At 40.8% G+C, this 60,948-nt stretch overlaps 1 protein-coding gene across 1 annotated transcript; it reads left to right on the top strand.

Annotated features, from left to right (window-relative positions):
• The first annotated feature begins 2,010 nt into the window (after positions 1-2,010).
• LOC108105176 (chaoptin) lies at positions 2,011-42,639 on the top strand. The gene is given in 7 exon segments (XM_017211628.2): positions 2,011-2,414; positions 24,532-24,806; positions 32,794-32,938; positions 36,696-36,806; positions 36,980-38,159; positions 38,161-40,257; positions 40,814-42,639. Coding segments are annotated over 6 exon segments (3,990 nt in total). The 5' UTR covers positions 2,011-2,414; position 24,532; the 3' UTR covers positions 40,997-42,639.
• The last annotated feature ends 18,309 nt before the right edge of the window (positions 42,640-60,948 follow it).

Here is a 60,948-nt window from a genome sequence, read left to right as displayed (position 1 = left end):
TTTTTGGGATTAGCCGATTCGACTTAAATAAAATTACCATAAACATTTTCCAAAAGTCCTAATCAAGTCGTTTTCGAATGTTAAAATAATACCTTATTATCATACTGCTACCATTAAGTCTATCGCATCGATTCGTTTCTCTCAATCATTTGAGTTTATTTTTTTTAGTTTTTTTCTACTTCTTTAAATTGATGAAGTGTTTTGGAAAATTATTTGCGAATATTTAATGGCTTAGATGTAAACCTTATTTGTTTGATAAGGTCACGTTAATTAAGACATTAACAAAAGACAATTACCCTTCACCATTTTCTAAACTATTCAAGCGATCAAATTACTTTGATATGGTTTTTAAAATGCTATATACCTTAACAAATTCTCTTTATAAATCTATTTATTCCGATCTGTAAACCTACAGTTTCTAATAGCTGCTTTAAATATGAAGTTGGAAGTAATTGTTGTTCTGGGTAAGTTAAAGCTTTAGATTTGTCAAATATCTGTTTAACATATATCCCACACACCGATCAGTTTGTATGTTAGCCGATTTTGGATGGGGTAAGAATTGCTATAAGCCCTGTGGAAAATGTATCTTGCCCACCTGCAACTTCGATGGTAAATGTTATTACGAAGGAGAAAGCGCGTGTGGCCTGGAAAACGAGAAGTGCCGCCGAGCGATGAAAAAACTTCCCCGTAAGCTTGTTTCATTAGAAGTAATCAACAGAATTGAAAGAAATATTTTTAAATATTTTTTAGCATTCAAAACGACCGAATCGGGATATTGCCAAGATGATGCCATTAAGTGTACATATTAAATCAAACTATTCACTATTTTAAGTCTGTGAAATATAACTTAGTGCAAAAACAAATAATTCTTTAAAAGAAATAAAGAAAATAATATTAAGGCGCTATTATTATAATTAAGAATGTTAAAAATATCAAATGTATTCTTAGCCAAAAAAAGTGCTCTATTGCCACTACCTAAAGCCCAATTGCTCCCCAGTTTGACCAATGCAAACCACAAGAAGACAAAGATGAGGTAGACTAGGAACTCCCTGCCAAACCCGAAGAAGAAAAAGCTCAACCGAGGCGAACCAAGCCACCCAACTATGAAAAATTTAAACTTTGCATCCAAGCCATTTATTCATCCTGCCTGGCATCTGCCATCATATCTTAGCATGCGGTTCAGCCTTCGTCCCGGCTACCCTCCTTCCTCCTTCTGCATCTTAAAGCTATATCTTAACCATCTCGGTGCTCCTTTGGTTTTACTCTGTGGGTCAGCGGGCAGTGGGGTGCACCTTAAAAATTAATTGAAACATCACTACCGGCTAATATTGTATATTAAAAACAGCAAAAAGGAGAGCTCTGTGAGATGGGGAATGAGGTCCAAAATGGGCATATAAAACTTTTGGGGTTAGTTGAGTGCTCTAAACTGCCAGGAACTTGCAAATTGCCTGAGTGCGTGTCCATTTATCAGTCTTAGTTTTTGGGTTAGTAGCAAAGAATGTTCAACAATAAATTCGAGCAACAAATTTGGTTGCCACTGGAGTTTATTAGCTGGCAGCCGGTATTTTGCGGTCAAAGGGCAACCTGAACTTGAATAAGGCCATCCCAGAGAGCCCTCCTACTCCCATACCCATTCTACATCCATCTTCGTCTTTGACTCCATCAAATCACTGTCCACTCTAGAATTTCTTTGAATACTTCGCCTGTTGGAAGGGCATTGCCAGATGGCAAATTAATTCCGGCTCAGGCACCACGCATGCTCAGATTCTCTGGTAGTCGGAGCAGCTCGGGTCTTTTAGCGCTCTCAAGCGATTTGTACCACGACATAGAATCGTTCCATTTGGTTTTGGTGACTTCGGGTTTTGGGTCTGTTGCGCCTAGGACAACAATTTCCGTATTGCATGTTGCTCGCGGGCTCCATGCGCCTTCGTGTGATCTAAAACGAAGTGAGTGTCGAGGTCGCCAACGTGCCATAAAATGCGCATAATGTGGCACGGATGTGCCAGTGCACGTTGGTTATTTGGCGCGTAAGCATCGGAGAGTATCGCCTTGGCAGTGTGGCAATATCGAGTTGTGATGTTGCTGGTGTTGCGGAAACATCTCGTACCCAACCGGCGAGACAAAATCGCGAAATGGTGACCACAAATAGATAGGCTTTAAGAGCCCAAGGAATATATCGTATATAGATAACAAAGAGATCGATTCGGTTGTGCTTATGGAATAAAAGTAATCCAGCGGTGATTGCAAAGTGAAGTGATCAGTAATCAAAACTCAAGTGGCAAGAAAGGCGAAAGGCGAGCAAACGCTGTAGGCGGAGAAGCAAAAGTAACTTAGGCACATGCAACAACTGGATACGGATACGCTTTTCAAGCCCTGAACAGCCGCCGACCAACGAGCACCCACCCACAAGTCAAGTACGTAACAGATTGATGAGGCAGTTGCCGTTTCCATCTTCGTCTCCATCTCGAAGCACCACCCACTCAGTTCACCCAACAAGCAGCCACTTGACTAAAAGTTCAATTTCCTGCAAGATGCTTTAATTGAAGCGCACAGTAAACAAGAAACAGAAAGCAGAAAACAGAGAACCGAGCGAGCAAGGGTCACTCGTCGCCTCGGGTGCCTCCGGTTCGCTCTGGTCAGTCATTAGTCATTTGCTCATTTCCGCAAACGCAGCCCGGATGTGCAGCACTTGTCAGCCAATAAACAACCTCGGTGGGGGGCTGGGTGGGCCAGTGGGTGGTGGCCTAATACCCCCCTCACTCGTACTTATTTGTGGCAAACATATCAGCTTCAATCATCGATTCACCGATGGTGAGGTTAGTGCATCCTGCTGTTTTCACTGGCTGAGGCATCCAGTTCATGTCACTTCTATATTTGCATTGCCCCTCAAGAAGTTTGGTGAAAATTCGATTTTGCTCTTGGCAAAATGGATATTGTTTTTGTTTTTATTATACAGTCAGGAGTTCAGTTCAGCCCAGTTGCAGGAAGAATAGTTGGTATCTTAAAAGCTTTTAATAATTCAACAGCAATTCGACAAATAATCTCCATTTCCCCTGAAACTGTGTCAATTTATATCTACGTTCTGTGCCTGTTCAAATAATAATCGTTTGCAGAGCTCTAACTTGCATTTGTGGGCTATTTATTCGGAAAATACAAAATATTTTCAATGCTTACGAGCAATCAGTTATCAAGCGTTTTCAAATATTTTCATTTTGATTCAACTTTGAATTTAAACTTAGCAATTGGTAAAATCATGATAAAAAAAATGTATCATAAATGATTATTCCAAATTATTCTAAATATGATTAAAATTTATATAAATATTAAAAATATTGGTTACAAAAACCATATAAATTTTTTAAAAGGTGCAAACTTTTTCCATAAACTAAACTTTCAAATCTGACTCTTTGGGTTTTAAGATGATGGAGAGAAAAACTAGAACGAACCAGAGAAATCTGGGGAACGAGTGCTGCAGCAGCAGCAGCAGGAGTGGGTGAGTGGGTGGGTGGCATGAGGAGTACCGACTGCATATGTGTCAGCCATTGAGTTTCTTGGACAACAATAACCAAGACGGACAGGAGCAGGGCGCATCGCTCAGAAAGAGCAAAAACAGTGCATAGGTGCTAAAAAAAAAACAACGAGGAACAACAATGACACGGGGGCTGGGCAGGATGGGCAGAATGGGATGAGGAGTACCCAAGCTAACCCAGTTTTTTTTCGACGCTCGTTCTTCACGGCTTAGTTTTGTTTTGGGCCTTCTCTTTTTTTTTGGGCCTACTGCTTGGTATATTTCTTTTTATGGCTTTTACGGACTGCCCGCAAAACGACGACGACGACGACGACTACGAGCCATACTGACAGCAGAAGAAAAGAAAATATTTCGACAAAAACTGCCAGACTTGGCCCAAAAAACCCACCCACTGTTGGCCACCCAGAGCCATCCCCCCTTCTGATGAAACCTGTTTTGTAATTGTTGTGTTTTTATTCGGTGTATGCGTGTTGTTGCGGATTTCTTTGGCTTTCCGAGCGTTTCTAGGCTCTGGCTTCTTGCCCGGGCCATTGTCACGTAAATCTGTGACAGAAATTAGCCTCGTTGACAAAAATATGCCTGCTTACACATTATTTGTACAAACAAATAGAGACGGGCAACAGTTAATGGCGTGGAGAGTGTTGTCCTCGAGGTGCCTCCGGGTTCCATGGGTTCCTTGGTGGTTTCTCTTGGTCTTGTAAGAGGGGAGATAGGTCTGGAGAAATTTGCATGGGAACTGCGCCAGTTGACGCTGTTGTTTCTTAGGCTCTTTTAGGCTGGGATTCCTTTGGTAGTTTTGCGGCTGTCGTCCCGGCTTTTCTTCTTCGTCCTAGCCGTCCTGTTTTTATTGATCTGTTTATGCTTTAGGACCTCTGTCCCTTATTACATCCCTCACCAACCCCTGTCCAACCCTCATCATGGATAGACAAACAGAAAAAAGTTTTATTTGTGGACTAATAAAAATGCAAAAAAAAGAACAAGTGGTGCGGGGACCGCAAATGTGTTTTTTTGGGCCAAAGTTGTTCCTAGGTTAATGACCAGACAGGCGTGAAAGCAATCATAAAACAGGGCCCACCTCTACATCTGACCACCCACCCTCACTTCGCACTCTAAGTTAATTTAGCTTGACCAGGGTCAGGCCGTGATGGAAAGTTTGCTCTGGCTTTTAATCAACTCATTATGAAGCCACGGTCCATAGAAAAACAATATACATATCATGCTGTCGATTAAATTATTTGGCAGCCTTACGGCCTTTCAGCCTGATTGACTGATGAACTTTCGGGCTGATTTTTCGCAATAAAATGTAATGAGCTTAATAAATCAATTTTTCTTTGCAAATTACCGCTTAAAGCTATGAAAATGGTGTTATTTTATTTAATTTTTAATGACATTTTGATTTTGGTTAATTATGCATCTAGACTTTATACAAAATGCCACACCACGACGTGATTTAATTTCCAATAATTTTCTATGTAAATTGGAACGTCATAACCAATAAGTTCAAGTTGAAAGTCAATTCACTGACAATTTCCTGACGTCTACAATTTCCAATCCCACCCAGACCCCTAATTACTAGGACCTAACCTTAGTCACACAAAATACGGAGTCAATCTATCATGCTATGGGTGTTCTCCTGATTAACACGAAACTTTGGCCAGGCCGTGCAACAAAATGATTGATGTCCACTACAAAATTTTCAATGTATCGCCTGCCCAGTGCCACACCCTCTAATTTTTCGTGCTGGAATATTTCGGGTACAAAACCGCCACCTTTTCCTACGAACTCTGAACCTTGGCTACATAAACTGTTTATCGAACCATTTGGTTTTATGTCAGAGCAGCTGATTGATTTTTAATTAAACGTCCACGATTTCACTGATTGACGCTAATCATACGCTTGATGGGCTTAAGCCCGGCCACGCCCCCACTTAAAGGACGGTTAAAATAAAAATGAGCATTTCCACTTTAATTCGAGTACAATGAACGAGTATATGAGCGCACATACGACGGAAATTAGATATTTATTGAGCGAGGCGTTGTCAGCCAAACCAATTTAAAAGGTGTTGCCACAAAGCGTTGGGCATTGAAAAGGGGAGCGTGTGGAAATCGAATATTATCCAGATAGTGCCGAAGATCCATTTACGTGACTCGGAAATGCAAATAAAAAAGATGTGGAAAAAACCGCTTCCAGCTTTTTTTCCCCTGTTCTTTTTTATATATTTTTTTTTATTGAATTGCAAAGGATGGCAAAAGGGAGGAGAAAGGGAAGTGCGGGGCTTAGACCGACATAAATAAACCTCAACTAAGTCGTGTGTTTTGACATAGATTTAAATTGACATGGTTGTGTAAACAGACCGGGGTGGAGGATACCAATGGCAGACACAAAAGCAGAAACAGACGGAGAGGCTCACACACATTCCTCATTGAAAGCCGCACACACAAATTCTCGGCGTTCAAGGCATTCTTCCCTGGAAGGCCCAACAGCCGAAACCAAACCCCTTTTTCCCCCTCTTCCATTCATTCATTTCCATGTTCAATATGAGCCAGGCAAGCCGGGCGAGAAAAAATAAAATAAAAATGCAAAATAGTTCGTTATTTAACATATTTGACGGCTGCCCGGCTGCTTGGGCTGTCGTCTCGTAAATGTAAATTGGCCGGCAGATATGGAGCTGATGACAAACAGGCCCAAAGCCAGGAGCCAGAGTCATAGCCAGAATCTCTAAACCAAAATCCAGGACGCACATGGAAAATCCCCATCAGCCCATCTCGCCATCGCCAACGAACCCTTTGACAATTTTTGTAGCTTCGTTTTTCTCCGGGCTCCGCAAAAATATTTGCCACGCAAATAGCTGGAAAAGTATTGCCCGATTATGTTTCTCTAACTGGGCACAGACGCAGCAGTCAGCAAATTGAAAGGCAAACACACAGGCTAACACACACACACACACATAGCCAGTCGGGAAAAAGATGAACAGGCCAAAACGATTTGAGAAGGATCCGAAAAAAAAGGAAAAAAATTGAATATGGAGGGGAAAACTAGTGGATAGTAGGAAGGAGTTCGGAGAAAAGAACGCAGTCTCGTTGCTTTCTATGAATGTCAATTGGTTGTTGGCCGGATGGTTCTTGGCAAGCGGAATGGAATGGCATGGAGTGGGAGCAGAAGTAGGAGTAGGAAAGGGGCCAATTTAAAAGGGCTTACTTTTTAATGAAGCGAGCTAAGGACGATACACGAAACCCCTAAGGGGATCCATACGGGGAGGGGGACTCAAATCGACACAATCGCTATAGCGACTATGATAAATGGATGAGCATATGTCGGATGGAGTAACTGGGTGTCTGGGTGTCTGGTTGTCCATTGAGAAACTACCAGCTTATTGACAGAGAACGGCAACGAGAATTAAAATGCTAGATGAGATGCAATTAGATAGAGCGTGAGTGGAGGATGATAGTACACTATTGTTAGTCATGGGATAGAGTTGTGTGTGCCATAGGGTAATTGATACTAATGGCAGCTTATTAGACGTGAATGAGTTAAACATGAAAAAAACGTGTTATCATGCAAGTTATCTATTTTTGAAGACGGGTGTATGAATATTAAAGTTTCGACCGTATTCAGATATTCAAAGTTCTATTGTTATTCCAACTAAATAGAGATCACAGTAATAATCTAGTAAAACGAAAAGTGAAAAGAACAAATCAAAATACCATATAAAACCTTTAGATGAAAGAGCTTTTTAATTCATTATCGTTTGTTTTGATGCTATCAATTCTCTCGGCATTCGTTTGGCGCTCTTTTATTGGTTTTGCCGCAGTTGCCAGTAACCAGTTGCCAGTTGCCAGTAGCCACAATCTGACATATTGGAATGTCAAACTAATGAGGTTTCCAAACCAAAACGTACTTACCCCCAATTGCCGCAGACCAGGCTCGTACAGAAAATGTTGGCTTGAAGCGTGGCAAAAAGGTGGGAAGGGCTTGAGGGGCGAATCCAAATCAAATCACATAACATGTCAGCCATGTTGGCCACTGCCCCCTCCTCCGATGGCCACACCCATCCATTCACCGGGTCCAAAACCATTCAAACCATCCAATCCAGCCAAACCAGCCCACCAACGAACTGAAACCAACTAAAACAATTCCCTTAGCTATGCTAATGACGCGCAGTTTCCTCTATTGTAAACTACCTTTTGCACTATTTCAACCTCTGACGGCGACCACCCCTTTCCCTCACTAAGCTGTCACCTGTCCCCACGAATCACCCTCAAACCCCCCCTAACCCTTCTTCTTCTCCTTATTCTACTTCGCAATGCCTCTGCATTCTCCTCTGTTATGCATGCACCGAGGTTAAATATATGTTCTGTTGTGGAGCCTATGCTAATGTAGCTGGTTAAGTGGGAGGGTCTCGAAAAGTTTGGAATATTTAAAATCTGCTTATGGTTTGCTGGTCAAAAGCAGTCAATATTTGTACATGAATGGAAACAAGTTGGGGGAAACGTAATAGCAATGTATACTAATCTATAATTATTTCGGAAATTGATATTTCTTTAATGTTATATCTTAATATGATGAGCGGATAATTATCGAAAAGATATGATTTCAAGCCAGATATATTCAAGCAAACAGCCTTACTTATTTCTGTCTCAATAAAGTGTGGCTCATGAAAAGTTCTTAAAATAAAAGACAAGTTTGAGGGAAAAAATTTATAAAAACTTCCCAAAGAATATTATAGCTTATGTATTTTCTGAATTGATTTTGGCTTACAAATAGTGGCAGGAAAGTTGATTCCAAAATAGAAAACTGGCACGGCTTATGGATAATATTCAACAATTTGAGAGAGACAAACATTTATAGGTCATGTTATCCTCGATGCGTCAATCTTGTTGCACAGAAGTTTTCACGCCCACAGGTACATACAAACCTACTTGAAGAAATATTTATGTGCAAAGATATATGCATATAGTTTTCTCTTCCCAGTGGTTTTATTTCAGGGTTTTGTTAGGTGTTATCGACATCGGCATCGTTCGTTGGTTTGCTGGGCAGGATTGGGCTGTTGTCGGTGCCCTCGTCTTTGGCTTGGCTGTCCTCGTCCAATATGTGTCAAATGCAAATTTAAATCTTATTGAAAAAGGGGATTATGTGACAGCAGCAGACGCTGCTTGGAAATGGGGGTATAGTTGGGATTTTCCCCTCTTTCCATCTTGGCTTTTCATTCATTTTGCGGGTTTTTTCTGCTGTGTATGTTGGTGCAACTAAAAATGTCACTCCTTCTGCTGTAATCGAAGCAGGAGTGATTGACTGACTCAGAGTGAAGGACTATGGCCCTGCGGGGTTGTGTGTATGTTAACTTTCGAGTGTGGAAGAAGCAGTTGCAAAATCAGCAGCAGCAGGAGGAGGAGGCATGTGGCATGAACCGATTCTCATTTGCATCTTTTGCTATATGCCATTTTTAAATGCTTTTCCCTTTCGAGCATTTCATTCCGACTCTCTGTTGGTTTTGTGGTTCTTCTGTCATTGCACTCATATCATCATTCTGGCATCATCTCTGCCTAAGAGTGGAGAATATAATAGAAATCCAACTTCCAGCAGTAGTCTAATCCCCACATCGCTGCATACATTTATAACCCATACAATGACATGACCATACAAAATTTCTCCTTTCTTTTTTTTTTTTTTTTTGGCACAAAATGCTTTGCGCTTCGATGCTACCTCGTCCTGTCATCTCCTTTTGTGTGGAGCACGAGAGGAGAGGGTTTGGGTAAGAAGGAACATATTCAATATTTTCCAGCCATTGAAATCAAGAATCGTGGCTGCAGGGGCAACCGGGGTGATGAAGTAAGGGACGCTTATATATATTTCAAAGCTTTGTTATCAATATGTCGCCTGCTTATTGAAAATAATACAATATTCGTGTGTGGGATAAGTGAGGATGCCTGAATGTACGTAATATATCTTCCTCTGTTGTCTTCCTCATTGTGCCAAGTATCTTGTAGCTATATCGGAATGTGGATGTGTGGCTGTGGGTCTCTGTGTAAGCTTGTCACCTGTCGGCTCCTCGGCACTTTTGGGACATTGATTGCAAAATCATCATCATATCATCCTCATTCGAATTGTAATCCTCAGTGTTTCATTCGAAAATATGAAATGAAAACTATTTGATTAAACTAACAATCGAATATTGTTGCATCATAACTTCAAGCTGTTTGCTTAAATTTAAAGTATTTTTGCCTAGATATGTGTATCGTGGAAAAAGGAAAGATGTTTCTTTTCGTTTGTTTACACGTTTGTTTGCTAGTTAGTTTTGTTTACCTTCGCCTTTTGTTACGGATAACCAATTCCAATAATGGCCTATATCGACTCCTCCTGGTGTCATTAAATATGCCTACTATATGGCCGGGGTATGGCCAAAGGACGGTAAGACTGGGAGACATCTTCTTTCAACTGGCAAATGCCCAGCACGTAGCCACATAAATTCCCGTATTCAAGCTTGAAGCTCTTTTCTTTATACATATACATTAAACATTCCATTCCATTCGATTCCAAGCCGGGCCATTCAATTCAATACCATTCCGATACGATTCGATTCGGTTCGAGAATTTATGTAGCTGGGAGTCAAAGTCCTTGGATGTGGCCTAATTGAAACATAGCTTGCAAATGCATTAAATCCCCAAATAGTAGCAAAATAATGAAGCTGATTAATTCAATCAGTTGTAATGTGGCACGCCTCTTCAATCTGTTTGGGCAATACGGCCCTACCACCCATGTTAGGTTTCCTTTCACCATGTTAAGTAGTTTAACACGCTAATGTGATTGAGTCCTAATGCCGATGGTTTTGCCCCTGGAACATCCGGTGATAGATCAATGTATTTATCAAAACAAATGGACCAAGTGTGACACGTAAATGGATCAGGCAAACGTCTTAGTACAGTGAAAATGACAAGCTATTAAAATGAAAATTAATTTATTTTGGGAGTTTCTAATAGTTATGTAAAGATTTTATTTACTTTTCCATTTTTTCCTCTCATCCTATATTATCCTCAGATTTGCTTTACTCTAATTTAGCCTTTGACATTAGTCTCATTAGTAGGTTTTTATAATGAACAGAACGGATTACATGCATTAAAAATGTATTAAGCTCGAAAATGAATTGATAATTAAAGCCAAACAAAGCAATGCAACAATTTGTTGGTTATAAATGCTTATTTAAGTAGATGCCACTGAAGATTAATTTTAAAATTAACTTCCATTATAAATGTTTATTTAAAAAGATATATATTTGAGATTTTTAATAAATCGATCGTTGAAAATAACTTCTTGGAGTAATTTTAAGTCGGTTGTATGCCCTTATTGCTGCTCTTCATTTATGCTCGACCTTGACTCCTTGGGAAATCCACTTCATATCTATCAAGGAATCGCGTCGTTGATTCTCTGTCGTTGTCAAAAGTCAAAAGTTCAGTCTGCAATTTGAACATGACATTTGTCAGGAGACAAACACATGAGATGGCGAGAACGTAGGCAAGATGTGGGTGCTGGCGGAGGCAAAGGGGCAGGCCGACATATCCACTGAACCTTAAATCAAGTTGTAAAGAGGCTGGGCCAAAGTGTTTGGGGATTCTCTTCGCTAGCAACACTCGAAAAAAATAAACAACAAGAGCTGGTCCACAGGGATTTTACATTTTTAAGTTAGGATTGTTCAATGAAACCGCAAGTCTAAAAACACCACATCAATCATTTAAAAATATGAAAGGGAAATATTTTTGGCCATGTTTTTGTCTGGACCTAATCAACTAGGTTGACCTAGATGAACTAAAAACAAGATTGGAAATTTTCAAACATTTTTTTCTGTGCAGCAGCAGCTGTTGATGAAACGACAGCAACAATATCAACAGCAACAACTAGAGCGACACAACAGCGTAAAAAAAGGAAAGGAAAAAGAAAGGAAAAACATACCGAAATGAAGATGGGCAGCTGCGAGGCATTTTCCCGCACTCACACATACACACGCACTCGCATTTACAGTCACACACTCAGTCGGACTGACAGACTTACACACATGCGGCTATAAAAGTGACAAATGTTAAACGAAATGTAAAGAAAAACTGACAACAGGAAGACGCCACGTAATGAAGCATAAAAAGTACATTTTTCAAGACGACTGCAAATCCAGCAGCAACAACAAGAATAGATCAAAAAATATATTATACCGGAAAAAAGGAGAAACCATAAGTGGATTCGCGAATGACGAATGGAAAATGAAAAATGAAAAGCGCTTCTCATCCTTAATGTCTTTCAAATAAAAAGAGGATGTGTATTAGCTGCTCGAAAGTATATGTTTATTCCTAATAATTTATGATAAATCTGAACTTTTTAGAATTTGTTTTCACTGTGCTTAAGGTATCGATAAATTTCACATAAAAAAGTTAATATATCTTAATAACAAACATTTAATTTTTTTATAGTACGAGCTTTATAAAACAAAGTTAAAATCAAACGATTCAAATGTTCATTTCCTCTAACAACTAATATCTCGGATTTTTCTTTTTCAAAATATTTACCAAAAGTTAGGTCCACACGGGTTTTATTTGCTAACAAATCAATAAACTGTATGAAATGTTTTTGCTCGTTGGTCAGAAGGCCAACATCGTTTCTTAGTCCTCCATAAATTGGCTAAATAAACGAACTAAATTTGATCATTGGCCTTGGCACCCGGAGTGTAATCACATATGCATTTGCATTTGGTTTTTCTCAGTTCTCAGATATTTATCGATGGAAAAAATTGTGTGTGCTATATATCAGCATTGGCTTTGATTACATTTCCGTATGCATTGCACAAATTACATGTGGCTGGGCTAGCGAAGCGAATTAAACCTGATCAGAACTCAACTGTGTTGGAATCATAGCATACCTTGCGGCGCCAGGCGACTGACAACGAGACCTTTTCCTGTCCTGGCAAAAAGCAACGAAAACATTGTCAACGAACCCTCGTCCTTGCCTTCAGCGCATAATCGAAATTCATTTTCACGCTTGTAATCAATGCGACAACGCCCCAGCAATGCCACGCCCAACTTATGCAAATCGTTGACTTCGTGCAGCCTTCACCAAATCTCCTTCTTCGCTTTCCCCCTCTCCCTACCACGTAATTGCTAAAAAAATTTGTGTTGCAGAGAAAAAACTTGGAGTGGGGCAAAAAAAATGAGAACGACAAACCGAATTTAATTTGTTTTTCGCTCGTTTTGTGCAAGCAACTTTCTCGTTTTCTTGTTGAATTCGTTTTCAATACGCAGACATAGACATTCATATATATACATAGATACATATATATTTATATATATGCTTTTCTTCTTCTTTTGTTGTCTAGCTTGTAATATTTATTATCGAATTGGTAATACTTGGGGCCCAAAGGGGAAATCGGGCTAGAAGGGCCAAAGACATGACGGCACAGAGCGAGCAATTCGAAGGACTCAAAGTTGAATTCAGGGACCTCCGCCGGCATAAATTTCAGTCGTAACTTCCGTTTTTCTTCGATACCCTTTGTTCGTTTAGGGATCTCGAAATTTTACGCTTGAAAACTATGATTTCTGAATGTTTGACTAAATATAGTTTGAGGTGACATTCGGATCTAAAGAAATTGAATATATTTGTGTCATTAACAGTATTTCAAAAATTATTTAACAAAATTTAAGATATCTTTAACAAAGTGAAAGAAAAATTTACTTTTTTAAAGAAATTTTATAATTATGAGTTATGAACAACCAACATGCACAACTATTTCCCCTGATTATCAACTTGTATTTGTAAGTGGTTATGCAAATTATGATTATGTATACAACCACCCCCCTGAAACATTGTGCACCCACCTATAAATTATTTTAAAAATAACTTAGTTATCGGGGATTTATTAACCCTTTCTGAAAGGATTTCAAAATAGTTATACAATAAAATTCGATTATCTTGCATACATAAATATCTTTTTCCTCTGTTGCACTTCATAAATGAAATCTCTTTTGGGCTAAATTTTTTTGAATAAGGAATTTTAATGGATTTTATGAACATTGAGTTAATTGCTGGGTCATTTGAATGGCAGAGTATACAATATCGTAGGGTATTTGCCGCTCTTGGCCCCGAAGCTATCGGTTGCCACTCGTTTCCGTCCGTTTTTCAGTTGTTGGCTTGTTTGCCTGGTGAACCTGCTCCTTCGCCTTACTTCTCGTACTCGTCCTCGTCCTCGTTCTTGAAATGTTTGCTGCGATTGCCCGGATTGCATTGCCCTGCCCAGGACTGGTCCGTTCCGATCCGAGCCGAACCTACGTTGCCTTGGGTTCTTGGTCGGGACATTGGTATGCACACGCGTGGACCTCGCATAGTTGTCCTCGACAGGAAGTCTAACCTAACCCAGGCATATGCCCTGCACGTATTGCCCTTATAAATTGTTGCCAAATACATATAAAATATATATATATAAGAAGGGCTCATATGTATATGTGGAGAGGACTCTCCACCCCAATTTCTGCCAACAACTTGCCCCTTTCCCGCTGGGGGAATGCGTGCGTATGACAGTTGCAATTGTAGTTTGGATGGGGGATTTCGGTATGCACGGAGGACAATTGCACAAGTCGTTGCAAACTTTTTGCCAAGCCATGTTAACTGCCAGTCAATACACGAAATGCGAATGATATGGCTTATTTGTGTCCTACGGATGTTGCCAGCCATCCCTCCTACACCGCCCATTATCCCCTCCATTGAAAAGCCAAAAACCTTATGACTTATTCAGTTGATGTTCGGTTTGAGTTCGCTCTCACTCTGTTGTCTTCGGCTGAACTGAGTTGCGAGTTGCGAGTCTCATTAATTATACGCCACGTGTCGCAGTCCAGGCAATTAAATTTTCGCATTTAATCAGAGAAGCTAAAGCTCCTCACAACGTGACACACATTCACTGGCATGCGTGGATATAAATACTGGACACCTCCTAAATAAACCACATGCTCAATGTGTGCACTTCTGGCCAAAACAAATGACGTCCAAGACATTTGGACAATTTGTTTTTGGTTTAAAGTGTTATTTATGGAATTTTCGAATAATTCCTGCTATTTACGGATATACAATATGTGTTCTCTGCTCCGGCTAATTAAGTTTAATAAGCGGTCCACTTTAGTTTTAATTTGTTATATTTAATATGCAGACATACAGCATCCCTAATTGCTTTGAGTCAATAATTTATTATGAATTTCTTATTTCTGCACATCAATAATATGGTAAAGTGTCGGGAAATCAGTTTGAAATATCAATATCCTATTCATTTTGAATTTGTGTTATTTTATAATGTTTACAATTAAACTAGACTTTTAATCTTAATTACCTATTGACTAAACCAATGTTGCTGGCCATGATTATCAGATTATGAAGATTACAGCCCAACAGGATAACATTGAAAGTTTCTCCAATTTCCGCTTACACCGAATTCCCTTGAGCCCCTCACTGATGAGCTTACATTCATCGCATCCTGCAACTTTAATGCATTCATTAGGTTTATAACGACGACCCCATACCGCATATCATCTAGGGCGTTCCCCTGCGATTCAAACCCTGGGGAGCCATTGGCACACATTTCGTCGGGATGTTGGTGGCTGGCCGTCAAATTGGCCAAGAATGAATGAACGATGGCATTGCGAGCTCGCCGGCAAAACGCTGGATTCCCATGGCAAAACCCTCCAGAGCTTTAGTTGAGCTGTAACGCCCCTCGTACTCCTTCTCTACATGGTTCTGGCACACTTTAACTTTCGCTGTAATTGAATAGAAAATTTAATGAATTCGATTTTAGATATTTTATTATTATTAGCAATTAAAAGCAAATAATAATCTATCAGAACCTTCCCAAGAGTAACCGCAAAACCAGGGAACTTTTTTAACTGGGGATGGGATGTTTAAAGACACCTCAAAAACTTTATATGGCATTCCTGTGTTTTATACGTTGACCTTTTGGCCATGTCCTAAGTGGTGGTCAAGTGGCAGGCATAATAAGGCGACGATGGGCCAAGTCATTTAAATATTCCAAATCCCAAGTATTTTGCCTGTGCGTGTGCTAACAATTTCCAATTTAATTATACACCTGACCGAATTTGAATATTCCGCCCCCATGCCACAACCACACACATCCGAACATACGCACACACAAACAGTGAGTGTAGTTTATGCGTGGCCGTTCACATGGCCGGGACCCGTAAATTTAACGCATTAAGATATTTAAATAATGTTCTGCCTTTCTTCTACCATTCGCTGGTTTATATACAAAATAATTTTTGGTAATGGCAGCAACGTGATTAGCTTGAATCATGCCACAAATTCATAAATTTCAACTGGAAAGCCCTGTGTTTCCTCTGTGCCTTTTCCTTTTTCCATGTTTTTAAGTCCTTGCTGCCTCAATTTCCTAATGAAGCTATTCAGTGGGTAAAGTGTCACCAACCTGATTTCTAATTCTGTATATATACTTTTTATGTAAAGAGAAAAGTCTAATGAAAGCTAATTTTGCGGTAAGAGCTGCTGATGCTTAGAGGAGCAATAAAAACCGCAGATCATCTGGTTATCCCAGCTAATTTATTAATCGTAATTAATAAGGTTTGGTCAAATTTAAGGCTGTTTGTTCTTTAAAACTTGATTTAAAACTTTAATTGGCTTAAAAATAGATTTATACCTTGTACGCTTTCTTTGGAAATATGAAACTTAAACCAATGAAAACTGAATTAAAGTCTTTTAAATAAATTAAAATAAATTGGCCCCTTTATATCAATTGCATTTCAGCAATGCTACATAATTCACCTAAAATTGAACTAAAAGCTAAGCCAAACAATTTGCTCTTTTTGCTCTAAGAAAAGGAAATGTTTGAGAGGAGAAAAAATGGCATGACCTCGTTTACTTGCACATGAACATATATATTTTACTTCAGGCAACATTTTACCTTTCAAATTGTGAATCGAAAATTTAAGGCCAGGCTTCCCCACTAAGCCTTTGAGTTGTGGAGATGCGTTTGAGCATTTTTCTGGTTTTGGATTTTCCTGCCAGTTTCCGTTTGCATTTTGATTGCCAAAGACTTAGGCCGAGCATGCTAAAAATCTGCGTGAAGCATTCATGCCTCCGGGTAATTTGCACTCAGATTCACAGATTTCAAATGCCACAAGCACACACACACAGGACTATATATACATCCACACACAAACAAATCATACGTCAAAATCAAAATTAATCCGTTTTGTGTTATGTACAGCAATTGAAATTATGTGCTTAAAGGCTTAAATTCAGCCTAACAAACAGGCAAACAGGGAACGACAACAAAAAAAAGGCCAAAAACCAAAGCAGCAAAAAAAGGGCATAAACCAAACACAACAACAAGCCGAAAACAGAAATGTAACAATCCAGCAACAATCCCCAAACGCAGCACAAATTGCGTATGTTGTACCCCTCCCTCCCCTCCCCTCCTGCAACAACACACACATTTCTTCTTTTTATCCGAATGCTGCCATTATTTGTGTTTTTATTGCCTCTCATACATGAAACAAAAAAAATAAAAACGTTAGCGGGGAGTTCGCAGTTTGGGGCAGGTGGCAATTCGAGAGCAGAAGAATGGCGGTACGCCCGCCATTTGCAACAACTGTGTTTTCAGTGGCGCACTTGAAAGAGTGGCATAAAACGCCGCTGACACACCACGACACACATGCACCAGTAAGTCAAATATTCCCAACTGATCGATCTTTTTATACCCCTTAAGGTTACATTTTTACTAAAAAAAAAAAAGAAAAGCCAGGGCTGCTTAATTAATGCTGCACCAGTAATTAGTTTCAATTACTTAAATTACAAAAATAATATAAATTATAATCAGTGAATGTGATTTTGCTTTGGAATATCAAAGAAACCTCGTTTAAATATTAAAGTTTTCATAAAATATTCTTCAATCATAAAATGGAATTGGTAGAATCCTTCCTGATTGCCATTTCAATCTGACGAGATAATCAGGCTTTACTGTAATCAATCACTTTGTTTTTATTTTATTTCTTTCACAGTAGTCTTATTTTTTGTTTCTTTATAAAGTCGGATCCCAAAAATCAGCTTAACATACCCTGGATATTGGTTATAAAGGCAAACAATAACAGATTTATTGCATATTTCGCACTGGTAATTGAGATTAAACAGTTGAAAAAATAAGAACGAAAACAGCCGCTTGGCATTTCATAAACCCAGAGGTCGGCGGCATACACAGGAAAGTGCCATAAAGGCAGCGCATAAATTTAAAAGCTCGTATATATCGTTTTGGCTTTTCCCTTAGTCAATCCTTTTTCCCGCCCCCATTGATCCTGGGGCCAATCATTTAGGCTGCCACCCTTCTTCCTTCTTTCCCCCGACTCTCTCTTTCTCCCTCTCTCTGTCGAATGTAATTCATTTTAATAATTGTCAAGTGCCTCACTTTATTTATGACAAACTTTTAATAATTTAATTGCTGGCCCAGCAATGTCCTCATTGCTGCTGTTGCTGTTGCTACTATTATTGTTGCAATTGCTGGATTTGCTGCTGCCGCTTTTGCTGTTGCTGTTGCTGCTGCGTTCGCATTTAATTGATAAATGCGTTGGGCTGAAAAGGGGGCGTGGCTCAGGGTGCGAGGAGAAGGCAATCGAGCGAGTTGCCAGCTGTAATTATAGATGATTTGAATAATTCAATGCTCATGCCCGCACGTCCGTCGCGTTTTGTTTACGCAATTAATTGTGCGGCTGTGTGCCCCGAGAATAATAACAACAACAACAACAACCGTGGTGAAACACTGGTCCAAAATGGGTAATAAAGCCATCGTGGAAAGGATCCTTGAAAGCCATTCTCATTAATCCCAAGAATGCTTAACAAGTATTATTTGTTATATGGCAAGGCTGTATTCAGGAAACGGCAAATTGTGAACTTCATAGTACTAACGCATTTCTATTAGTGGAACGAAGCAACATAATTTAATCATAATCTCGTTTTATGCAAGTCACGTGAATTAAAAAGTTTCAGTAATTACGTAGCTGATAGTTGGAAAACAAACCATATTATTCTTCAATTTTCAACTTTATGTTTATTTATAAACACTTATTTTTATAACATGGTTGTTGAATGCTTTTTATCATCTGATTATTCCAACGAATAGGAAAAAAATAATTTTGAAAGGAATTTAAAGAGCTTTTCACTGAAAGTTGTAGTTTTGTTTTGTTTAAAAGTTGACCAAAAATTCATTCTGTCACAATGCCTCTAAAGTTTGTTTCACAGCCAATTTACTTAGGGATTAAAAATCAGTTAGAGATGTTTGGTTGGTCCATTAAATTTTATAAATATTCAAAACAAAAGAGTAAACTTGATTTATGTCACCGTAAGCCACTGTGCATACACCATGGGCTTGCTGCTTGGTCATCACTCGTTTGTCGGCCTGTACTTTCTGTTTCTGTTTCTGTTTCCATTGTGCACTGTCATTTGCTTGATAAGCATGGAATACACATATCCCAAGCGTTGCCACACATTCGAGCTCTGGCCACGCCCACCACACAACATGACACGCCTGAGGCCTCGAACCCCGACCTGGCCCCACTGGCACCACCTCTCATACGTCCTTGGATAGTTTGGCGCTTGTCGTTCATAAGCAATTCATGTGTTTTCCGTAAACACTTCAATTTAATTTTAGTGCCGCGGGCGCGAAATTGCTGCTAAATTATTTAGGCAAAGAATTATTAGAGCAACCCTTCCGAGAGACACAGTCACTCTCTATATAGATGAGAGTCCTGGGCATCGTGCTTCAAGTTCAGGTGCGTCGGTGATTGCCACCGGGACTGGAATTAACGAAGGTGTCAGCATACGATGCAAAATTGTCTAGTTTTTTCACCCCCTACTGGTTCCCGTTCTCATTGCCGTTCCCTGGCCAACTCCGTCTGGCACATAATTGCGGCAAGTCGAAGATAAATTACCCAAACTCAAAACTTTGACCTAAGCGCCGTTTCCGTGAGTAAGATTAATGATGCGGCAATTGCCAAACAGCTCCGACCAACATGAAATGGCCAGGAGTAGGAACTATCACAGCAACAGCCACTCGACAACTTTATGGGATTTGAATCAAGGGTTGTGCTCTGGATGGAAAGTGGAATGGGTTTTGGGGTCTTGGGTTCGTAGCAACATAATAATTTGGTGAAGTTTGGGTGGGTGTGGGTCCGTGCGCCACATGTGGCACCCCTGCACGCCGCACTTAGGTGCGAATGGGTGCATATTTATGGATACAGATACTGGGATACTCAGCAGAAAAGATACATTTATTGCTATGCCATAAACTTTGAGTAATAAATTTTATTTTTATTGTTCTGACTGACTCTGGTTGACTGACTGACTGAATGGCTGACTGGCTGGCTGGCTGGGTGCGTTTTTTCGGTTAGCTCGAGTACCGGGAAATCACCTTGTTAAAGGAGAAGGGGGCGTTAAGGGTCGCTCTGCCAAATTGGCATATTTATGACCAGGAGCAGTTTTACGGAAGGCGCTGCCAAAATAGCAAAAGCGATAAACGACACTTGAATGAACTGGCTAAACTGTGGATGTGGATGTGGATGTATTGTGAGTTTGTGTCTGTTCTAGGGTGTGATTTATATGGCCAAGCAATCGGTGCCGAGCCAAACCAGTTTTGGTACTAAGTTTCTTTTTAAAATGCCTTGCAAGATGAATGTATCTTAAAGTTTGCGCCGTTCTGCTAATGGTTTCATAAGACCCATTGCATATGTGCAGGTTCAATGCCGAAGATGGATCGTTTTGCATCTGTCAAGGTGTGAGATATGGCCAAGAAATGGCCTTAGACGTTTGCCAGCAAATCCATGCTAGTTGAATGGATGGATGGAGGGCTACATACGAAGAAATTGGTAAAAGCATATTTGGGTGAAAGGATATGGATATCAGAACTAACGAATATATCACGGAGGGAGCTTCACTTAGGTTATCCAAATATAGACAAACGAGATTATATATGGTTAGTTTGTAAGCTTTATAAGGTCGAAGTTCAGATACTCAAACTTGTGGAAAATAATAATACCCTTTGCCAGGGTATAATAACTCAGCCATTTCCTTAAAGTACTTGTGCCAGAAAGGGCCCGGGCAAAGTTCGTCGTATCCTTAATTGACTTGACGCCGATTAACTGTAATGTATCTTGAGGATATTATATATAGTATAGGGCACATGCTTGCATATACTAGGGACACACCTCCGCTGGCACGTAATCGCGCACCCAAGAACCTTTTTCATGTTTGGCTGCGTTAAGTACACGCTCACAGTTTGTTAAGTTCATTTAAAGTTCTGATCCCCGTCTGAGCGACGGCTTTAAAATCATAATTTTTTTAAAGTTTTTTTGCGGGAAATGTGGAAAAGCTTTGGCCTCCTACAACAGCAAAACCAGGAGTCGCATAAATGGAAGCAGCTTATGGGGCTGAGTTTAAAACCGACATGCTCGCATATGCATGCTCTGTGTGTGGGGAGGCAACTTACATATGTTATTATCGCACAAACTCGCAAATTTTCGACAGAGATAGAGCGAAGCGAAACGAGCGGAGAAACTGCGAGCCAACGACTCCCAAACGTATGCTACGTTTTTCAGCATTTTTCATGCTGCGCTGCGCAGTAGGCGTTGGCGTTGGCGTCGCAGTTGGCGTCAACTAGCAGGACATCATCCCCAACGGACGCTCATCATATTTATCCTGGTCCTTGTCCAGGACTTTCTTGCTGCTGTTGCTCCTGCTGCTGTTTGTTTTGCAGCTCGTTGACATTTCATGTCACTGTGTCACCGGCATAAAAAATTAAAAGTATAAAAATGATGCAGACCTCTGCTATCCACCACTGCCACGCCCACTTTGTTCTCCCACCCGCACACTCCTTTGGGCAAATCGCTGGCATTATATGCGTAATAAAAACTTGCGGTCTACCCGCCTGGTAGCCTGCCTCTTGTTGACCTTTTCCCGGCGTTCGTCCTTCTCCTCAAAGGAAGATGATGGCAGCAAAGGATTTCCCAGCAAAATGGGGAGTGCTTGTGGGGGGTTGTCACTTTATTGTATAGTTTGCTCTTTGGCCTGCTCTTAAAGTGCCGAAAAGGGTATCAGATATTTTACGGGAATTCGCACATGAATGAATAATCAGCTGAAAACAAACTGGTGTGAGAAATTAAAGTTATTATGAAAAATGTAGACAAAGTTGGTTAGTAACTTTTGAGATGAGATAATGAGATATATATAAAATAAATATTTATATATATATAATATAATAATATAAATCATTCCAGTTTTGTTAAGTGAATATCATTGTTTAATTATTAATTTTATTTTGTTTTTCATCTTAAAAGAGTATCCATTATTCAGTGAACTTTTCGCACTTTCTGTCCAACAATTTCGCTTGCTTGTTTTTAAAAAGTTTTGTCCTGCAAGATTGAGGGTCAGATGGAAGCAATGCCCGCATCTGCCGGGTCCAGCTTGGGCGGAATGAGGCGTGTGTGCGTGACAGACGTTGCTCTTGGCTTCCTCTAGCCAAAGTCACCCACCGCCCAACATCCCACTTGGCCGACTCCATCTTTGACCCTCAGTTGGTCTTGGCCCAAAGCGATGCCTGTTTGCTGCTTGTCTGTCAGCCAACAAGTTAGTCATTTTCTGTATCAAAAAAAATAAAACGCAAATAAAAAACTTTTACGACATATTTATCTTTTTCGTTTTTATTCTGCCTCCCGTCGTCCAACATCCTGACTTCTTCGACTTTGTCCCTGTTTGATATGTCGTATATATATTCGTGTATCTGTGTATGTGACTACGAAAGGTGCATAAAGGTTGATACTACTTATATATACGCACTCAACTGTGTGATGTATCATTTGTTTTACATGGTCCAAGCGAGGGAGAAAGACTTCGATTTGTCACCATCAGCGTAATGAAAAACAATCAGCAAAAGTGCCGGGCGGCAAACTGAAGCTTTTCTGATTGGTTTTCCCTCTCCATATGGCTCTGGATGGAATTTAATGTTAAGTGCATATGGCAAATGACAGTCAGAAGATTAAGTAAACAGTTGGCGATTTGCCAGACAAGATTAGATTTATTAAATTAGAATATATTTATTAAATTGAAACAGAAACGGAAGATGGATGGCAAGGAGCTTCCAAATTGCATATTTATCTGATTGGTTTCATTACGAAAATGTACGCTAAGGAAAGATTTTACCTACCTTATACTGCTTAGAATTTCCAAAGCTATATGAAATTCGACTTATTTTGTATAGAGCGTGTAGTTAGTTTTCGAAATGTTGAAGCAAAATTAAATATTTTTTAGATTTTTATAGTACAAAAAGTATTTGGGAGCCTTAGTTTAGTAAGGGAATTAACATACAAAATTTCCCGTTTCAGGCTAAAATTAAACTATTATGATTTTTCTAGTAAATTTCTGAGTTTTATGGTATACTCGCCTTTCAAGCCAATCTCAGACTTAAGCCGAATAATTTCTGTTATCCAGGGATCCCACATCACATACTTTTGGCCATATTTCATTATGTATAAAATATATATGACTTATCCCGAAGCTTTGAGCTGGCTGGAAATAACTTACAGACTTAGGCGAACGGAATAGGGATTGAGTGCCAGTCAGCCGGTTCTCTGCTCTATTTTTTTCGTTTTTTTTGTTGGCCCTAGTTTTATGGCTGGTCGTAATGTGCGCAGGTACCCAAACTCATACACACACCGGCACACTCAAGGTAAACCGTCGGGAGTCTTAAAGCTCAACAATCGTGCTAATGGCCCGTACTCGTCCTTGTCGCGGGCGTCTGGTATGGTAAGGCTCCATGGCGGAGCCGAAAGTTTTTATTTGTTATTATATACTTTGGCGTGTCAAATAAACATCACACATCTAGCGTACATGAAACATGTTTTATATGCGACTTCTCTGCGGCTGTTGAGGCCTCTACGTGTTGTGGTTGCGCACTTTCTTCTAGCTTTCATCCATGCAGAGAACAAAATGGGATGTATCTAATTTAAAAAATTATTAAAATTAATAAATATATACTCAAAATACCTGGCTAGTAAGTCTCATTTGAAGAAAGCATCTCTATGCATCTCATATACCTTTTTATAGGTTTTTAAATGTAATTCCTTTTTTGATTTTAAAAACTTTTCCCAGTGCTGTTTTTCTTTTTAAGGCTAGGCATTTCCATGGCTATGAAAGATTGCATGGCGATGGATGACAGGGAGGGCTGGGAGGACTGTGTCACACGACTGCGGCTCATTTGCATGAGTTGTCGCAGGCTTTTAGTCGAAAACTTCCTCCGTTGTCGTTTGGCGTTGTTTGGCGCGATGGAGGGGTGTTCGCTTAAGCCAAAATATCAACATTGGTTCAAAAGTATTACGAAAACAATTAAATCAAGTTAATTGTTTTTTACCCGTCGGTCTTGCAACCAAGATTTTGAAGAACTTAACGATTCGCACGTTTCTGGAAATTGTTATGAGGGGTATAAATGGTTTTCAAATTCAATTAAAACTTGCTTGTTCCAGGAAGTCAAACAAGACGCACTAAATTTCGTATTTAAAATATATGTTCTTAAATTGGAGGATAAGGAATGATGTAGTTTGTATTTTCATATCACGAATATTAAGATATGCGGACTTAAGGTATTCGAATGCAATTAAATGTACTGATGACTGGATGGTTCTTAACTAAACTTTTACATCTAAAACATTTTATTTTTTTGGTGACACTGTGCAAACGCAACGCGTGTGGACTAACGTTAATTTTATGCCATTTCATTTGCTTTCGCTTTCGAAACGTGTGATTTATGCAAAGCAGCAGCGAATAAACAAATGCCCCCGGCCAAGGTGTCTCCACACGGTGGATTTATGTGAGCCAACGTGCTGAAATGAAAAGGCAAAGTGGGGGCCACTAGCTTATAAGATTGTATCTATAGATCGCACCTGTCTGAGCCACATACCACATTCTTTTTTCCATTGCAGGATGCACCTGTACCTGGTGCTGATCTCATGTCTGGTGAGCTCCTCGCACTGCTGGCAATTTGATGGCGGAGGTCATCGAAGGGCCAGGAATACGGGCCGGAATCCACCACCCGCATCCGGAGGCAGGGGATCCGCCGCCATGTTGGGTTCCCAGCAGCAGGACGTCCTCTACGCCTGTCCACTCAACTCCATGTGCCAGTGCGCCGGCCTGCCCAACGAGACAAGCACCCTGATTGAGATTAATTGCAACGAGGTGGCCCTGTACAAGTTTCCAGGTAAGCGACCCCATCTTTATAACCTCCGATTCCACCTATATTCTTCCAACACCAGTCCACCCCACCCCCTTGTGTATCGCCTGTCAATGTGTCCTTCCAGCTTGTCACGGTTTATTTATGTGGCAAATATTTTCATTGCCAGTTGGTCATAAATTGCCTTGGCCACATCACTCGGCAAGGACTCGTCGGCCTTCTTCCTTTTCCCATTACCCATTTTCCCATTTTCCTTTTCCCTGACCAGACAACTTGCCTTTGGGGTCTTTGTATTCCTGTCGCCTGCAGCTGGAAAAATGTAATTTTTTAATGAAGCCTCAAACAGCTTTGTCGCGGCCCACAAATAAAATGAAATCTTACATTTAAGTTTGCCAATTAGTTGTAAAAATAAAGTTTCCTTTCATTTTATTTTGTTTTCCCCTCTTCACCTCCCCCTTCTTTTCTTTCACCCCTCCGTTCTGTTGCTTTAGGAAAAAGTTTTATAACGATTGCTGTGGCAAATTTAACGCAAATTTTTGGTAGTTCTTGTACCTGGCATTTGCTAAGTGCATGGGTAGATTGTTTTGTGGCGTGTGCAATGTACATTCATCTGAGAAAATTAGAAGGGAACATGTTAGAAAGGGTGTAAGGGTAATACTATATAAATATTATAATGTATATAGGAAGTCTTGTTCATCAAATTGTTTCCATATCCAACTAATGATAGCTCTTAAAATTTAAGTTAATGAGCAAAACTATTGTTGGTTGGAGGTAGTTAATATACTTCCCTACCAAGTTTTCTGAGTAACAACAAAGGTTTTAAGCTCGTTACCAAATTTCATTAAAAAGTTTATAGCTCTCAAGGATTAACCCGACAGTGGGTATTTTATAGTCGAAAGACCCAAACAAGACTTTTGCTCCCTTTTTAAGTAATGAATGAATGGCAAGTTTCCATAGCTCCATTGTCATTTTCCATTTCCATTCCGGGCTCAAAATGTTTCTCATTGCGGTGACTTCTTTTCGCCTCGCTTTGTATACGTTTGAGTCTTGTGTTGAAAATATTACCATTCTACACCCCGCTTTTCCTTCTTCATCTTCTTCGTTAACAACTGTGACACGCCCACAGAGTCGCCTCTTTTGGCCAAAGTTGCCGCATAAAGTTGCAAAAAATGGGAATAAAAGAAACAAAATAATAAACAAAGTTGTTGACTGGCAAAACACACAAAAATTGGCCAGACATTGGCAGCACCGGGAATAGGAGACAGGAAGAGTGGTGGTATACTATTGAAAAGTTTGTCTCCTACTCGGTGGTTTTCCCCGGAGGATGTCGGCTGGAGGATGGTGGCACTAGCCACTCCGCATTGGCAATTTATCCTTCGTTTCTTATGCAAAACTTTCCAATTGCATCTGCATTGGCTTTTGCTTTAATGAAAAACTTTAAAATATTACGACTAATCGAATTAAAACGAATGCCACGTCGTCGGACAAGCTTTTGCCAAATCCGAATTTTGTATTTCTTTTACCTCTTGTTTCACAAGGAAAATAAAGAGTGTTTTTACAGCTTTAAGCATTCACCTCAAACAGATGTCTCAATTTTAAGACCATCTTTGGGGAATTTTAGTCCATATATATAGAGAGAGAGAGAATTATATATATATATATGACGACGTTGATGGGGATGTTAGCGACAACGATTGCATTCGAGCAGCAGAAGAAATGTTGCAGCTGGAAAACTTTTGGCAATTAGCAATTCTAATGCAAACGGACACACAAAGACCGAGAGATGCGAGAGAAAAAAGGAAGAGAAAACACTTTGGTTGACAGCCTGGCTAATTGCGTGCCACGCCCCCTACTCCTTTCTCCTACTCAGCTCCTCATCGAATCGACTTCCTGGTTGGCATGTCACCATGTGGTCCAGAAGACCGAGAAAACTAAAAAAAAAAAATGTGAATAACCCAAAACTATGCACCCAAAAATTTTAAAAGTGGATGACGACAGGAGAAGGCGGATCGGGCTGAGCTGGAGAACAGGATTTGACAACTGTAACTGGGGACCCAAGGACTAGTTGGAAATTCATTTAATATCTCAAAATTTCCACTCCACAATATGCAGCAGTGGCACTTTTGTTCCTTCAGTGCTCCGAATATGTCCGTAATTTAATGTTGAATTTCTATTGTCTATTGGGGGCTGGCAGGCAGGCAGACAACAACAAAAAATTGTCGAGCTACAATTTAGATTTATTTTTAATGTTTCATTTTCGGGTTTTCTCCTGCTGGTCACTTTCACGCTTGGCCAGAGGCTTCTCTAAATTTTTTTTTTGGCAGATTGCAGCATCCTTGGTTCGATTCAGCCGCAATTTTCATGCCCAAAACTATTTGCGAGCGACCGAAAAACGAAAATGAAAGACGACAGTTTGCCCAAATGCCGCACGTTTCCTGGACCAGTTCTGTTCTCTTTATTTTTTTTTATTTCTTGTTTTTGGTATTTTTGTTATTTTTGTTATTGCCCAATGCAGGACACAAACTATATGGATATAAATGGTAGCTTCCCAGCCCATCACACCCACTCGGTTCCTGTCTTTAGTTGCCTTCCTGAATGCCGGGGCAAAACAATAACTTTTCAGCTGACGTAATCTTCATCAACACACGGACGCACATGCTCTAAGGCATCAGCTTTGGATGTCGGTGGGTAGCAGATTGGTTCACAGTTTCAGGCAGCTTTAGTTGGGTTATAGAGACCAAATTGCTGAAATGGTTGAGTTGAAATTTAGGTCTATACAATCCCCGGACAGGTTTTGTCGTATCACTTAAAATGACTTTGCTTTTTGCCAGTTTACAATAGCTCTAAAAATAAGTGCATGTGGTTTTCAAATTGCTTCCTATTTTCGGGCATTACGAAGATATTTTTATGAAATTAGGAAGAAAGGAAAGCACTTTGGCTTTTTAAATTTTGTTCACAGAATTCTTGGAACAACCTAAAATATTTCTAAATTTTATTAATATTTAGAAAATCTAATTTTCTGATAAAGATTTTAGCCAACCTTGTATGAAAAACGTATATATATTAGTTAACTAAGAGTTAAACAGTCTATTTATGGTTTTTGAAACTGTAAGAAGCCCAGGAATTTTTGGTGGAGTTAATTTTGCATCTCTACACTTCAGCAGCCCCATCCTTGTTTTCTACTTTGTTATTTCTGCTTCATTTTGTTTTTTCATATACCCGGTGGGGCAAGTTGAATAAACACTTGGCAAGTGACGCAAAACGAGACGAGAGCGTTGGACGTGGACGAGAATACAAACAGCTGTGAGGATGGGAAATTGTGGGCGGGAGTGGAAGTGGTAGTAGGAGTGAGTGTGGAAGCGGGAGCGTTATTCGCTGGTCTGCCTGGAAGCAAAAGTAAATAAATAAATATGCTTGGCATTTTGTCAGAGAATTGACTTGCGGCCATAAAGCACAAGCCAACAACGTACGCTGGACGCTTCCAGAAGGAGTCTCCCGACCAGGATCCTTATAGCCACCATCCCCCATCCATCTATCGTTCTCCAGGTCTCCAGCTCCCATCCCCCCAGTAAGTTCCCCGAGTTCATTTCAGTTGTTGGACCCTCAGGCACGGGACTAGAAGTTTATTAACGCCATATGTGTTGTTGCCGTTGTTGTGTTGGTTTGTCCACTCATAACAAAACACTGGCAATGGCTTAGATATGCACACGCCCCCGCACACACATGTGTGTGTATACCATATATATGAACTTACATATATATATATATATTGTGGATATATAGTTGGCCCTGCATGAGGAATGCGCTGGACTTGGGCCACGTGTTTGCTGCTTGGTCAAGGGAGGAGCACGCATGTCAACAGGGCGTATGATTAATATTGTATTAATATGCGATATGTAATTAAGATGTAAGCTGCTCTGTGCTTATATTACGGTTTGTAGGTGGTCATACCACGCACATGTATGTTCAGACTGCAAACTACACCCACGTTTATATGCATGCATTGACATTGGAATAACCAACAATCTAAACGTATCAGCGATATGATCTTGATCAGGGTTTGCTTTATTTTCTGCACCTAAAGCCAACAATTTAATTTGGTCAACAAATATGCTGATTGTAGAATTACTGAAAATTATCCCATCTTCCCAAAAATATTATGTCATATAATTGTTTTAAGTTTAATATTATATAATAATATTATAATATAATAATAAACAAGAGGAAACGCTATAGTCGAGTGCCGCGACTATAAGATACCCGTTACTGTTTTACAAAATTTTAAAATATTATTTTCCTAGTGGTAATTCACAAGGCGCCACCTATTGTCAGAGGAAGTATGTTGAGTATGCTTATAGTGACGTCACTGCCCATGTGAGGCCTTATAACCTTAATTTCTTCATAAATAGCGAAATAATGTTCCGATTTGAAAAATCTTTGGTAAATCGATAGATATTAACAGAAATAAGTTATACAAGGTCAAACAAAGGCATTCATACTAATATTATAGACGCCACAGTTTTCCGCGGTTTGTGGGCGTTAGAGTGGGCGTGGCCAAATGCATCTTCGTGGCAAGTTGCAGAGGCATCTCTAAATATGTGTTTCTAAGCAAAATTGTCTAGCTCTTATAGTTTTCGAGAGTTTTGCATTTTTGGTTTTTCGGGTTTTGTGGGCGTTAGAGTGGGCGTGGCTGATCGGAAAAAAATAATTCGCATTGGGAGCATCATAGAAACCTACATGCTTAATCCGAACTTTTTATCTCTTATAGTTACCGAGATATCAGCTTTCTAGAAAATCCGTAAACCGTCTTTTGAGCCTTGTGGGCGTATGGGTGGGTGCGGCCGGATAGTAGTACTACTATAAGATGCGCTGTCATCTAAGGATTATACTTTCTGATTTTCAACTTTCTAACTGCAATAGTTCCTGAGATTTCAGCAATTTTAGTTTTTTGCGATTTGTGGGCGTTAGAGTGGGCGTGGCAGGATGCTGTAATAAACTTGCGCTGTCCCGGGACCTCAGGAATCTTTATGCTTAATCTCAACTTTGTATCTGCTATAGTTCCTGAGATCTCAGCGTTCATACGGACGGACGGACGGACGGACGGACGGACGGACGGACGGACGGACGGACGGACGGACGGACGGACGGACGGACGGACGGACGGACGGACGGACGGACAGACGGACATGGCCCAATCGACTTCGCTATTGATCCTGATCAAGAATATATATACTTTATAGGGTCGCAAAAGCTTCCTTCTATCTGTTACATACTTTTCAACGAATCTAGTATACCCTTTTACTCTACGAGTAACGGGTATAAAAACACTTAAGAGTTTTTTCCCGAATCAATTTCGTTGCCAAATCGATTGATAAATTTTTTTAATTACTTCTATATGACATACATAGTTTAATTTGCTTTTCTTGAGCACCATTTTTAAGACAACTCTTAATTGTTTAATATACAATTCAAATTACAAATTTCAAGCAAAATTTCAAGTTTAATCAAGAGAAATGTGACAAGTGAAGAGAACTCCGCCTAACGAGCTTCCATAAATTGGTAACGATCATTCTTTTGCTTCCGGCGAGCTGCTCCTGGTTGCCGTTTTAATGTCTTCAATTTTTGTGTGACTCAGAGCATGCTCGGGGGAGACATCAAAGCCGCAATTAAATTACGATTCGTTGAGCATGTGTTAATTAAACAGGAGCAGCAGGGGAGCAGGACCATAGTCCTTGGAGTGTGTTCGGGTCGGGGGAACGCCGCTCTCAAAGGAATTGGTCACCCAAGGCGACTCTCGCATGGAATTCGAGCTCCTGACAAACACACACACACACTTGGGAGGAAGGTGAGGTAAAAGTGCGGAAAGTGCGGGGTGACCATGTGTTTTAGCCTGATTATGGTAACGGCTGCTGCTGCTGCTACTGCCGACCAAAGGGAATTTCCATGTCATGCTTGTCAACTTAAATTATGGCCTGACCTTACCTTAAGCATTCAGCGGGGCGAGGTGGGGCTGGAAATGCCAACGCCACCACCTATAATCCACCCACTGAACACCTCCCAGCTCTCACCTCCCACAACCTCAACCCGTCCGCCAACATGGGTAAATATTTTGGGTCGAGTGGCGTGTCTTTATCCCGCACACTCTCTCTTTCCCTCTGCTAGATTTTCCACACAAAACTGGAAGAGAAACTGACGTGCAACATGAAAATGCACTTTTCGCTTTTAATTGAAAAATTTTCCTCCTCTTTTCGGTTCGGTGTTTTGTGTATTGTCATTTTTGGGCTTTTTTAGACCGGGGCCACAGCGGAGGCACATCTATTTTTATTCAACCGATTTTCCACCGCATTTGCCATGCATATGTCTGTCTCGGTGTGTGTGAGTCTGCATTAAAGTCAAAGAGAAATTCGCGACTAATACCAGATTGTCACAGATTGACTCGACCATCAACCGTTTTGGCGAAAAATCCAAAAAAAAAAAAAAAATAGTAGAACAAGCTTGACTGCCGAGCGAAATAATTAAACATCAATTTGATGAGTTCAAGCTGAGGGGAAAAAATGCGAATATCAAAGCATCATAGAAAAAGAGAAAAAATACCGCATAAAACGAAAACTGACCAACAATTGATTGTTTCTTATAAATATTCAATGCGCCAGAGAGTGCAAAAATCAATCGCTCTATGTTTGCCTATGCTTTTCCTTTTATTTTTTCGTCCGCCATGGAATATTTAATAAGTGAAAACGCACTGATTCCCGATGAAACTTTGTTGAGGTTTGACTGGCAGGGAATTAAGCTCGCAAAAAAATGTATGCAAAATGCATGAAATCGTTCTGGGGGAAAAACTTTTGAAAATTGTAAATCGCTCAATTGTTTTTTCTCAATGAACGAACGAAAACACATCATTTCTTTGTTTTTCTATTTTTCAAGATAATTAAATCAACCTTGACATATTGCAGTTTCATTTAGATTAAAGTAAGCCTGAAATGGTCGATATTTTTTCCCCTCGATTTTTATTTAAAACAAACTCTTAAAAATGCATATTATTTAATCGGATTGTGGACTTACTCGTATGTGGAGTTAAACATATTTTGGTTAACTCCCTAATCGATTTGGCCATTGGTCCCATAAAAAATTTCATAAAAATCGAGCAAATCGAGTACGTTGCGATTCATTGTTATACTCGGCCAAGATGTCACTGTCCTGTCTTTGGCACAGCCATAAAATGTAATTTGTTGCCTTTTTTGGTCGCTGGTGAGTCGCTTCCTTTCCTGCAGGCGATGCCCGGATCCTGGGCCTCTGGCCCAACCGGAAAACGCGCACAAAAATGGGAAGCGCGTGGCTCCCGAGTCATCGGGGAAGTCTGGTTTTGGGCCGTGGACTATGGACTTGGTCCTCTGGTCCGTCGGTTCGGTGGGTCCATTGTATGACGGCACGCTGATGACCCATTTGCCTTAACGCGCCGGCGATCAAAACTGCCAAAACAAAAGCCATCATCGTTAGACGCGGAGAAAAAGAGAGAAAGAGACATCTATGTATCGGGCGGCATAGGGAATTGACGATGGTCCGGGCATATTCCCTCGTTTATGGTAAACGCTTTGAATGCCGTTTAAAATCAATTTGAATGATGAACTGATGGCCACCATGGCGTCGGATGGTCTCACTTTGTGGAGCGACTCGGATGCACGAGTACATTCAATATCAAGCCAATATCCCAGCAACATACGCAGAAGTGCTTGAAAAGCAAACGAAGGATCTCAGTAGAAAATGTATTTTAAAGAATCTCTATCTATATGCAATCTTTGTCGTTCACTCAGACCATAATTATATTTAATAATTTATTTTATTTCATTTTGTTTTTTAGAGATCTTTTTGGAATATACCTTTCTTTCTTGATTGTCTGTTAAATTTTATATATTTATTGAGTTTTATTGTTTTCCTAGGAAATACAAAAACATTTTCCTTGTAAAATGTCCATTTTAAATGCCGTAACATTTTTCATGTCTTTATTATTCCGCAGAGTTCATGCACAGCAGTGTGCGCTACATCGAAATGTCCAACACTCACCTGCAAAGTGTCGACGATGAGACATTCCAGGGACTGCGTCTCAAGACACTGAAGCTAATCGACAACGAACTGCAGGATATATCCGAGAGGAGTTTCAGGTGAGTTAGTGCTCAGTGGGGGAAGTGGTGAGTCACGATGGGATATGGTGACCCAAACACATACCTGCCAAGAGGAATGATGACAGGACAGTTGGCCGGGAGGGCGGCCGGCCTATTTACATGACCCCTTTTTTCACCTGGGCGCGTGAGAGTGTATGCATGCGTGTGTGTCTGCCGGTGGAGAGTGCTTTGTATATTTTTACAACATAAACCTGCAAGTTGTAAAAAAGGCGTAAAATTAAGTTTAACAAAGCGAGGAGGGGTGGTAACGTCGCGTTTTCAGCGGGGCACTCAGGCTGAAAATGCAAGCGGAAAATGCAAACTCACACACGCAGCGGAAAAAGCAAAAAATGCAGAGAAAATGAAAAACTTTCAAGCGCTATTTGTTTGAGTGTAAATAATCACAAAAAGAGAAAAAGAACGCTGGAGGAGGGGAAAACCGGCATGTTAAGGGCTAAAACCGAACAAACAAATGCTCTAAGCGGGAAGGGTAGATTATCTTGGAAAATAATACCTATGACTATCTGAGGGCTATGACCTTGATATTTCTAAATCAAATGTATCATAAAGACACTAAAAAATATATTTAACAAGATAGTTCCAAAATTGATTACCAATTTATAAGGCCCATGGAAAGTGTAACAAGGAAAATAGCGAAAAAGTTAACACACATACGTGATGGAAAATGTGCTTGTTGTGCTGACTGTGGTACAGTGAATACAAGCTCTTATTTCGTCAGCATTTTGTGATTCAGTTCACATTACACATCACACATTTGACTGAGGCTGCAACTTCCCGTTAACCTCCCCTTTTGGCCACGTTATTTTGTGTGTATAAGAGAAAGGCAGCGAGAAAGAGAGATCGTGGGAAAGAGTCGACCGCATTTGCCGGCCTTTTTTGGTTTTTTTACTGTTCTCTGCTCTTCATCTTATACGCTTTTTGTTGCCATGAAATGAAACGCGAAAATTTTTTAACGAGCACAAAGGATAACCAGAGTTGGGGTCACGCCCCTTAACCGCAGGCGACCGCCCACCCGCACACACATTAAGCTGCTAAAGTTAAATGGATGCCCACATTTAACGGCTGTGTGCAGTTTTCCGGCGGAGAAAGAGAGAGTGTGAGAGTTCAAGGGGCGAGTCAGTCAAAGACACAGTTACACACTCCGACGGCATTAAGAATTTAAATCAAACTAATTAATGCTCATAAGGCTGGCAAATGTGGTTAAGGTCCTACCTTCACTCCACCTACGATCTCAGCCTGCTTCCTTTTCTATATGTGTTTCCTCTATAATATACTTCTGCCTCGATGTCAATTAGAAGTAAAGTTGATGGGGGAAATGGAAATGCCACTGGATGAATCTAAAGTAGATAGAAAAAAATGCATATATTTAAGCGGGCTGTGCTTATAAATATTCTTTTAAGTGGCTTAATTAAGATGTTTTCCATTGAAAGTAAAAGGACTTATCTGGAACAAGTTTAAGGTTATTTGTGTGTATGAAAGTGGAAAATTTTAATGGCTCTTTATTAATTCAATCTTCATTCTTAAACTATTATTATGTAATATTGCTTTATTCTCTAAAGATATACATGCAACCCTCCATTTTATTTACTTTGCTTGACTTTAAACAATCCCTCTGAACAGTTACCCGCTCTTGACCGCTTGTGAGGTCAGCTCAAGTTTCATTCGCTTGTATATATAATATATATAGACGTACATACATGTATTTCGAAGTTCTTACTATATATACAAACATTTATGTACCTTTATAATACCCACAAAGAAGCACTCAAGAGCAGACTTGATTTCATTTCGGTTGCGGACTATGATGCCATATGTAAAAGTTCTCATCAATATTTAAGCACTTATGTATTTCAAAAATTGCTAATTAATAATTTACAGTGCTACATTGCTAAATTAAACACACACACATTCACCACTAACCACTGTGTGGGTCTGTTTATGGATTGGTTTGTTGTGCTGTCCTGGGTTACGTTTTTGTTGCGTGTTCAGTTGCAAAGTGCCGATAAATGGGCACTTCTCCGGTATTCCATGTATACGGTACATATGTGTACATAACAGAGTGACATGCCACTGAGGGGGTATTCAGAAAATGTTGAAAGTAAAGAAATTAACTTGGATAGGAGAAGCTAAAGAAATATTTTTATATAAAGACTTTAAATTCTGCTTTAAATAATATGCAATTTTATTTAATTTATGAAAAAACATCGTATTTATGAATACTATTAACAACTTTATAAGGAATTACTTTAAACAAAACAAGTTTATTAATCTAATAAACAGAATCAATTACAAAAGCCGAAATCAGGGAAAATATTTTAAAACTGTACTTCAATTACCTTAATCTCTCTTGAGTAAAGTACTGATTGTGCAACCCTCGGGTGTCAACTATAGGCCCAAATCGTTACCAATAGTTATTTAGGAGTCTTTTGACGACAAACACGCTCGCGCACACCGAATCACGCACGCACGCAACTTTTAATGTCGCCCGCAAGGAAAGCCAGGATAACAGCAACCGGCAAATGGTAAAAGAACGCCGGAAAACAAAGAGAAAGGGCATACAAGAAAAGTAGAGAGAGCTGAAGTGGTTAAAAAGGAGCCGCAAAAATTTGGTTTTGCGTTTGATTCTTCGTCGCATAAACAACAAGCCCTGAACAACAACAACAGTAAAACCAACAACACCAAGGACTACAAAAGGATGCCGCTGCACTAGTTGTTAAGGAGGCTGAAACTTGTTTGGAAAACCTCGTGGTTTTCATAATTGAGGTCGCTGTTTCCCCGAACTCTGTTTGGTTTTCTCTTTGCAGTTTCCAGCTTTGAAAATAAGGGTGAACCTTGGTAGAGATGTTATACAAAATTTATCACTATTTTGGTGTCAGATTTTAACTCTCACTGAAATGCTTTTTTATATAGGTAAAAATAATCTTTTCAGTTATTCATTTCCTTTGCATAAATGTGTCTACCCTGCGTATGAGTTATGCCAAATATTACTCATACGACACGTATTCCAATCAAATCGTCAGACTTCAAATTTTAAATTTCAAATAAGTTATACGGCAGAATTTTAATACATTTTTTAGGTTGACTAGGTCCAGACTGCAACAACTGTTTATAAATAAAGTTTCTAAATAGTGCGTATGCGTGACAAAGTTTATAACCATCTTGAAAAGCCATATGAAAAAAGTTTTTTGTTCCAGCCTACCTTATAGGCACTAAAAGAGCCTTATAAAAACATAATAAACTTTAAATTCCGGTTTGGTCCACTCCTATGCACAAACATATGTGTGTTTGTGCGAGTTTGCGGTGCGTGTGTATAACTATTAATGGGGCCCAGAGAGGAAGTGTAGTGGAGCTATACATGAGTGTGGAAATGATGGAGGGAGGGGGGTCGGAAATAGGAGGGTAAGGCAGCTGGGGTCGCCTGGGTCGCCGTTGCTACGCGTTAATTAAGTTTAAATATTTGTTTTCCGACTTGTGTGTAGGATATGTCAAAAGGCAGGCAGCACGTCAATTTATATGAGCCATGGGAACGGGGATGGGATGTTGATGAGGAGATGGGGCAGACCCAAGCGGAAACTGTTGATAGTTGTGAACAAAAGTTTTAGTGAAAGTTTTAGCTATTATATATTTTTGATAACTAGTCCCCCCTGCAGTTCGTGTGGAATGATTTAGAAAATATTTATATAGGAGAGATGCCCTCGTCATCCTCATCGTTCTCATTTGTCAACACTCTTTGCAGCACGATGGCACACTCGCTTATGACATTGGATATATCTGGCAACAAGATGCAGCACTTGCCACTGGATGCACTGCAGCGATTACACTCCCTCTCACGACTGGTGGCACAGCGGTAAGTCTCAAAATCAAAAGTTCCAAGCTTACCTTAGTCTAAGTACAGGAAAAGATACTTTCAACTTGAAAGTACACTTTGCATTAAACGACGGATGATACTCAAATTTCATATACATAACAAATCTAGAGGGCTTTTAGATACTTAATTCGATAAATATTTTTCTTCACCAGCAACCACATAACCACTTTGGATGGTAATTGGGACTCCCAACATGATACCCTTCGCTCCTTGCACATGTCCGACAACGATATCACGGAAGTGGCGCCGGGAGGTGGATCAATAGAAGTGGTTTCCCAGAGTGACAATAGTTCACAGCCCTCAAGCTTGGCCGCTATCCAGACGAGATTGGAAACGAGTAATTCTCTTTATCCACCATCTCCTAGTTACGGAGACCGGACAACAGGAGGTCGTCCTTTCGAACAGCTCCAAAAACTACTCTGGCTGGACCTTTCCAACAACCGTATCTACCACGTTGCCGGGAACTATCTACCGAAATCACTAGTAACAATGGACTTGTCTAGCAATCTCCTAACAGTCTTTCCTCAGCAACTCTTTGAACAACTTCCTGAGTTACGGATCGTAAGTTTAAGGGATAACCTAATTCGGAATGTACAGTGGAAAGAACTGCAAGTGAGGCCACTGCGAATGCACCTTGAACGCTTGGATTTAGGACAGAATTGCATTGAAAGCCTGGAATCCGACTATTTCCAACAAAACTATTCGGATGTTCACTTAAGGGCCTTAAATCTAGAACAGAACTTTGTGACTCAGCTGCCCGAGGCCGTTTTTAAGGCCACGGGCATAGCCCATCTGGTGCTGGCCTTCAATGCTATTAGTCGCGTACATCCATCGGCCTTTGAGGGCTTAACCGATACCCTGGAGTATCTAGACTTGGAGAGAAATCGACTTACTACAGTACCAGTGGCTTTATCTTCGCTGCATCGCCTGAAGTACCTCTACCTGACCTCCAATCAGATTAGCCAGCTGAGTAATCTGCCATCGTTCACGGAAAATCTTCGTGTGCTTAGTCTGAGTGGCAATAACTTCACCATGATTCCAGTTCTCGGCCTGAAAAACTACACACAACTTTCGTATTTAAACATGGGTTACAACTGCATTTCAGATATCCCCGAAGGTATTTTTGCTGTGGATTCCTGGGGAAGCAATCTGCAGACAATTCTGCTGCGGAATAATAAGATAACCCATCTACATTTGGGTTCCTTCGCAGGATTGGAGCAGATTCAGGAGATTAGTTTGAGCTTTAACGATATAACCATACATCATCCACTTGTATTTGAAAATGTTTCGAGAAGCCTTAAGATTCTGGAACTCTCCTTCGCAGTTTTTCCAGGCAAGAAGTCTGGAGAGCTTGGACCCATTAGATGCCCTACTACCGCTTTCCCAGCTCATTTGGCTGGGTCTGGACAACAATAACCTAAAGCAAATCACGAATGAATCCTTCGCACAGATGAAGGAGTTGAGCTACATTAATCTAAGCTTTAACCAGCTGAAGGCACTGCCCCGCGGACTCTTTCAGTCCGATGTCCATAGCCATCTGGTGGAAATTGATTTGTCCTACAACGCCTTGGAGCGGCTGGAAGCGCAGACGTTTCATAGCCTTGGGGATTTGCAGACACTTAATCTGCAATCGAACCGCTTGAGGACCATAGCACGCCATGCTTTTCAGAACCTCGAGTTCCTACGCTACTTGGATTTGTCTCATAATCGTCTGGTCAACATCTCGCACGGCGCCTTTACGGTTCTGCCCAATCTGGCTGCTCTGGATCTCATGCACAATCAGCTGTGTTCATTGTCCTTAAAGTCATTTCTCTATGTCTCCAATACTACCACGCCATTGCGACTCAATGTTAGTCACAATCACATATCAACCTTTTATGACGAGCTGAGCAGCTACATGTACATTTACCAGCTGGACATCAGTCACAATCATGTGGTCAAGTCGGATAGCTTTACCAACCTGGCGAACACGCTGCGGTTTCTTAACTTGGCCCACAACCAGCTGGGAACTCTTCAGAGCCATGCCTTCGGAGACCTAGAGTTCCTGGAGATCCTAAATGTAGCCCACAATAATCTCACCTCGCTAAGGCGTCGCAGTTTTCAGGGCTTGAATAGTTTGCAAGAACTAGATCTTAGTCACAACCAGTTGGATCAGCTGCAGGTGGAACAGTTCTCAAACCTAAGGAAACTGCGGATCTTGCGGATCAACGCAAATCGATTGAGGGCTCTGCCGCGAGAAGTCTTTGTGAATACACGACTGGAATTCCTGGACATAGCCGACAATCAGTTGAGCGTCTGGCCAGTTCCGGCCTTTACGGACATCGGATTTACTCTTCGCTCCATCCAGATGTCCCACAACAATCTTGAGTACTTGGATGCCTCGATGTTCATCAACTCGCAGTTCCTGTACGACATCAGTTTGGCCCGTAACCGCATCACCATTCTCCCGGACAATACATTCAGTTTTCTGAACAATCTGACCAACCTGGATCTGTCACAGAATCCCCTGGTGACGACCAACCTGCGGGAGGTGTTTGTACACACGCCGCGACTGCGGAAACTGAGCCTTCACCACATGGGACTGTATGTCCTGCCGCCACTGAAACTGCCCCTTCTCTCTTACCTCGACGTGAGTGGAAACTATCTACAGGAACTGTCCCCACTGGGATCCCTACGTCACCTGCGTCACGTCAATGTCTCGCACAATAAACTTACGAATGCCAGTTGTGCGGCGGAGCACTTACCGCCCTCGGTTCGCGTATTGGATTTGGCCCACAACCCATTGCGCAGGATAACACTGCACGATCTGGCCAGTTTGCGACACCTAGCCGAACTGAATATCCTTGACGTGAAGGTGGCCAATCCACAGGCATTCTCTAAGCTGCGCTCACTGAGAAAGCTACATGCCAGTTCGCATGCAAATCTGGGTGAGATTGTGGCCAGGATACCAGGGCTGCAACAACTGAAGGTCCACTGCCTGGAGCCGAATATTGGTCCACAGCTCTTTGCCAAGTTGGCCAATAACACGAAAATCCGACTGCTTGAGCTGTATGGTAGCAACGTTCAGACCATAGCTCCCGATGTCTTCACCGGACTGTCGCGCAACCAGCGATTACAGGTGAAGATCTCGCACACCCGCATCTCCGACCTTCCCCCTGGCATTTTCTATGCCCTGCGAGAGGTGCCTCACCTGTCCATCGACATCTCGCACAATCGCATCAACGCCCTGGCCGCCGACAGTTTTTATCCCAACAAGAGCTACTGGGATGCCGTGGGAACTCGGAGCATTATGGGTGGACTCATTACCTCTCACAATCCCCTGGAATGTGAGTGCGGACTGGTCTGGTTCGGTCACTGGCTGCGACGATGGCTAAGGGAGTCTGCCCAGATCAAGGTTATCCAGAAGGACGACCTCAAGCGCATGGTTCAGGTGAGTCAAGCCACTCCCTTTTCTTCCCTGTTAAATATTCATTTTAACCTTCTGTAAATCTTGATTTTTGACCAAAAGTTACCCCTATCGATTGCCGATATGCGCGTAAGCTTTTATATGTTATTATCCTATTTTTTAAAGATATTTTTGCAAAGAAAAAAGTAATACTAATAAATGGCCTATCAAACCTTACATTCAGATATTACAAAAAAAAAAAAATATTTATTCTGAATTTAAGATTAATTCCTTAATTACCTTTCCAGATTAAATATTTTTTTATGTAAACAATAATTACTCTTTTTGTTAGCTTTTCACTGTTTGTTCTTGCTTTTGAAATTATTTAATACAATAATACAATACAATGAGTAAAGAGCTACCATTGTTTCCTATGATTGGTCAATTATTAACCAAACACTTACAGATTACACACATTTATTTTCATGCTAAATAAAACAATTAAACTTTGCAATGATGTCCAAACTTCGGACAATCGAAGTGAATTTAATTAAAAATCATGTTATCAATTGGTAATGAGATTCATTTCGAATTTCCTCAGCGAGCCCGTGCCAACACCTGCCACGATCCGACATCAGGTCGGCACCTGCCCATCTTGGAGATCTTTCCAGAGGATCTGCTCTGCCAGGCGAGTGCGTTGAGCAGTTCTGGCCAGCGAATATTCCTGTTATCCTTCGCGATGGCCCTGTTGACACCCATTGTGATGACCACCATGACTCTCTGATGTTGGCTTTAGTTGCCGGCAAAGTAAGTTTTAACTACATCGGACCGGAGGAGGTGGCCTTCCTAACTGACTCCGCTTCTGTGGCAAACTGCTGAAGATATTCAACTGTATGATATGTACATATATAAATATATATAAACTAATCGGTAGCTACGAATTTTTGGGATTTAGCTAATTGTGAGAGGCAGCCCCGTAACAATAAAGATACAGATAATTTAAAGACAAGCAAATCGGTTTATGTCCACTCGTAATTGATAAGTTTTATATACATACGAACAAAGTACATTTATAAGTAGTAGAAACAAGTCATGTGCTGGGCTGATTTTTTACTCCGACATACATACGAGTATAAGTTTCTTCCAAACTACTGACTATGATTTTCATTGAGCTCATCAACAAAAGTAATTTCTTCCGCTCATTAACTTCCAGCAAAAAGTTCTCTAAAACCGAAACTTCTTTATACGAATACTACCCTGATTCCTCCTCCTGTCGCCCAATGCATGACTTTGTGTCTTGGCCAAGATTTAAGGTAATTAATGCAATTGATTACGTACACAGATTCATATACACACACCAGCGAACATATGATGATTCCTAACACACACTCACACACTTAGAGCCTAGTTAATAAACAGTTTTGCATCTCCATAGATCAACCTAGGACCATAAGTTGTTAATAATAGTTACATAACTATTTTTAAAAACAATTTTGCAAACCAAACTAATAATATGAAGTCTAGTTTTATTTGCCTATAATTTAAAACTTAGACAAGGCCAATAAGTACATTAAATATAAATATAAATTTAAATACACACTTAGATAAACCGAGAAATATATATATATATAAAATGGTATTTACTAATAATATGAACAATTATTGGATAGCAATTATTAATTGTTTTTTAAACAAGAGTAGCGGACATTGCACAACTAACAGCAAAACTAGAAAGTGGTTTGCAAAAAATTGCGGGCAGTCAAATTTTAACAACACACACGCAGACATATATAAGTACATATCAGTTTGGCAAAAAAAAAAGGAAAATAATAATAATGGTAAAATAATGAAAAGCATAATCGTGTCACATACAAACATACACACAACTCCAAGCAATTTAACTGAGAGGAATAAATTACAAAATAAAAACGTATCTTTGTTTTTTTTTCGTTCATTACTCACCATTTCAGTGATTTTTTTATTTCAACCTTTTCATTTTATTTGGATTACAACCATGACAATCGTGATACTAATTGTAGTTGTTTACACGACGATGATGCAAAATGCACAAGTAAAATAATAATAATAATGATATTGATAAATAAACTATTGAATGAGACAAAGTGAACAAATGAATTATGGCAAAGCAAACATTCTGAAAAAGCTGCTGGTATTGCAATCTTTTTTTCACCTAACCATTATTTTGGTATTCTACCCAAAGTCCCACTACCGAAATCGAAAATAAAACCCCAAATGGAATTTATATCAAATAATATTGTACATATATAGCAAACGGACTGGAATGTTCATTATGTTTATTCAAGCCAGCGTTTATTTCCAATTATTTTTTCATTTAATACACAGCGGCTAAAAAATACGAAATTTAAATAAAAAAGAAGAAGTTAAAGTAGTGAATAAAAAACTGAAAATGAAAATGAATATCGATACAGAAAATTGAATATGAAATAAATATAAAAATGCTAGAAATATTAACCCTTTGTGTTTGACGATGATGGGAATTGGTTTCCAGTTTCTGTTTCCGTTTTAGTTTTCGATTTGGTCATTGAAAAGTTCACCTCTGGCAATGTTTTTAATATTCTCTGTTGAAACCCCTATCAGCCGGAGACCCCAGAGATTAGCCCCCAATAAGGACTAGTGCTCTGCTTTCTCCATCGGCAGCTCCAACTCCAACTACAACTCCGGATACGACTGCCCTGCAGCTGTTGACCCTTTTACACATTTTAGTGTGAAACTTGACTCGGGGCAAAATAAGTTGCGGCAAATTATGTGCGGGAGACGCGGTTGCCCCAGGTGGCACGACTCTCGCCCTCCAACTTGTAGCACTTTACCCTACTGTCTCCCATAAAAACCAGCACGTGAAGCGAGGAAACGAGGAGCAAATTTACAAGGACCAACAGGAGGAAGGCGGAGGTTCGGAGGAAGAACCCCTGGTCAGGCCATAATTGGATTATCGGCGCTCAAAAGTGTTTCAATGAGTGCATTCCATTGCAACGAGATCTTGTTTGCCACCCCCGATGGAATGACTTTGTGAACGGGATGTGATCCAATTTATGTATACTCTTTAATCTCAATTCATTCTTCTTATGTTTAAGGATGGTAACAAAGTCTTAAAAACCAGAAGGTAAACATACTTATGTAAGTTTTCAACAAACTTGATGTTATTTACAGGATCTCAGACTAGGTTTTGGCAATTAAAATGTTATTAAAGATAGTTCTACATTTTCTTCTATTATGTATAGCTCTTATGTTATTTTTCACAGAGAAAAGAGATAAATTGTTCAACTTTTTACATCCATAAAATCAATCACATATGTAAATAGCTCCTCCCATAGCTCAAGGTGCATATTAACACCGTCCGAGAATCTGCCCTATCAATAATCCCGACCACTGATGCTCCTTTGAGGGTATTTTCAGGCTCGTCAAGCCGGATTCCCTTTTCAGCTCGTGTGTGGTGTTCCTTCTTGTTCGAGTGCGTGTGTTTTTTTTTAGGGGATAACTGAAACCTTTCAGCGCTTTTAAGGCTTTTCCCATCGCCCGTTTCCTTTTTGGCCGCGAATGGTGGGTCCGTGTGGTTGTACTTGTTGTTCCTGCGAAGTCCTTTATGCGGCCCGGTCTCCCCATGCCGGAGATTGCATGTCGATGCGACTTAATTGCATTTCAGACAGTCCTGCCGACGAGCTGTTTGCCCGTTTGCCATGGTATACAAAATTCTCCTCTTTCCCTCATGCCCTCCTCCACCTCTTGGCTTTCCTCCGGTCGCCTTTTGCAGTTTTCCCCTTGCCATTTTTTGTGTTGGGCGGAAGGAAGCGGCACTAAGTACAAGTTGTCGGTGGGGATTGCACTGCAGTTGCAGCACAAACTGCACCTGCTATTAAAAATTGCTGCACTGATGAAAATGTTTTACCAAAAGTTAGTTAAAATAATCTATTGAATTTATGAACAACAACTATTATTAATGATTTTTATTTGCTTATTTTAGACTTTAATGGGAAAGTTATTTCAATACTGATAAATTTATGAACATAACCAGTTTTCTAAATTGACTTTAGCTCCTCGCATATTTGACCTCAGTGTTCTTGCACATACTGCAGTTCGTAGAACATACTGCTACTTACTGTTTTTACCTGCACCTCAGCTAACAAGTATCGATATGGTTTCAGCCACATCTCAGGCGAAAGTGAAAGGAAGTAAGCTGCTTGGGGGGCGCCATTAGGAGTTGCAGCAATTTAATAGCCACCAAGGAGCAGACGCCCGAAAAACTAAACGTTAAGTTTACCTCGCAGGCATGTTGCCACACATTGGGGTAAAATGTGATGTCGAAGGGGGTTTTATCTGCAGAGGGGAACCAAAAGGGTAAGGTTTGGATTGCTGCTGAGCGGAGCACACTTGGCTGTCAAAGCCGGCGACGAGCAGGTAAATCCAAATCCACCCAATTTGCCTGGCACTCGCCGCCACTCACCATTACTAATGCAGATATGCCAACTATCAGGGAATCGTGAGAGGCGAAAAGACTACGGGGCCAGAGTGGCTAGCAGGACTAGCCGGCATAGCAGTAATGGCAAAAACCGCCGACAAATCTGCTGCATTGCCCCTCCTTCCAAACACACACACACACACTCGCACTAATACATACATAGACAAGTTCTATCCACCAATTTCAGGAAAAGAGGTGTTGTGGAGAACGGACTGGGAAAAGGAAAAAGGGGACGCTTCCCGTCGCGCCAGCGGGCAAACTAACAGAGTGCTTATTTTAACGAAGTTACAACAACTTTTGCAATACAAACAGTAATGCCAGGGCAGATTCACACTCGGCACAACAGTCCTGCCAGCAAGGATACACAGACACGGATGCAGACACACAGACAGACACTCCAGTGCACTGGCGAAGATACACATCCACGTGCTGTGCAGCTCAATGCTCCTGAAAGTATGCAACAGCATTGCAAATGCTCAAAATTAAATGCAACTGGCGAAATTTAAATGCTCTTCGGAAGAACAAAAATGGTTTAAATATCTGAAAGAAAATGTATTAACTTAACTCAAAGGATCACAGAAAGTTATTTATTGAATACATTTCTTAAATTTTGTTCTTAATATAACCAATAAGTTCATTGAACTTAAGCACTTCAAGGATCTTTCCAAAGGGCTCTTTTCCATACATTCTCCCCAAATATGCGATGGCTTAAAGAGATTGCGAGTCGTAGAACTTCTACTGCATTTCTTTCTTGTCACTCAGGGGACATCAATCCATTTGTTTTCTGCGTCACAACGAATACCCTGGCCTTTTCCCCAAACGGAAAATAAAACCGGGAAAGGGCATTCAAAAAATTCAGCTAACGTGTGTTAGTTGCTATTTCAGTTCCGTTTCGAGAGTCGGTTAGGGCCAAACTACAGACAGATATACATACAAACTACATATATATGGTAGGGAAACAAGGGGAAGGTAGGGGCTATAAGGGAGCAGAGTGAATTGGAGCTGTGCACCACTAGAAACTTTACGACATGCAAAAATTGTGAGCAGAGAGCGGATATAATTGTCGGTCTTCTCGTAACTTTGCCGTGGGGAGCAGATTAGTTGATTTGTACACACTAGCACACACACACACACACACAAACGTACATACACTCCAACTGTTTGGGGCGGTAACTGGAGTCCGGACCACACGGAAGAGTAAAACGAATCCTTTTAACCAAATGATATGCACTGAACAATTGTTCACTGCTGCACTTTTTTTTTTCAACCCCCAAACCCCATTTCTAACCCCTATCTGTACGCCGCTGAGTGAGTGTGTGTTGACCAAATGTGGGGCAGTAAGGAACAGTTTGTTGTTGCTGTTGTGTTTGTTGCACTGGGCATTGCTCTAACTTTTCCACCACATCGCAATTTAATTTTATAGTCGAAAACACACAGAGCAGCGGTTTCACTGGGCTTCCCATGTGGTGGCAGCATTCCCACTATATCTACATACGACCATATATAGAAATCTGGACTGGAGGATTATAACTGGGAGTATCTGCTGTCCTGGTGCTTCATCCGATTTATGGTTATTTCGGCGAACAAATCAAAACTAAATCATAAACGATTAGCTAGCCGCTCGACTACACTGATTAAACCAAATAGAGGAGGTGGAGGGGTCCAAGGAGTTTGGCCACCTTCGATGATTCTACCATCGGGACCTCTAACTCCGGCTCAAATCAGTTGGCAGTGCATACATGACTGAGCATTGCAGATGATTTGAGGAGGGGCGTCATGTGAGTCCCGGCACAAAGAGATAAAAGAGGAAAAGTGAATGGATGGCAGGCTATCGAGACCATGACGTTGATGTCGACGAAGGCGGAACCGAGGGCAGGGATAATAGCCAAAGAGGTGGCTCGGAGCAGGCCAGAGAGCAATTATGTGATTTCTGAGTGGCAAATTCCGCAGTTGCTTGAAAGAAGGACTCTTAAAGGTGGAAATCAAATCAAAGTTTCAATCAATTCAGTTTTTCACACAGTAAAGGAGAAGAGCTCATCAATTAGTCGAGCAGGACTTCTCAACTATTAGATTGATTTATAATAATAGACAAGGAACATTTCAAATACCTTTTGAATGTGACAATGGGCTTATAGTTTTAATCAATTGATCTATACGTACGGTAGACAGTGGAAATATAACTTTTAGAAATACACAAATAATTAAACAAAAACCACGGATTACAATTCTAAAAACATACTTTACAGATTCATTTCAACTTGAAGAATTTTTTTGTAACTACGTTTGTTTCCTAGACTGCCATTTCAGTGCTAATCACAGAGTTTTGCACCTCAATAATTACTGAATACCGACACTTCAGTTGCATTCCCGCCATTCCAATACCCGGTTATTCCACACAAATCACTGAAACTCAATTTATGGCAGTATTCAGCTCGGTTTTCAGGCCCGTGAGCCTTTTGGCAAAGCCCGTTGCTTAGTTTAATTTGAGGACTAATCAAGTGCTCGGGTAGATATGCATATAAGCCGATGCACTTTCCCCGCATTGTCAGAAATGTGGTCCCCTTAAAATCCCTGTTGCCATCAATACCATGGCAACGTTGCGGGCGTCTATATTTTCGTGAAGCCGTTTTCAGGTTCGGATTTCGTGTTTTAGTGTGGACCAAACAGCAATAATATGGAGTCCAATTCCCGACTCGTACTTCATATGCACTCCCAGGCTGCCAGACTGCGTGGGTGCGAGAGTCAGAATCCGAATCAGAATCAAAACCAGTACCAGAAACAGAACCTTCCCGGCCCTTTGAAGTACATACTGCACGCCGAGTGAAATGACCAACCAGCTGGCTGCTCATTGAAATGGAATCTAATCGGCTTTTGATTTTACAAGTCCTTTTCACAAAGTTTGCCGGTGGCTGGCGCTCTTCGTATCGTATCGATGTGTGTATTACTCTATATGTATATTTACCTGCAGATGGGTAGGCGGACAGTATCTGACTCCTCCTCCTCGTGACCTCCTCCTCCTCTCGATCCGTCTCTGTGGGTTGCCATTTTGCACTCGGCATAAGTATGCAATATCCGTTTCCGTTCGTTACGTTTGTTACCAAGGCTCGAACTTGAGCACAGACGCATTGAGATTACAGGGGAGAGGCAGTGAGTGGAGCAGTGCAAAGTGTAGTGGAGTCCTTCCAGTGGCATCCACTTTTGACTTGGCAGGTGCCAACAAACCAGAGAACGTCGCTTATTGTAATAAGCATGAGTCAAAGTGCAATTTCTTTAGAAAGTTTGCCAGCTGCAAAAATACACAAGAGCGAGGGCCTCTCGACGGTTCCATGAAGTAAGGTAACATATATGGGCTAAACATAAAACATGAGTGTTCAAGAACTGGTTTTCAAGTTTATTGTTAAGAACCCTTAGGAGAAGTTTCAAAAAGCATCATTAAAATTGGACAATAAGTTATTTAAAAGTTGACTTAGAAGATTCCCTTGAATATAAATATTTAAACTTACTCAAAACATATTACAAAAAATATTTAAATTCTATATTTTATAACTGTCATCTTAAATTTGAATAACTGTAGTGGCGAACCACTGTTCCGATTCATCTATAGATGCAGACACATACAAATTGCATCTTTGAGATGCTTTGGCAGAGCTTAAGTCTTTTTTGGCCTATGGCACCAAATAATGTCCAGGAAGTGATAATATCAAACTCACGAGAGTTCTCGGAATGCTTCTCAGTGGCGTCCCCCTGCCCAGTTCTCCCATCCGGCCATCCTCTACATCATCCTTTTCCCGCTGTGCATTCAGTTGGAAGCTCTAAAGCTCCCCACAATGTGTGTGTGTGAGTGAGTATGAGTTCGAGTTTGTCAGAGGAGTGGGCCTGGTGTCTGTGCTCTGGCTGCTTTTAAGCAGCCTGGTACTCCTCGCTTTATCGTACATCTGACATTTTATTATGCCACGCTCCCCCTTTCACCCGCCAAGAGCTGTCACTCACCATTGACCCCTCACAAACCCAACCAACACCCAACTGTATTCGACCCCAGCCCCTTCCGCCATAGGAATGCCAATTGCAAAGCGGAAATTGCCGTCTGTCTGGCTTGATTTGCTGACCTGCCTTCAGTTTATTACGCCAAGTGATTTGCTGATTGATTTGTCACCTCTTGACCCTAGACCCCTTTACGAGTCGACCAATTTAAGTACTTTTCCCGCTCCCCTCCTCAGCGTTTTCAACTGGTGCATAGTTTGGCAACGGCGGTGGGCCACAAAACTAGTTAACGCAGGGTTATTTAATATTTAATTGCTTTGCCATATAATTACGTAAAAACATTAAAATATCTCTTATTTATTAGGGAAACGAGTCGCAGTCGAGGGGCCTCGCTTCTCGGTCCCCGGTCCTCGGATGCCGTGTTAAAAGTTGAGCTCCAGCTTTTCATCTCTCTCTGTTTTATTTTTGTTAAACAGTGGCAGCATTTTCGGTGGCAGCTTGCCATCCCTTCGCTGCCCCTGCCACTGCCCCCTGCCATCTGGTATGCATTATACATTAATTATTTAAAATGTCAGAGTAGCAGCTAGGCAGAAAGATGATGAGAATGGAAGCAGGCCAGACCCACGGAGGGCAGATCGGGTGGTGAATAATTTTAGTGGGCGAATGGCAGTTGGAATAGCAAAGCAGCAGAGTTTTGGCTAAAATCTGATATGGTTTCCTCTCAATTCGTTTCTATTTCAAGACCATTGATTTCGGTTTCGTTTGATGTTTCTATCCAGACGTCCTTAAACCAGATCTTAGTCATTTTTGTTTGGAAGCTCACCACTATTTAGGATAATTAAGATTTTCTTCATTGAATGTTATAAGAGTAAAGTTTAGGTAAAAATGTATGTTTCTTATATAATTATCTGTCATTATATAATTTCTTAATATTTATTATATACAAAATAAAATTTTATTTTATATTTAAAAGCTACCAAAGCAAGTAATAGCTTAAATAAAAAGGCCGGCTTGCACGCAGACCACATGTGAGTTTTATGGCCAGCTCGAAATGAAGTTAGATGGCCAAGGATCGGGACGCAGGAGGTGTATCAACTTTTCTAACTATCTAAATATGCACACGGACTGACTGGCTAAGCTGGTTGGACCCAGAATTTAATGCCGGAACAATGACAAGGTTCACCTGCAACGGATATGCGAGAACCTTCGTTCTTTCTCTGCCCTTCTGGAATCCTGGATGTTAGTTGGAATTTGGGCTCATCCAGGTTGGGTCCAGACAATCTCTGTGTGTTGTCGCTATGGCTTGGTTTTGCTCCTGCCTCATCATAACCCTAACGAAATGAGGTTAATTAATGAATTGTTAATATCATTTGCGACCACACGTCGCCACATCCGCCTCGTCCTACGTCCTTGTCCCCGTCCTCCTTCAGACTGTGCAAACAGTTGCTGCAGTGATCTCGCTCTGCGCCTTGGCAGCTGCAACATAATATTATTATGAGGTGAACCTGGGTGGGAAGTGGGTGGTTTTTTCCGCCTGGGCGACATCTGCTGCAATCCAATTTCCAGCTCGAACAATGTCAGCGTGTGAGTGTGTGTGCCGGTGCTTTATTATTTTAGCAGCATATGTCTACACACAGACACAACCATCCATGCGCACACACACACATGCACAGCAGCTCATTATTATTAAAATTTGTAGAATTTTTGGGTTGCAACTAAGCTGCATATAAATTTAGCAACTCTGCCTGCACACCCCAAAAAAGCCCAAACTCTCTTCCGTGTTGTGTTAAAAGATGCTCCTCATCCTTCCTCCTTCCATTTTCCAACGCCCCTTCCCCCCTGCTCACTACATAATTCAAAGGCGCAACCGCAACTTGACAATTTGCTTGCAGCCAAAAACAGCAAAAGCAACAGCAACGGCAGCTGCTCCACGGAGGCAAAAGTCGCTAAAGATTTTCGGTACTTTTTCGCACACATAACTCTGTGGAAAAGTTGAGCGACTTTCCCAACCCCCAACCCGGCCTCACCAACCCATTTTAAGCGTGGGTGGATTATGCTGCCAGCTCTGATGCAAAACTTAATGGGTTGGCAATCTATTTTTAAGAAGTACATTGTTCTTTGAATATTGATACCACAGAAAGTAGGTTTACTTAAGAGATTAGCTAGAGCAGAGTTCTTATGGTTGTTCTTCTTTTGAATTTTTCGTAACTCATACCCAGAATGGAAAATCGACACAAATCCATCGGGCAAATAACATAGGAAATCAAACAAAACTTTAACATGTTATATTCAAATGCAATTTATATTAAATGTTACATTTTTAAGAGCACCACACAATAAATTTTTTTATTTAATGGGAATACAGAATGGCTCTGCACCTTTCGGTGGCCGTTTTGTTCGCATTTCAGATAAACCAAAATTGCCAAGGGAATTCTTGTTGAAAATCTGCAAAAATTTGTTAGTGCATTTGTGTCGGTATGTTTCCCCAGGCTGTTAAATGAATAAAATTTTGTAAACCAGCACCGCTTGCAATCTGTTTTAAACTCTTTAATTGACTCATTTTGCATTGAATTGCATTATAAAATCCTTATCTTAAATTCTGTTTGGAATTAATAAGCTAAATAAATAAATGCATACATTTTATTTGACAACGGTTTCAGTAGATCTACAACTAACTGCACTTTAAAATTACAAATAAATGTGTTTTAATAGTTTATGAAAACATGAAAGTAAACAGATTTTTTCTAAGAAATTTCTACTATATTTGATTATATTTTTGTTTTTGGTAAATAAAAGTTGACATTTGTTAAATCGTAAAGCTCAATATTTTTTACCAAAAAAACTAAGGAAAGTAACTTTCTATCATATGAACTACAAAGACATTTCCCGAAATTCGCTAATGCTGAGCATAATTTAGAGATATCCCTATGCTTCTATAACAGAAACCCCATAAATGTCTCTGGCTGGAAGTTCGTGTGGTGTCCCGATTACCAGGACGTGATCAAGAGAAACCGTTTGAATTCACTAAAGAATAAAATTGAATTGAGTACGTGTGGTAATTGCCGTTGGCAGCCTCAATCTTAAAGCAATCTTCGTTCCGAGCTGCAGGACATGAAGAAAGGCATTGAGGGACATTAAAGAGCAAATTCGTTGGCTCAGGATCTGAAACTGAAAATCCATCAACCGTGAAAATCGCAGTCAAGCGTACAAAGAGAGAGACGCTGCTTAAGAGGGGTAGTAAGCCCATTGCACGCCAAAAGCCCCCCTTCAGTCACCCAAACACTAACCCCTACTGCCATGACCACTTCCGACTGGGAACAAAGCGCGCGCCCTGCCTCAAGGCCATTAATCTTCAATGAAAGGCGTTTAATTTATTTGGTTTTAATTTAAATTTTGGCGCTACGATTTATAGGCCAAAGTTTGACGCTGCCATACGAGGCGTCGCACTTGTCTGTATTGCAATTGCTCCGGCTGCCATTGTTATTGTTGGCTAATTATAAATGTGGGACACGCAACGACGTCGGTTTCAGATTGTCGGATTGTGGGGGTGAGGAGTGGTTGGGGGGCTCTGTACTCGTCACAATACTAATTGCCGACTCAGCATTAAATATGCTCTCGATAAGGCTATTTTTGGAGGAGATTATTAGCATAGATGCATCCGGGTCTTGATTGATGGCTATTTTTAGAAACTCATTTATCACCTAAGGGCCCGTTGAAAAAAGCATAAATTGTGGTTAGGTGTTCGAGGTTGAAAGTGAAATTTATATATTAATTGTTTCCTTTTCAATAATAACAAATGTAATTGTTACTAGGAAAGCAATAAATCTTATTTTACATATATTATATTGCCAATTCAGGCATATTGTTTCTCTTTAATAAAAAATAACGGAATAAATCCATAAAAAACACTACTGATGTAGTTACTGATTCTGTTTTAAGTCGCAATGAATATTTTTGTATCAAAAGATTTTCTCAAAGACCACTAAGACCATCTAAAAGAGTCTCCGTCCCCGGAGGACACTCACCAGATGAAATCAATCCTTAAGGCAATATCCGCCCTAGCAGCGTAGAAATAATCTCTCCTTCGGCAAAGTTTCTCGGTTGAATTGCTGTAATCTAAAAATAGGCAAACAACTCAATTCAAGCATCGCCGCCTACAAGAGAACAACCGTATCTATACATGCCGCTATTCCACTACCACAACCACCCAATCAAATGAAATCCACAACGTCATTTAGCCACATTAAGCATACGCCCTGTGTGGCTATCGGTCTGCCCTACGTTGGCCTATGAGGCCTGGCCTCGGCTTATTGTTTGGCTCTGGGTTAAATATATAAATATCAATTTCGACGCCCGGTTTGGTAGAGAAATAAAGGGCCAAAACTAAATGCCAGCCACGTCGATTGCCAGATCAATTGGCCAAATGAAACGATGCGCGGTAACTATGTGTTGTTGGCCTCCTTACCGACCACCCACCACCACCACCTCATCAGGCCACAACGCCCTCAAACAAAACAAGTTGAAAGCTTCTCCTGCTGATACTGCTACTTCCCTACCCCCAAACGGGGGTTTGCTTATCTACAGCTTCGATTTGCCGGCGGTGGTTGTATTACCCTGCCCCCCAAAACAATGTTAGCTTCCACCCCCCTTAGCCCCCTTGGCAACGTTCCCAGGACGCCCCTGCTCCTTGCCTTCGCCCACATCGTTGTGGTTATAATTTTGTGGTCTTTTCCATTTTGCGGTCAACTCCAATTGGGATTTAATTTGTACTTCTTTGTTGTCGTTCGTTCGTATTTTATTGTATGCCAACCAGCTAACAACAAAAGCAACAATAACCGGCAATACCAACAATGCTCTTGTGGCATTCGCCTTCGATGCTTTTACCCCCGCGTCCTTGCCACCACGCCTCTCGATCATTTACTCCCCCTTCAAACCCAACAAACCCCCCTCTTTCCATGCGCGAGTTTTTGAGTTTGAGCCTCGAACCGAAAATTCAATTTTTGTTTGGGGCTGTTCCGGTTGTATAAGTGTGTATATGTATATTCTTCTGTCTGTGTATGTGTGGAAATGCAAAACCGAGTTTATCCACTCGAACTGTTAATGGGCATTTTGTATTTTATTTAATGTGAAAAGTTTCTGCTGGAAATATTTTTCGGGCCCCGTTCTCAATTGTGAAAATGCCCCATCTCATCTCATTCCCCACAGTCGACTAATTTGCATTGTTGTTCTTGTTGGCCGAAAAATCTGTTCGCAGAAGAAAAGTTTATATTGTAATATTTTAATATTGTTGGCTTGTAATTCAAGCGATTTAATTAGCCATTATATGAAGATGGGGGCCAAGCAGCGGGGTCCACTTAGAAACAAATTAGAGCAATGCTCTCTGAGTGGGCAGAAGAGGTTGGGATAAAGCAAAGTTAAACCAGTTAAGGTAATTAGGGTGGAGGGCAGACGAAGTATTGTCAACTCCACGGAACAAATAAAGACGGAAAAACAACGTGGAAGTCTACATTTTATAAGTGAATTTTAATATTTGTTTGCCTTTTCAAAGGGATTAAATTGAAGTTGCAGTTAATCGAATTCAGATTAACCATACTTATGCTGTGTTTTCAAATTTCCTTATATAGTAAAACATATTAAATTTGAATGGCTTAGAGTCTTAGACAAAGACTAATATGATTTGAGTTATTCTTTCCTCAAGTTTTCATATTTTCCACTGCGACACATTAAAAAGTTTTGTAAATATTTCACAGCTCCCGCTCTTAACTTGTCAAGAGTTTTCATTCTTGCTCCAAGAGGGATTCCATCCACCATAATTTGACGCTTCCTTTTCATGTGGCGACAAACTGCTCAAGCTAACAAATTGCGAATTCGAGACAAGCAGAGCGCTGAGAGCTTGAAAGGAATAGGGCTGGATGTGGGATATGGGGATATGGTATAGCTACCGAAATACCACCATGTGTGTGGCAGCCAGGCGAATCAAACATTAACTAGTTGTTGCAAGAGTAATCCCAAGGACCTGCACCTCCCCTCCACAGCCGTTGACTTGCAGGCAAATGAACACGTTGAAATTTTAATAAGCCAGCCTAAAAGCAGCCAACGACATTTGCCAGCCAATTTGCAACTGCAACAGCAGTAGCAGCAGCAGTATCAGGAGGCAGTAGAGCGGTTGACGAAGACGAAAAGTGGCCCTGGAATATACAGAAGTTGCCGGGATGGGTAATATTGGTAGCACTGGGTAACAAGAGGGTCGGAAATCGCACACACATGGAGAAAGGGTTCCAAATTGCGTTCAGAGCTCTACGAGCACTCGTTTAAAGCCATTTGTAACCTCTGGATTTGTCCACAAATTATCAAGCATTCCTAACCCCATAGTTTCAGTTATACAAAAAAAAATTTAAACTAAAAGGGATTTAAGAGAATATTTCCACCAACAAGTTTTTACATTAATAAAAATTCTAAGAATAATAAGCAATATTATTTTAGACAATCTGAAAATGTTTGTAACTTAAGTTTTTTCGTTGGTGGATATATATAAATATTTTGTATTATTCCTTATTATTTGAGAACTATAGAGATTTAATTTCCGTTTATCACAGTGTATTTGGCCCTGTGTGCTGTCTGGCGGATACTGAGCCTCAGCTGCTGGGCGCTTTTAATAAGGTGGCAGCCACAAATTTTCGCGACGACGTTGACGATGGCATTGCATTGCATGTTGTGCCAACGTCCAAATTAGAAAAGTCGCAAAGAAAAGCAAAGCAAACAGCAGTAGGAGCCAGCGAAATGGGCGTGGCAGGGAATGGGGATTTTGGGGAGGGCAAACCAACTGCGCCGGAAATCAAGTGTCACGTGATACATGCAACAACCACGTGCGGCTATAAATTGCATGTGCCGAGGCTGCAGAGGAAGTGCATGAGGAGCTGGAGAAGCGGTACGAACTGGAGGGTCCTTCTTCCTAGCCTCTGTGTGTATGCGTGTGTATGTGTGTGTTATGTTACTAATTATCTGACGGATTAGCTTAATTGGTAACAAGTGCACTTGCAGCCAACACACTTCCCAAGCTAGACTCTGCGGCCGAACTACTCGAAAGTGGCATTAGCCTACTTTTTTTGGGCATGAGGAGGGTCTCTCTGAATTTTTGGCCTCCAAGTGCTCATATGTATGTGTGTGCGGGTGAGTGTGTACTGGGGCTTAGTCGGCGATGAGGACGTTGTGGCAGTTCAGCAGTCAGCCGGGCAGTTATAATTTTCACAGCCAAAACTGGGCTTAAAAACTTTTGCGGTTCTTGGTAAGGGCCCAAGTGGAGTGACTGTGGTTTCAGGAGGAGAAGGGGGGCTAAACAAAAGCGGACAGGTCAACAAGCCGGCGAATTGGTCAGTGGTTAAAGACACCAAAAATTTCAGGAGATGAGCAGGGCAATGAAATGGATGTGGTCGGCTGTGGAGCGCATTATCAGGCAGTCGCAGTTTTCAAACCTGATTTGCGGAATGAGAAAGTTGAGCAATCGGAGGGGAAAAGTATACACACTTCCCTTATTTTAACAAATTTGGTTGGTATATTTTAAGCCCGAAATATAATGGTTCATTTTCTTTCGGTAAGTCAGCTAATTTGCTTTTAGAAATGTTCTATTCATTTTCCTTCTCAAAGACAGAATTATTTATTTCCAAAAGGCAGACTTATCAAATGTGCCTGTACATCTAGTAGTACATTGCCAATTAAAAGTTGCCATAGTCACAAAATCGGAGTTTGGCAAATGCACATTTGTTGCCCTCTTTCCTTCTCTCGATCTGTCAGGGCAGAAAATCAGAATCAGTCTAGTCGTAGGCAAATGTCCATTGGCTCCAGAGGGCGAGCTATTCCAGTTGCTGAATAGCAAGCATTGGCTTGCAGGGAGTACAACACCTTTGGACCAAAGACTTAATCAACTTCACCCTCTTTCCCAGAAACCAAAGGTAACCAGGGCGACGTGGTCCATGCTACTGAATCGGGCAATATATAGCATATAGCCAAACTGGGCACAGAGTTCGCCTAGTATCTGTCTTTCGAACTCCGGATCTCTCCTTTTTTGTCAAAGTTGTTTATTGACGCTTTGTTATGTGCTGCAAATGACAGGCGAGAGTGTCGTCCAGACTCCAGTCGCCTGCTTTGCTTTTTATTGGGGACATTTTGCTGAGCTGGTTTGCTCTGATGCTTGTACAGCAGAGAACACGAACCCGAATTAGAAACGAATCAATGCAATTGACTTGGACGTGCATGGGAAATTCGGTTCTGTAGGGTTTCCCAGTCTATTTCCTGTTCAATGTCCTGCCGCAGGGCAAATTAATTGATTGCAATATGATTGATGACATTGCCAGACTGCGTTTCGCCATCATTTATTAACGAATCTGCTCAAGCAGCTTAATGAAAGTTTGCCCAACGATTCTGTCTGCCTGTCTTGGTTTTCATCCTCGGACCTTGTCGAGTTGTTTCTTTCCGAGATTCGCCTTTCCTGATCCCCGATACTTTTACCCAGCCGTAGCAGTTCCTCATCTCGGAATTCGTTTATGACTTTGGGCTTGGGTTTTCAGGGACGCGCTTTGATTTCTGTATTATTCATGATTCCAGTTCGTGGCTCTGGTTCTTTGGCTTCGGCTTTTCTTTCGCTTCGCTTTTCATTGTTTGCAGTTTTTCTTTTGCACACGCCACGGCTTAGCATGAATAGTAAATAGCACCGACCTACCCCCACATCACCCTACTATCAGCTCTTAGATGGAAGAAACATGAAAAAATACTTAGGTGGAGTGCATCGGCTTGGAAGTACCCAGTAATAAATGTTTATTTGGCAAACAAACTAGGTGGCTGGTTTAAAAAGCAAGTTAAGAGATCTAATTCTTCCGACTTATGGTTCGAACCTAATAAATTGATTGACTTATTTAAAATTACTTAACATGATATGAATTATATAACCTTTTATCAATTTCTATAATTTCTCGACTTAGACTTCCCACAAAGATAAAATATTTCTTCATCCTGCGTTTACCGAGTATACAAAAATAGTGGCATGTTGAAATTTGTAGAGAAGAGTGTCTGTGCAGCTTGAGCTTTCACTGCGTCTTTCGCTTTGATAAAATATTGATTGCGGTCTGCCCGGCTTCCCCCTTTCATCTCTGTACGCTTTCTAATGCTCAACATGCGTGTCAGGCTTCCGTCAGTGCTCCTCTTCCCCTTTTCCTCACTCTCCACTTTCCATTCCAATCCTGTCCCGCTGAAATGGATCAGCTTATTGTTTGCGGTTTTTATTTTCGAACAGCAACCGCACTCGCAGAAGCATCCAGTTCCCCCGAAAACAGCAGCAGCTGGCCGACTGAAGCGTCAAATCCAACTCAAATTTTGATAGCAACAATCAGATATTGTGTGATTAACCCTTGAGCTGCTGAGTGGGCTTAAGAAGATGTTGGCATGGTCCAATTGTTTTCGATTTGATGATTTACCAATTTGATAGCTGCTTAATTTGAATAATAATATTCAATTTTGACATTTTTTGCTAAAAAGTTTGACTGTGTGCGAAATATATAATATTTAAAAAATAGTTTTCAATATCGAATTACGTTTAAGGTATTAGAAAAAGCTAATCTTTATTGTTAAAGATAAAAACTCTCTGAAAAATGTATATTTCCATCCCCCTATTGACCTAATGGTTAAGCCTTATAAAAACGATGATAACCCCAAGGGTTAAGTCATCACCTCACCTCAAAAAACCACGCACGCACGCAAAGCGCTGGAATTGCAGCTCCAAAACGCGTGGCCCCATTCCCCAATCGTAGTAACGTCTCATCGAAAAACAACGCCCAGTGGACTGATGTGTCGACTGTGGGCCTCCGATTGGGATTGGGATTGGGCTGGATTCTGGGGCCAGGACTTTTCCTGCGATTTGCCGTCGCTGCTGCTGTTGCCGCTGCTGTTGCTGTTGGGATTTTGCGGCAATTTCAAATACAAATTGCAGTGTTTTTATGGCTACAAATGCCTTTTTGTCATTTTTTACACTCTGTGTTCCACGGGGCTTCGCTACCACCCATCCTTCCTCCATCGTCCTTTGCCGTCTGTTTTTGGTGTTGTAAGCAGCGACAGTTTGAACAAGGGTCTCAACGAGCATAGCGACGGCATACGAACGGATTTCGTTTTAACATTTTCAGCAACGTTAATCCCCAATACCCAAATGCAATCGCCTGTCTGCTGGTGGTTGTGTTCGCTTCAAAACTCCCTCCATTTCCATGGTGCGGAACCCCAAAGGCCAGGGCCACGGGCCAGGGATTTATGTGGGGAGGTAAACCGATTTACCCCGAACACCCATCCCGAAACGTATGCAGCCCTACAACTGTCCCCGGGTCTTTTGTTTAAGCCGTAACGCCGCAAGCTGGTTAAGGAACAAAAAAAAAGAAAGAAGACAGCCGAATACGGATCTAAAGCCGCTGAAAAAATGCGACAGCTAACAATTAAAGGGATTTTCGTTGCAGTCTCGGAAAGCACTTTGACAGACTCGGAGACTGGGCAATTAAATTAACATATATACATCCTGCAATTTAACAATACAAAATATTTGAGTCACTTTCAAATTACTAAGGGAACTAACAGAAAATAAAACCATATTTTTGTTTTATTTGTTTTAAAATAAATAAAGAATTTCAGTCAGGAATGTTTTTCGGTAAGAAAGTCACAGCATCAGTAGCAAATGGAAATATTAATTTCTGCTCCTTTGTTTTATTTGAAATTTCTTTATTTTGATTTTATTGTGCTACATTTTAAATATGTTTGGCAACTATTGACATTATAGTTCAGCCCCAAAACTACAAAATTTTCTTTTTTAGTATTGCAACAATTTGCTGCTGCGGTCTGGAATCAATTTCGGTGAAATTAGACTCCAACTCGATTGGGTTTTAATTGCACAATTTGGTGAGAATGTCGCTTCAATTTGGTGATTAGTCAATATGTTTGCTGTTTTAGTTAGTCTCGGTTGGCCGACACGTCAACAGCAGAAAGGAGCCAAGCCAAACTGATGTTGGTCAGGGCAAGTTCACTCGGTTTGCCGTCTCTCGATTAAGACGACAAACGAACCACATCAGCCAGTTATAAACCTTTTGCTCTGTGCGGATTTTGATGACGGTTCTGGATACTCAGCACCCCGAATCCTTTCCATTCAATTCGGTCACTCAGTCTGCCTGCCTGCCATCCTTCCCTTCTTCCTGTCTGTCAGTCCATCTGCATGGTGCTACTCCTCTGAGCTGCCAACTATTTGTCCAGTTTGTCGTCCAAGGGGAAAGGTCGATGAGATGCCGTCTGTCGATTACGATGGCTGGTGATGATGATTATGGCGACGATGATGGGCACTCGGACGACTGTGACTATGATTACGACAGCAACAATACTTAATTTACCAGATAGAGATGAGTTGAATCTGACTAGTGTGAAATCAGGAGTTTTGGAATTGTGGTTGTACTTAGAACCAGCTTGGAAATTAATCGATTATTAATAGTAAAAATATTATGAGTAAATACTTTACAAAAAAAAAACAATCTTGGCTATGTCAATTCATGAGAAATTTCGTTTAAATAAAAATTAAATGAAAATAAAAATCGGTTAAACCAAATATTTATGTATAATTGGATTTGTAACTTCAGAGTTTCATTTTTCCGCAGTTTTAGTTTCTTATTTTAGCTAAAAGGATATAATTTCTTATCCAATTAAACAGTGACTCCTTCAAAGTTATACTTACACTGGCAATGTCGCTTTCCTTTTTGGCCATCACTGGTCCTTCCATCTCGAATCGAAACCCCTTCTCCGTCCGGACGGCCAACTACCATCATCATCCAGTCACATCGTGTGAATGTTGCTTGCATTTGCATATTCTCTAATTTAGCTAGTTTGGCAATTGCGGCCGATTTTGCAAAATGTTATTTGCCATGGGCGCCACCTCCTGACCGAGCGCTCTCCGCACGACCCTCGAACGCCACTCATCCCCACCGCCGAATGGCTTCACAAGTATTTAGTCTATGACGAGTTGAGTGGTTTGAAGTGTTTCCCCCATCTCGGGTAGCCCCCTTTTTGAGCCCCTGGTCGTGTGCAATGTTTCGTGTCGTGTGAATTTGTTTAGTGGCAACTGGATCAAAGGGGAGTTTGGATGGCTGCTGTTTGGCAAAGAGCAGTGGAGCAAAAGTTTTTCCAACTCACTCACCTGAGTTGACCTGGCCAACGGCACCCCATTTTTTCCGAAACCGATGCCATGGCTT

Source organism: Drosophila eugracilis, unplaced genomic scaffold (genome assembly GCF_018153835.1).
Source record: "Drosophila eugracilis isolate 14026-0451.02 unplaced genomic scaffold, ASM1815383v1 contig_423, whole genome shotgun sequence".
NCBI classification, from domain to species: domain Eukaryota; kingdom Metazoa; phylum Arthropoda; class Insecta; order Diptera; family Drosophilidae; genus Drosophila; species Drosophila eugracilis.
This window is presented reverse-complemented; position numbering and strand designations above follow the sequence as displayed.